Source organism: Oryzias latipes, chromosome 12 (genome assembly GCF_002234675.1).
Source record: "Oryzias latipes chromosome 12, ASM223467v1".
Lineage (NCBI taxonomy): Eukaryota > Metazoa > Chordata > Actinopteri > Beloniformes > Adrianichthyidae > Oryzias > Oryzias latipes.
In genome coordinates this window covers 14,491,406-14,552,353 of record NC_019870.2, presented here as the reverse complement: position 1 = coordinate 14,552,353, position 60,948 = coordinate 14,491,406, and the positions used below count along the sequence as shown (strand labels likewise).

Here is a 60,948-nt window from a genome sequence, read left to right as displayed (position 1 = left end):
TTAGTCACAAAAACAACACTGCTCAGTTTTCACAGACAAACATGTTACTTTGTCTCCTCCCTGCAGTGGTTTCAGCATTGAACTGGCTTCAGCCTTGACTGTAGTGGTTGCTTCTAATATTGGTCTGCCAGTCTCTACAACCCACTGCAAGGTAAGCTATTCAAAGGCAGATTTTTTGATTAATATCTTAACCCTTGTGCTATCCTATGGGGTCAAGATGACCATTGACGTGTTCTCCCTACCATGACAAAGGTGGATAAAGGTGAAGAGGATTTCATGTAATCCATTGAAACCAGTGAAGATCACAAATCATTAAAAAAAAGGTCAGCGCACTGTCTCTTGGGGTCTAGATGACCTCACTCCCAATGTCAAAGTGCCTAGGACAGCACAAGGGTTAATTGAAAACTAATTCAAAAGTAATTTTGGATCTTTTTTTCTAAGCTGTCCTCTGCTGCCACCCAGAGGCTGAATTGCAAACACTACTCCCCACACATGAATGTGTTTTCACCTCCCTTTGCTGACAGTTTTGATACAGAAAAAGCCTCAGGCTACAAAGCATGTATATAATATTTCTTATGAACAAAAGAATAAAAACTCATTATGCAAATGAGTTAAATATGCATCATTTCAGTTATTGGTTTCTTTTAGGACAATTATTTATTTTATCTGACAGTCTGTAATATTTTCACTGAAAATTGTCAGTGTTTCCTCAATTTAACAGGGTTTTCACATTAAATGTTATTACAGTAGAAGGGAAGATACACATGCAGGATGTGATTTAATTTTTTTTTGGTCAAATAAACAGGACCTTCTGATTTCTGATGGGGGTGGATATCGCTGTGAAACCGATACCAGATACCCTGCAAGAAATGTACTGGTCATGTAAAAGTGGAAATATTTACAAAATAGAATTTTTGTCACTGTCATTAAGTCTAAATAGTTTTCTAATGTTGTTAGACAACCTAATAAAAGAATAAAAAAATAATTTCACCAAAAAAAAAACATAAAAGTACATTTTTACATTTTTTTTGATGTTATATTGTAGTGCTATGAGATGTAGCAGGAAAAAAAATAAGAATACACAGTTAAACAAATCCCATGAACTTTATTTCAATCGTACAAATCTAAACAAAAGACAGTGGTCTCTCAGATCTTCCAGTGTTGCTCAAAATTTATTCTGCTCTGTAATCAACATGTAAAGCTTAAAACACAATTTAAATTCTTGCCATAATAGGGAAAAATATGCATTCTTAAACAGTTTTAGAAATGATTAAAAAGAAAACATTTTTAAGTAGTAAAAACCTTCGACATGATTGGATCAAAAATTGGCATAAAATGTTTACAGTATAGTGGAGTTTTGTACTCAGTGCATTTTGATGCTTCTGGTCAGATTGGTGACATGAAAGAAAGGAGCGAAAAAAGCATTTCCACAAGAAAAATCAATTTTCTGAGATAATTCTTGTTCAAGCTAAATGTAAACATCCATCTTTATTATGGAATTACAATACCCATTTGTACTTTTATTACAGTACAACTAAAAAGAAACACAAAGTTTAAAAAAAATCTCTACTTATCCGGGACCGGGTTGCAGTCTCAGCAAAGATGCCTAGACTTCCCTCACCCCGGCCACTTCCTCCGGCTCCTCCCAGGCCAGCCGAGAGACGTAGTCTCTCTAGCGTGTCCTGGGTCTTCCCCGGGGCCTCCGCCCTGTAGGACATGCCCAGAACACCTCCACAGGGAGGCGTCCAGGAGGCATCCGGACTAGATGTCCGAGTCACCTCAACTGGCTTCTCTCGATGTGGAGGAGAAGCGGTTCTACTCCAAGCTCTGCTACGGTCATAAGCTCTGAGTTTAAAAAAATAGTTAAAAAATGAAATGATAAAAAAAAACCTTTAAAAAATGTGCTTTCTAATAGTTCCATGAACTTCTTTAATTAACATCGAATGTAGTCAGCTAAAGAGGTAGAGACGGAGAAAAAAGCCTAGAAGACATGTAAACCAATTAGCCAAGGCAGATCAGCAACAACAAAAAACAATAATAATAAAAAGAAAAATCAACAAATCCTACATTAAAAAGTGGCAGGTGGTAAACAATAACGTGATCTGTTGTTCTAAATTCTCTCACACTCACATAAAAAGAGAGATGTGGTTTTACCCTTTAGTGCAAGTGTGATTCAATGTATAAATAGCACAGCTAGGGCCTCTGCTACTGTGAAAAAATATCATATATAAATTTTTTTTTCAATATTAAAACTCTTATTAAAGCCCTAAATGGTACAACAGTTGTTAAGCACCAACATCAAAGGGTAATAAAGTGTAAAAACTGTAGCTTTCTAGGTTTTAGAGCTCTCCTCTCAGTCGCGTGTGCAGGTCTTCCTGGTCAATCTTCCTGTTCTGTTCGTGCCAACGATGGTGCGCCAGCAGCGCCACATTCCTGGCAGAGATGGCACTCATCTCCATGGCACTCGCCGCCCATTCCAGAGCGTTAATGTAGTACAGCCGGTCGTGCAGGATAAAAGGGGGAATCTTACGGTGCGGCGGACGGTAAGTGGGGTAAGCCAGCCACTGAGTCTCAGACACCGAGTCGTAAGAGAGGAACATGCTGTCAAGCTGCTCCCGGGTCAGAGGTTGAGGGGAGAACACCTTCCAGACTTTCGTGTGCGATGCAGGCGGACGCTTGTAACCCTCTGGGATGTGCACGGGGTCGAGAGAACTCAGGCTGTTAATGACAGAACCCTTTGAGTCCATGGTGAGGACTTCAGACACTGTGAACTCTGATGGGGGCTCTGTTGTTCCCAGAAAGGACACATTCAGCATGCCCTGCACCAGCGTGGACACGGTCTGGTGGTAGCGACCCGGATAGTGAGACGGAATAGGAGGGGTCAAGCCAGAGAATGTGATGTCAGATTTTCCCTGATGCAGTGGGGTTGCTATGACAACAATGTCATAGAGTGAGTGTGCTGCACCAGACTCACCCACATAGTTAACCTCATAGAAACTGGTGGAACCTCCTGAAAAAAAGAGACGAGGAACAGAGATCAGGAACCAGATCCAGAAACCGTCAAGGCCGATTTACACTGGTCTATCTTTGGTGCGTCTCCATTGCGTTGCATTGGCACAAAGATGAAATGTTTACATTGCTGTTGCCATGTCTGCTTCTCATATCCGTCCCTCGGCAACACAACACAAGCGGGAATTCTATATACAGTCCATCAACACATCGAAAAAAAGTTGGAGAAACGGGAAACAGGTCAAAGTTTAAAAAATTAAAATGTCTGTGTACTTTAAAAAAACAAAACTTCATACAATTTTTTTTTAGATTTAAGGTGACGCGCCAACGCTGTAACGCACGTTAACACCGCGGACAACACCAGCGTCCATTTTTGCTAGACGAAATTAGACGAAAGTCTAATTTATGATGCCAAACGTGCATTTTTACAAGGACTCTGTGAGGAAGGAGAGGACATGGGGCAAGTTTTGGATGAACTACTCGACACAGGGGTGGCAGGACAAACCACTTCTCCAGAAGCCAGGTGAGAGGGGGGGACGGATTGGTGACGCAAGGGAGACGATGTAAACTAACTGACGGTCGTGAGCAGACGCACCAGTGTAAATCCAGCCTCACTTTGGTTTCAATTCGAACAATACCTTTCTTGGACGGTCGAACTGTGTATGAAATTGAAGTTACTTTGGCTGAGATGAGCTCGCTTTTAGTGTGGTACAGCAGTCCTGAGCACACTCTCTTATTACCACCATCCACGGCCCACAGCCCGGAGTCTGCCCCTGCCAGCGACACTGCCCCTACACAACAAGGTTACAAGTTCACTTTGTGTTAGCTTCACCCAAAACATTTCTTTTTCTCCAATAGCTAATGAGGCTGGTAAACATACCCACAAACGCATTGATGCGGACACTTTGGCCGTAGTTGACACGAGTGATGGGGGAAACAATATCATTAATAAAGACCTGTGAAAATCCTTCTCCTCTCATGCTTTCCTCCAGAGTCTGATTTAGAAGAGTGAGAAAGCCATCGCCTCCCATTGCATGCACCAGCCTCTCCACCGTGGAGAATGAGTAACCGTACTGCTGATACTGGTAGATTCTGGGAAAACAAACAGCAACTGTCAACAGAAAGCACTGATCATTGATGTCATCCTGACAGGATCATCTTTGACAGCCCAAAAAATGACCTCACCTCATGAATTTGTCCAGAATACTCTCCACCCACATCTGCATGCGGAGGAAACTGAAGCCGTACCGCCACAGCAGGCGGAAAAAGTTAATTAGAAACCAATCGCTCTCTTCAAACACAAGCTCCTTTCCGTCAAAGATCGCCATCTTAGAGGGGACGTCTTTTCTTGGAGGAATACCTGTGGAGCAGACATCCTATTGTGGCATCAAATTTCAAATATATTCCCTACAGACACAAACAATATTTACAAACTTTGGAAAATTTTGATGTAGAAAATATCACGTTGCTGTTTTTCTCTGGTATTGTTGTGAATCAGTCCAAATCAGCAACAAATCCCCACTAGTTTGCTTTTTTCTTAACAATACTTCCTGTTTCTTCTTTCATTTCCTAATAAAGCATTTCTTTGTTTCACTATAAATGCATTTTGGCTTAAAACATGAGCTTTCTTCTAGATCAAAATTTTTACCTACCAAAAATCTGGTATTAGAAACGGCTAATATGATTACATTGATTGATAAAAACGTTTTACAACTGCTTTAATGTAGCTCCACGTGTTCTGTGGTTGAGCAGGTATTATATGAGATAGAAATGAAGTTTTACTTCACGTTACCTAGTTTTTCAATAAACTCTTTCATGTGAAGGTTCAGAGGATGGATCACAGAGCCTCCTGTTTCATACTCATAGTCTCCCATTTTCACCGTCGCTAGTCGTCCGCCCACAGTGCCAGACTCAAACACATCGATCTTGACTGCTGGTCCAAACTCCTGCTTCAGATAAAAGGCTGCTGCTGTTCCTCCAATGCCCGCTCCAACTACAGCTATGAAATGAGAAATTGTGAAAAAGTGAACATAAACACTGCTTATATTTGCCTTTAATTCAAGGGATAAAGACAGCATCCCTTTCTGTTTTTGCCCAACAATGACAGATTATTTTGCCAAATATCTGTCATGGGAGGAAAACACATCAGAGCTCTGATGTGCTCCGGAGAAAATGATTAAAGACTCACTCTGGTGACAATAGTGTTTTTAAACATGTTCGTGTTGGACTTTTCTGATGAGGGAGAACATGTATAAAGAAAATTAAAATACACGGAGCTCCCTGATCTGCTCCATTCGGACACATTCACTTATAGACGAATAGATCAACTGTTTATTTTCATTTTCTTCTCTAAGCTGGCATCTGGCTCAAGACTGTACACCTGGATAGATATCTGATATTGATCGCCACTTTTTGTTGCTCCAGTAATGTTAGGGAGAGCATGTAAACAGACTGTTTAAAATCATAACTGAGCTATCTGTTTACCAGATGGCTGACAGTTATGAGTTATGGGTGACAGGAAGGGGGGCGGGTTTCTCTGTGCCACAACTCAGAGGCTAATTTCTAATGAACTATTGCTGCTCTGCAGACACTATGTCCTAGAAAGCGAATCAATTAACCACTTTTGCAAGAGATCAAAAGATGATTTCAGTGGGTCTATAATACCTTTATGAGATGAATTTCTTGAAGTGCAAAGATAATTTCTTTACACATCTCATCATTCAAATAAGCTGGTATAGACTGAACTCTCCAGCGGTTTCCTTTAAACTTAAGGAAAACTGTTTTTTTGCTATCTTACAATTCTCAAACTTCAAACACTTTATTTTACTTAACCCTTATAGGCTTGATATCTGACTTAAAGTATTTCTCGTGTATTTCAGTTTGCAAAAAAAGAAGCATTTGGTAAATGACTATATCTATATACAGTTCATACAGCATGTTAAAGTACAGTGGGAGAAATAATTAAGTCAGCCACAAATTGTGCAAGGTTTTTTTTTCATTCATTCATTTTCTACTGTTTTGTCCCTTTCGGGGTCACGGGCCTGCCAGAGCCTATCCCAGCCACTTGTGGGCAAAGGCAGGGTACATCCTGGACTGTTTGTCAGTCTGTCGCATGGCCACAAATCCAAGATTGATGCACACGCACACCTAGGGACAATTTAGAGTTTGCAATTCACCTATGAAGCATGTTTTTGGATGGTGGGAGGAAGCTGGATTCCCTGGAGAAAACCCATGCATGCACGTGGAGAACATGCAAACTCCACACAGAAAGGCCCCCCATTGATGTTCTATTGCAGGTTCCCCAGCCGGGACTTGAACCGGGAGCCTTCTTGCTGTGAGGCAAGAGCGCTAACCACTGCACCACCGTGCAGCCCCAATTGTCAGAATGGGTCAGAATGATCAAAAGAAAGGTGGGCAAAAATCCTAGAACTAGTGAATGACCTGCAGAGAGCTGGGACCAAAGTAACAAAGGCTACCAGGGACTCAAAGCCTCTAGTGCCAGACGTGTCCTACTCCTGCTGAGTTGTATCCAAAGAACACCAAACCTACTGTACAGCATTGGGTGGAAACATCATGGTTTGGGGCTATTTCTCAGCAAGGGACCAGGATGACGGATCAGTGTAAATTAATTGGGCCACGTATCATCAGATTTTGAGTGAAAACCTCCTTCCACCAGAAAGGCCATTAAAGATGAAACGTGGCTGGGTCTTTCAGCATGACAACGATGCTAAACACACAGCCTTAGTTACAAAGCAGTGAGTTGGTGAGAAACATTTCAAGGTCCTGGAGTGGCCAAGCCAGTCTCAAGATCTCAACCCCATAGAAAATCTTTGGAGGGAGTTGAAAGTCTGTGTTGCCCAACAACACCCCCAAAACATCACTGCTCTAGAGGAGATCTGCATGGAGGAATGGGCCAAAATACCAGCAGCAGTTTTTAAAGACATACAGAAAATGTTTGGCTGCTGTCACTGTTAAATACCCTTTAGTATTGAGTTGAACTTTTGTTATTTTCCACCATCATTTACAAATAAATTCCGACAGTATGATTTTCTGGATTTTTTTTCTCGTTGTCTCTCACAGTTGAGGTATACAATGAGGTATATGATGGAAATGACAGGCCTCTCTCATCTTAAGTGGAAGAACCTACAGAATTGGTGGCTGACTAAATACTTTTTTGAAAAACTATAGGGTGGTCTAACAATAAAGTGATTGATCTATCTTGACAACGAAATATATTTGAAAGCTGTAAAGAATAGTTAGACACTGCCTTTAACTTTTATTACACTAATGGTTTAAACTTAATTCACTGAGCATGTATTGTCATCTCAAAATTATATTACATTTGAAGAAAGCACAGCCAAACTATTGTTCTAACAGTTTATTCTCATACTCCCTTTTTTCTGTGCATGTGTGATCTGCTGAGCAGGCCTCAGACTTATCTTCACTTTAGCCTTGGAGCTCCTCTCCAGCAGTAACCTGTGGGCGTGATTTTCACACGAGGTCCATTGGACGATCTTCTGAATATGTAAATGCAGGGTTTTTATGCCAACCCCATCCCTGAACTCTTTGGTTCGGACTTTGAATGCACCATGTTCATGTCTGTCCCCTTCATGTTTGTGCGAAGTAAAACCTCCACAAAAGCTAAGTAACTGTCTCTGAGTCATTATTCCTTATTTCTGTGTGCAAGAAACTGACGGGTACGAACCTAAAATTTAATACAGTCCTTTCTAGAGAATCCAGTTTCTTCACAAAAGCTCTCTTTAGTTTTTAACATTTTGTTCCCAGGCACACTTTCTTATAAATTTGTTTTGCTCTGCACATCTGCATGTTTTCTAATCTTTTTCTGCAGACATCAGCTGGTCCTCATTCATTTTCAGTCTAACCTTTGTATTTAACAACCTACACATGATAGACATTTCTAAAACATTGGTCCCACATTTAAGATATTTGCCTTTTTATACTTTATTTTTATTTATTTTTTTATCGTCTAAAAGGTTAAATACCTTCAGCAGTAAGACCTTTTAGCATTTATCACATAGATCAAGACCTAAAAATCCATGAATGCGGTGAAAAGTTGTTGTTTTTTAAGCTGTGAAAAATTGTTGTTTTTTACAGGTAAAAACAGGTTTACCTATCTTCTTGGGCTGCTCTTTTAGCTCAGGAACTGAGGCTAAACTTCTCCTCCCAGTTTGCCAGAACCCCAAGAGCAGCAGCGCTCGCAGTGACAGGGTGTGCAGCCTCATCACAGCCATGTGCAGCCTTGCAGGCAGAGGTTTCTGTACAAAAAAAAATCCATTATCTTTAAGGCTCATCAACACAGGGTCAAAGGTCACACGTGTATAAAAAGGAAGAAGAATAAGACAAAAATATTAATGAAACTATGATTTACAGCCTGAACAAACTCTACAATATCCGCGCAGCAGGAAAATTTAAATCTATTTAAAAAAATGTCGTCAAAGTTGCACTTTGACAACTATTGACACGAGATGTGTGCTAACGTAGCAGCTTTGAGGAAGTTAGACTCCGACATGTCTTTAAATTTCCGTGTAAGTCATTTACACCCACCTAAACTGGAGTTATAACAACTTGAGAAAATCATGCATAAATTCCGGAATATTAAAAAATGAATAGTCCTCCAAATAATGTGACGATTGGTCACATCTCACCACAGACTGTTGCTAACTATTGGGACTCACTTCCGGAGATCCAAACTTTTGAGCTTCACAATAAAAGCTTCCGCAAAACCCAGTGATAAGTTGCAAAACAAAAAACAAAAAATGGCATTTAAAACAATTGTTTTAAAGAAGAAAAAAAGTCCAACAATGAAGAATAAGCTACATAAAGATTTTCTAAAAGGCTTTTTTAAAAATGTCCTCAGATTTTTTTTCCCAAAGGACTCACTCTATTACAGCTCTCAGTGACTGGGGAAGAAATGACAGCTGGTGAATTCTTACATTTGTGTAGATTAAGGGGCTCATTGTGGTAAATTAGGATGTTTCTACGAATATACTGATGAATGAAGAAACATTTAGAATGTCCCATATAAATGGGAATGATCGGTGTGAAAAACTGACAAATTCACAATACTTTGAATAGAAATATGTACAAATGTACTAATGTGAAGAAATGAAAGCATGCCATTGCAGTGAAATGTTCACTTGCATTGTTCACTTGACGCTCTTCGCATTACACAATTCCCGTTTGGAGGAGACACATGCATGTCAACATCAGGAGGGGCGGAAAGAAAAGAGTGGGGTTTTGCTACGTTTTTGATATGGGGGAGAAAACTGTGGAGGTAAATGTTTCTAAGTGATAAATGTGAGCTTCATATGGATCACATTGGATTTTTCATCAGCTGTGAAACCATCACAACCAATCATGCAGTACTCAGCTTTTATTGTGAAAGGGTAAGTCACAGACACCGCCTGGACGGAAGTTGTAATTTTCTACTGAAAGCACGGAAGACGATCGGAAGTGACGCAACTCCTTTTCGTGCTTGAAACATGCTTGAATGGAGGTGACCTTAGTTTAATAGGTTCGTTAGGAAACTCGGTGACGGTACACGCACCTGTGGTGTTCGTGGACTTTAGAGTGTCGTTTGTTTCTGTCAAGGAAGTTTCGCTTGTTTACGAACGTGAGAAGATGGCAGAGGCTCATCAGACACGCGTGCAGAATGTGGTTGAAGAAATGGTTCAGAGTCTGGAGAAGGAGCACATCCGTAAGATGCAGGTTGGTGTCTTAATATCTATGCAAATCAGATGCATTCAGCAGGATCTGTGCATTTCTTGCTTAATAAATGGTGTACATGTGATCCCGCTGCAGGGACGCATGTTCAAGTGCAGCGCAGACTGCTGTGATCGCCCCACAGATTCCATGTCTCAGGTGCATCAGTGCATCGAGCGATGTCACACTCCTCTGGCACAAGCTCAGAGCCTGGTAACCTCAGAGCTGGAGAAGTTTCAGGTAATATTTATGTGGTGCCATCTGTCACTAATCCAGTTTGGAGGAGACAAAGGCATGGATTAACACAAAACTCACCATAAGGAGATTTTATGACGATTAACTTAAGGATCCGAGAAAATCCAGACAGATTTAAGAAAACAAATGATCATACTACAACAATGTTTAAAATCAAAGGTTAGAAAAACTCATAAGAGAAGTCAAGGATATAGATGGATAATCTTGTTGTTACTTGATGTTATTTTATTTAACATCAATTATTAATCCAATAATTTAACTCCAAAAAAGATCAATTAAAGTCACAAAGTTTTTTTTTGTAAATCTAGAAATGCACAATTTAAAAAAAATCCTAATACATTAAAGTTTGTTCATGTAAAAGCGTTGTGTACAGTATTTTCTTTTGAACCTTTGCTCTTCAGTGCAGTCTTTTTTTTTAGATCAGAGAAACATCATTTGAGAGGTATTTTCATGTTTAAATAATGCAGAGTAAGAACAAATGTAATATGGAGATGTCCTTTTGTTTCTGAAACAAAACCTTGGAATTAGATAAAAAACAAAAAATTAGTTTATACGGGGAAAAATTAGGTACTGTTAAAAAAAACAATTGGTCAATACTAGTGAAATTTAATTATGTATTAGTAAATATGCATGTATTTGTGTATGTGCTTGTCCATATGTGTATAATATGTGCATGCATATGAATACATATTTGTATTTTAATTGTGTTTGTGGCATATTTGTTAACTTGAAGCAGAAGTTTAGTTTTTGCTACTGTAGAATTTATCTTCTTTTTATTCTTTCTGGCCTTTTTCTCCAGGATCGTCTCTCTAGATGCACCATGCACTGCAACGACAAAGCCAAAGATCTTTTCGACTCCGGTGCAAAGGAGCCAGCTGTCCGCTCTCTGATGGACCGCTGTGTGGGCAGCTGCGTAGATGACCACATTGCCTTGATACCAAGCGTTACCAGGAGACTCAAGGAAAATTTGGACTCTATACCGCAGTGAGGATCAGGATAATAGCTGTAGGTGGTGCTTGTTGACATCTGACTTCAGTTGATGAGAAAACTGAACTGAGATTTAGACCTGAAGGTTTTAGACCAGTTAAAATTTGATCCATTTGGTTTGAAGGTTAGAGCTGCACCTGATGTCATGCATTCAGTTTCCTTTGAAGAGGCTTACTGCTGTTGAATCAACAAAGCTGATCAAAAAAACTTACAATAAACCTTAATGTTTTTATGTTTTGTGCAAAGATTTATATTTCACTTTTCTTTCAATTAAGTTTAAAATTCCTCCCCATCAAGAACTGTCTGCTCCTCCCCTGTTTTCTGACAGCCCCTCCTAATGGTCTGTTTTTTGTTGTTTTTTTAGATGCAGTACTGATAAATTAAAGGAAATAAAAACTGGATTTTAGCTAGCATATTCTTCTTTCTGCATGCAAATAAGACAAAACAAAAAGAAACACTTTTCAAAGTTATTTTTAATGACAACACAAGAAAATGTCCCTTTTCATATAAATGTTTGTACAAGAAAGACAACACTAAGATGGTAGCCTGAGGAATGGTATCAAGTTGTACAAATAGAAAACAGAATCCACATTAGATTATCCATCATAATATAAGGATGGCAAAAGCTTTAAGGAGACAACTTTCATTGCTGTGCGTCACGTTTTACAAAAATACTGGAAGAATGCGTTTCTTCTGAAATCATTGAGACTAGAATTAGGTGACCAGGCTTGTTTATAAAATCCACCTTTTCCATTCAGACTTCAAGCTAACAGGAAGAGAGCTTAAAGCTCAGCTGTTCCTCCACAATAACACGTCAGATAATCCGTTATAAAAGGTGGAGCGTAACTAGATACACATCTGACTTTGAGACTCTTTAAAACTGTTTTTATCTCAACCAATTCCTAACACACAACCTGCAGATTCAGAGCTGGGATGATAACCGTGCCCACAAAAATCCTTTTTTAATTTTAACAGAGTTATTAGTATGCAGTGTTTTGACCGGTAACTGCCTCAAGCAAAAGAAAACAAAGAGGAAATTCTTTGAGAGAAAGAACTGTTTTTTTTTATACCAAAGTGATCTATTTATATATTATGAAGCATTCTCAGAAGCACTTAAATGTGTCGAAGTAACACAGTCGTTTTTGCTGGAAAAGGTGATCAACCGTGTCATAGCACCGTAGCCTGAGTGAAACAGCAGTTTAACCAGCAGATGGAGATAATGGCCATTATGCTTAAAAACAAAAAACATCCGTAAAAATACATGTAAAAAATTAAATAATGTGAAAGTATTTTTTTTCACATGAAAAAAATCCCACTGAGTTGCTGAATGAATTAACTTCTTATAAATTCTTACAAATTTTCAAACAATATGAAGAAAGAATTGATAAAACTAACAAATGAATACAATAGGTAAAGCTGTATTAGGATTCAGTCTGTCAATGAGACACAAGATGAACTGGTGGAACATCAACACAGTGAGGAGGATCTACACTGGAGAAAACCTTTGGGAATCTGGAGTCACTCACTAATTTGGAAGCTGAATCCAAACATTGTGTTCAGGAAGAGGTTACCAATGACTGGACACGCAAAATAAAGCTGGGGTCCAGTTAGAATAAACATTCTTATAATACAGAAAACTTTAAAAAAAATAAAGTTTAACTTTAACATAGGGTTTTATATACATAAAATATGTTTGTTAAAAAAAAAACATCAATTTTTTAATGGAAGACTGCCACTAGACCAACAGCCAACCACTTAGTAAAAACATATTCAGCTATAAATGCATTTGTAAATCCACTTGATGGTTTTTCCACACTTAATCTTTGTTTTGTCCCTTTTTTACCCAATCAGGTCTGTTGGTATTTGCATGGCAGCAAGGATGAGTAACGCTGTCCAAAGACAGATATTCAGTTAATTTTCATAATCAAGCTATGACTTACAGTTTAATATTTTTTTTCAACAGACTGAATATTGATGGTGTTACAAACCTGGCAAAGACTGAAATGTGACAAATTTGCTTTTCAGTCAGTACTTTTCCAAATTAAACTGAATCCTGAGTGGCTTTAGGAAATTAAAATGGACCTTAAAAACAAAAAGCCTAATTAAGCCTCAGTCAATATATGTTGAAAGGTTTTCTTTTTTTTTATATCCAAGTTCTGTCCATTTTCCCACTGAAGACAGTTGTAGGGAAAATAACAACCCCTTGAACAGCAGTAAGGTACTGTAGTCTCTGAATGGGCCAACGCAGGCAAAACAGATCAACATTTTCCATTGAAGGCCTCACAGAGCCATGTAGGTATAGACAATATACTGTATATCCAAAGTCGGAGCGGTGTTAAATGTTCAGCTGAATTGTACATACAAGTGAAGATCTGTGCAGTAAATATCAAGACCCGCTATGAATGGGGCTTTCTTGTTCAGAAGGATCTGTGCGTTGGTCTGAATGGGGTGACGTGTACAGAAAGTTACAGCACACGTAGAGAGGGAATGACAGCAACCGGCTATCCAGGTTCATGATGGCATATTCCTGAGGAATTGAAGGAGAGGGAGAGAGAAAAAAAAATCAAACTTCTGAGAAAAAGCACCACGAGAGGCAGCTTTATGAATTTCCTCTGACCTGATCCTTCTCCAAGGTGAGGCGTTGATATCCTGTTGAGCGACTGCAGACCAGCTTCCCTCGGCTGTCAAAGGAGGCAAGACGTAACCTATAAAGGAAAGAAGATTGAGAAATACTACCCAGACTAAAAATGCACATTTTTATCTTATTTAATAAAAGATAAAGTAAATAATAAAGTAAATTCAACAGATGCTTCATGTCCAAACATTTACTACTCTCCCTATTAAGAACTCAGAAGGTTGCAGTTACCATGGTGATCTCCTCAGCTGCCAAAAACGCCCCAACAGGTTCTGTGACTCCATCGCTCACCTGTATGCCAAATGTCTCCTTGGCTGTAGACTGACAGCGCCCCCACATGGCTGGCTTAACGTATTCCTTTTAAAGACTATGAAGCGGTTTGTGTATGTCACCAGGAGGTCGAATCCGAAGTTGAAGCCCGTCCATCGCCAGCAGTACTAAGGAGACATCACTCCTGTTATTTAAGGCAAAAATGGTGCAAACCAAATAAAATGTTTGAGAAGAAGGAAGATTATATCGACTCACGTCACCATCTTTACTCAGCTTCCTGCCACATCTCATACTGTTCAGCTCAAACTCCTCCTTGTTTGCCTCCTGAGGCCTGAAGTTACAAACATTGACTTTATTTTTACAGTAGGATCTGATTAACGAGTGGCATCAAAATGGTTGAGTGAAATCTCACCCGTTATCATTTTCAAACTCTGTGCGGAGCATGGCAAACCATTGGTTTTTGTACATTGCTGTGAGCCATTCTATGAACATAAACCAAATAGTTTAAGTACAATAAATTAAAAAAAGAGAGGATAAGAAGTCATTTTAGAGCAGGAAGCCTCAACTACCATGAGGCAAAATGTTGTCTCTCTCCAGAATCCGTGCAGATGCCAGATCGTTGATGATGTACTGCAGACGCACGAGCTTGAAAACGGAGCGAAAAGGGGCGCCATCCTCCGTGTTCAAAAAGGGCTCCTTCTCACTCAAGTCTGTAGAGGAAAAATGGAATAAAAGCAATCTTTTAATGCAGCGTTTGAGATTCCCAACACAAGTGCAGCTGGAGCTTTATGAGATGCGACTGCAGTTACCTGTCCTGCGTTTGCAGAGCCAGGCATCAGCATCAGCCAGAAGCTGCTTGATTGGGCCGTCCCATGACGGGTTGAGCTGCAGAAACATCCACTGCAGAGGCAAAAAGTCCAAGAAAATCAACACATTCAATAGAGACTGGTGTGTTCAACCTCAACGTCAGAGTCTCCTGGGCGTTTGTTTCTACCTTTTTCAGAGCAGTATATACATCCATCTCCACCTGCATGACAAACAGGTCAGAGGACTGAATGAGCTGCTCCATCACCTCAACCCTGCAAATACACAAGATCAGATACAGAAGAATGAGGACCTTATTCCTCTCTGCACCTTCAAGGAGTTCATATTCACACCATGACAAAGCAAACACATTTTAATAATGAACTGATTTGTTTGACTTGACATTTGAACTAAAAAAGATACCAAAAGTCTAAATTCTAAGTTTAAAGAACCACAATTACCCGAGTTCTTTCATCAGGTCAACATTTTGGTGAGTCATCAAGTTGTTTAGAAGCCATTCCAGACACCTGCAGAAGTGGAACACTCATGTTAAAAGTTTATGGGTTAAAAGCATGAATAAATCTGTAAAAAATTACTTTTTCATGACTGAATCCAGTCCATAGATGCTGGCACAATGGTAGTAGCCACACACAGTTTTTGCGCTGATGTTTTCCTTCATGGTTTCTCCGCACTGCTGAATTAAGCCATCCTGTTGAGGTAACATTAAAGAAAACTAAAGCAACCAGCTCACACAAAAATGCTGACTTCCTGTTCTATACTAACCAGCTGAAGCATGCAAGCCCCCGCCAGAACACTGATGACCCTGCTGGGCTTGATCAGGACGTCGTCCCGGTACAGCGATCCAAAAACAACTTGGAGAGCTGCATTGATACAAGACAATGAAACACTTCCAGAAAGACAAAAAAAAATGCTGTAAATTAAAAAAAGTTTTCCTTTAATTTTCCCCCCAGAAAGATTTTTTCATAAATTTACGAGATTTTATGTCGTAATATTAAGAGAAAAAATCGTGTACATTTACAAGACTTTTTCTCGTAAATGTACAACTTTATTCTAAAAATGTAACAGTTATGACTTAAAAGTCGTAATAAAAAAAAAAGTTTGCAAACTGGCCGTAAAACTCCGACTTGTCTGATTTATTAATGATAATAAAATTATTAACGGAACTTTTTAAGGATTTATATAACTGTATGAAAAAAAAAAACTACGGTAATTGGAGGTTTCTTCCTTCAATCTGTTCATTCAAGACCTAGATTTTATAATCTAAGTTATTATTGCATAAACTTGTAAATAACATCTAAATGTGTCCACATATGTGTGCATAAACTTGTATGAAAGTGATTTTTTTTTTCATTTTTATTGTCAATAGTAAATCGATCAGTAAAAGGTTCAACATTCTTCACATCTTACCTTCAGTGTCGATGTTCTGATCTGGGATCTCCAAATTGATTTCCATCATGTTCGACTCTTTCCAGGAACCGCTGAACATGCTGGAAAAATATCCTGACTGCAGACGAGACATTAGAAAACACACACAAAAAGAGAAAAAGTATGTATTTATGATCAGTGGTACATTATAGTTTTGTCTTTTCTTTGTCTTCTTTCACCTGGCAGAGGTAGACTTTGTGGAGGTTCCACTCCTGTCCCAGAGCACAAATACGAATGTCGCTGTTTTCTCCATTCAGAAACAAAGTCTGGTAAATGTATCTTGAGGTACTTTTTAATTTTTTTCTATTCAATAAAAAAAAGAAGATGTCAGAATGAAAAAAGGAAACAAAAGGAATCGTGGCTGAATCATCAAGATAGAATGAAGTTTGTTAGTTGGACTTGCCTGCGCGGTGTATCTAGTATAGAATCATCATCCTCTTGTTCACTTTCACAGTCACAAGGAGCATTTCGTTTCCTTTTATTACAGTCACAGCCACTCCTGTGGCTGGTACTTGCAACCTCTTCAGCATCTGGTTCTTCAGAAGGGGCCTGAAACCTACTACTCAGGCTTCCCATGTCTAAAGAAAGAGACAGCTCAGTATGAGAGAATTCCATGAGATAGTTTAGTCTCTAACATTTGAGACTGTGATTTCACAAACTATAGAGAATAACATACTCGTATTTAAAACATGCACTCAGGTGAAAATTGTGTTTTTGGTGTTTTTATCATGTTCTTGTGGCATTTTTCTCATGATGGGGGTGATATTTAAAGAAATTTATGCGTAAAACTGCATTTGAAATTGTCATTTTTCTCCACAATCGGTGTTGTGATGGTGGGTGTGTGGACTGTGCCGTTAAACACTTGGATGCAAAGCCTTTTAGGTTAAATTAAACAAAAATGAGAGACTCAAGTCTACAGCACTCAACTAGTTAACCAGAAATGCTGTGACAAATAATTGTATGCTGATTTAGAATGAGAGAATTTCACTTTATACAAAAAAAAAAAAGTAAAAGCAGACTTGAAGAAATAAAACTGACACAAAACAAATCAGTTATAAGTAATATAACCTCAGAGGAATACCTCTAAAATTTGACATTTTACATACTGATGCACATTTTCAGCACACGCTCAGCCTAGAAAGTGCAACAAATGACAGACAAAAGCTACATTGTCATGAGTTTAGAAAAAAAATCATTGATAAAATATTCCTCTGGTTGTTACATAAAATCAATAGTTCCTTCACTGTAGATTGTGGTTTTTTTTGTCATGTGTCTGTAGATTTAAATGATGCCACAGGTATGTAGACTTTTTCTAAACTCCAATGCTCTAGATCCAAAGGCTGTTTATAAAACTTTTAATGATTTTTTAAACTACTGAAATACTTTTAAATTTAATTCAATCTCAAAATGGTGTTTCTTGTTTAATCCCACAGTGTATGCAGTATAAATGTAGCAAGGTTGTCCCATGATAACATGAAAGACAAAGATTTAACAAAATAATATTATAGATAGCAAACATAGATAATTAACACCCCATAATAAATGAGAAATACTTTAATGTTTAATGCTGCAGCACTGAATTTGGATCTTACAACACAGCGTAACGAAAGTTTCAGGGGGACCCAAATAAATGAGTCTGTCTGTAAGGGATCTGTCATCAATTTAGTGACATGCCAACCAGGTGAATTGTGTGTTCACGAAAAGATTACTTTGGATAACTTACCAGGGAGTCTTGTTGAGAGATACTAGCTTTCTGTAAAGGGCTGACCCAGCTGATTATCTCTGACAAACGTTGACGAGGCAGCTGAGACAGGAGCTAACCTTGCAGCTAGCTTAGCTTCCAAAATTCACAAACAAAAACTCGTTTTTAAAAAGCAAATCAGCTTTTTCATATTAGTTAACACACCAAACATGTTTCCAACCGTTAAAACAGACTTAGAGCCTAGTTACTTTTTTAAATAACAAAAGCCATGAATTTAGAAACAACAGATGATGGTGTTTTGCTCTGAAAATATGTGGCAGCTTTTGTTATTCTTCTTCTCTCCAAGGTTCCTAGCAACATTTGCTTACTTTGCGTGGAAAATATGGCAGGGAGACTTTATGTCGCCACCTAGTGGTCGGATATGTAACTAACAATCTGGACCATTGAACTACATTGAACCAGCTGGATTCTACTTTATCGTTGCAAATATCAATTTAAAAAGTTTTTATATATATAACAATAATAAACTAACATTACATATATTATTTTGATATTTCTTTTAATATTTATTAATATAATTTCCTAAACAAATGTAATAAATACATTTAAGACAGAATTGTAATATTTTTAAATTGAACTCTGAATTGCGTTTTCAAATTGCAACCTTGAGCTACATATCTGTAAATTGTAAAAAGCAATTTCAATTTGTACGATCAAATAGGAAATTTGAAGGAATTCCCAAAATAATTACAGAAAAGGACTAGAAAAAAAAGTTACAAGCTGCAACAGAGAAGGTTCTTCCAGGAAGTGACGTGCCGCTAAAGAGTCAGCCAATCAGCAACGAGAATCCTTGTGTTCACAACATTCCTTTCTGTCCCGAAACGCCTCCTCCTCCCCCCCGCCAAACTAACCTGTATGGGGGACTGTGTGGAGCTGACACGTAAACTCTGTCCGTATCTCGGGCCACGCAGGATACTACCAATTGGGGCAGAAAACAGCCCCTGACCCGAACAAAAGGTTAGCTTGTTAGAAGAAGTATGGAGGCAAGAGACGCTACGGCAGGTGAGTTACTGTTAGCAAGACAGAGACCTGCTTGTTAACCAGGCACAGTTGTATAGCTGTTATAAACCACACTGTCTTGCTATGCTGAGCTCCACCTATAAAAACAGCTAAGCATTTTTAACACGTGTATTTTACTAGATACAGCATTTCTAATTTAATTTAAGATCAGTGCAGATCTTTTTTTTTTCTTCTTGTGAAGTTTATACTATTTTTTCATGATCCGTAGGTGCTTTTGTTAGCAGAAGTGGAAAAGAGCAAACCGCAAAGAAGGAAGATGCAGCTCCCAGAGCAAAATCACCCCCGACTCAGAGCAGGATGGAGCAGATGTTTGGGTTCAAGGCAGAAGACCTGAGTTCCTGGCAGAACCTGGTGGTCCTCCTGAACAGACCCACTGACCCTGCATCTCTGGGCATCTTCCGCTTTTTATTTGGTAACTCCCTGCCCCATAACTAGGAGTGGAACGATTAATTTCAATAACAAATTGATCCATATCATAATTAGTGGTTGTTGATCTGCGTTATAGTCAATGTTGGTTCATTTTTAACGATCCTATTCACTGACCTAAAATCGATCCAGGACATCTTTAGCCAAAAATTCAACCAGTGTGACTCAGAGATAAATACCTGGTACCGAACAGTCCAGGTGAAGTTTTCCAGAGTCCTTCTTGCAAGATAATCAAGTTTAAATTAAATATGTGTACAAACAAACAAGCAAACAAGACTTCAAGGCAAATCCATTCACATTTTAGTATCATAATGTTCAGCCAACTGTTGTTGTTCCACATAAAAATAACACAAACATTCCACTGTATGGTCACAGGTCTTTGCAAAATTCAAAGTATTTCCAAACACTGAACTGCAATGATGTCTAGATCATTTTTGGCTGCCATCACGTCTGTGTTCCGCTGTGATGGTTATTTTTCTGTTATAGTAAAATAAACCTACGGTGCCTCAATCCAAATGTTTTTTTTTCCTTCAATATAATCGATTTTTTTCCATTTTGAAATAATTTTAAAACGGTAAAGGTCGATTCGATCAACAACTTGCCTCAGACAAATACATTTGGTTAAATGTATTAATCACTTAAGTGGATTGATCGTTACACACCTACCCTTAACTGTCGTGACTCTAAATATGATGCTAAGTGGTTCCCACTTTCTCTATGGTGGTTTATGCAGGTATGCTGATGGCCATCGATGTAACACAGGAAAGAGGTCTGAGTCACCTGGACTACAAATATTTGGACGGGGCACCTGTGTGCCGCTTTCCTCTTTTCGACTTCTTGCAGCCACTTCCACTAGACTGGATGTATTTGTTGTATCTAGTCATGTTCCTCGGTAAGTCCTGAACTTTCATGGTTGCACATAGGCTGAATTATTTACAGAAGTTTGTATTTTAGGGCAGCATCTAATTATTTTTGGATGGTCTATTAAAGCTTTTGACTTCAGTGACAAAAGTACAGAAACTAGTGCCACAAATTTCATTTTTGTTCCTCTCAGCTAACCATTTGATCCAATAGTTTATTAAGTGATGCAAATTAAATTAAAAAATCATGACCATGACAATTGGATAATGCAATAACAAGGTGTGCATACATTTGTTTTTGATTAGTTTCTTTCAATGACAACTGACCAACTAAACCATTTCTAAATGCAGGGGCGCTGGGGATCATGCTTGGTTGTTTCTACCGCCTTTCCTGCCTCATGTTTATCTCCACCTACTGGTACGTCTTCTTTTTGGACAAAACGGCCTGGAACAATCACTCATACCTCTATGGTCTCATCGGATTCCAGCTCACACTCATGGACGGCAACCGATACTGGTGAAGAGATGCTTGTGTGTTTGTCCCTTGTGCTTGCTTTGCCCCCTTCTGTCATTCACAGCTGTGCGTTGTTGCAGGTCAGTGGACGGGCTGCGAAGGCCGTCCATAAGAAACGCTCACGTGCCTCTTTGGAACTACACCCTTCTAAGGACACAGGTTTGTACCTGTCTTCGAGAGCGTTTGCTTGTCTTAACTACAGGTAGCTCATCGTGGGAAGTGATCTGATGATGTTTATTTTACTCTTCCTCAAAGATATTTATCGTGTATTTCATCGCTGGAATCAAAAAGCTGGATGCCGACTGGGTGGAGGGATACTCCATGTCATACCTAGCACACCACAGGCTCTTTGATCCTTTCAAGTAGGTGTTCTGTTGGTGTCTTTAAAGTCCCACTCCAGTCATCTTTTGATCTATGGTTAAAGCACTGCCATTGGTCTTTTAATTACAATTATTATAATTGGCTTTTGGCCAAAATCAAAAAACCTGTGTAGTTTTCTAGGACATAGTTTCTGCAGAGCGGCAGTAGAATTTGCCTCTAAGTTGCGGGCGAGACCGTTGGCGCGTCTGCTCCTGATCCATAACAATTTGAATAAAGAAATACTCAGAAATGCAAATGTATGCTTAATTTTCTCCTGTATCATCAGAAAAAATCCACAAGAACATGTTAAAAACAACAAAAAGACTATTTTAATCTGAGATGGTCTTTAATAACTAACGGTTTTTATGACTGGGATTACGTTTTTTTCTTTTTTCAGAGTGATTCTTCCTGTGGAGTTAGTCAGTCTGTTGGTCGTCCATGGAGGCGGTCTTGTTCTAGATCTGACTGCTGGATATCTACTCTTTTTTGACGCAACACGGCCTTATGCTATTTTCTTCGTCTCATACTTCCATTGTATGAACTCTCAGCTCTTCAGCATCGGTTAGTAAGCCGTTTTACTGCCCCGTCTGAACATGTTTGGGTTTTCTTTCCCTGTAACTTCGGACGTTTCTGACTCTTACTTAGGAATGTTCTCCTACACCATGCTGGCCACCAGTCCTCTCTTCTGCTACCCCGACTGGCCAAGAAGATTCTTCGCTCGTTTCCCGTCGTTTCTCAGTTCCGTCCTGCCCCTGACCTCAGCAGAGTCTCAGCCCAGCTCCTCGTGTGTTTACAAGGAAGTTCTCAGTGCTGAAGGGCAGGAGACCCCAACTGCCCCAAAAGCCTCCAAACTGAGATTTAAGCACAAGCTGGCAGCCATTTTCACTATTGTCTACATAGCTGAACAGTTTTTCCTGCCTTATTCCCACTTCATCACACAGGTAAATCTTCCTCACATGTCTTAAAAATGCTCTTAAATAGTTCCTTTTTAGAGGGATTTTACTTTGATGTTATTGGAGGTCTTTTGAACCCGCAGAGCTCACTAACCAGTAGTTACTCAATTGGTCAATAATCATTGCTGCACAACAAACAGCAGCTCAGACCAGTGTCATCAACAGGAGGATGAATCATTTACAAAAAAACCTTTGGGTTTCCTAATAGCTTTTTTGGACTTCCTAATCATTTATGTTTTCTTTTAGGGTTACAACAACTGGACTAACGGCTTGTATGGATACTCATGGGACATGATGGTTCACTCCCGCACCCATCAGCATGTAAAGATCACCTACAGAGATGGAAAAACCGGTGAAATTGGATATCTGAACCCAGGGGTGATTTTCTGTCTTAATACAATCTTTACTATTACCATTTTGGGCAACTACATCAGCGTGTTACAGAACAATGTTCCACTCAGAGTCACCTACACATAGTTTTTTTTTATCTCCAGCTTATTTACAAATAAAGCTAGAACTTTCTTGCCTTCCTGTTGCAGGTTTTCACTCAGAGTCGACGTTGGAAAGATCACGGCGACATGCTGAAGCAGTACGCCACATGTCTGAATCAGTTATTGCCACGCTACAACATCTCTGATCCAGAAATCTATTTCGACATCTGGGTGTCGATCAACGAGCGATTTCAGCAAAGGTACGACAGCATTTTACATCAATCTATTTGAACTACGTTAACAGAGGGCTGTGGTTGCTGAATTTCTTCTCCTTCAGGATCTTTGATCCTCGCGTGGACATTGTGACGGCTGATTGGTCACCTTTCCAGCCAAACCCGTGGCTCATGCCTCTGTTGGTGGACCTCTCACCCTGGAGGACCAAATTCCAGGAGATCGAGAGCAGTTTGGACAACCAAACAGAGATCGTTTTCATCGCGGATTTCCCAGGTTGCACATTTCCTCTCGTCTTGTATTTTTTTGTAAGAGTGGCATAAAGTGGCTGCATGTGTTCCAACTAACCACATCAGCTTTCAGGTCTCCACCTGGAGAACTTTGTGAGTGAAGACCTAGGCAACACCAGCATCCACATGCTACAAGGGAAAGTGAATGTGGAGATTGTGGAGGAGAAGAAGAACTACACCCTCCAGCCTAATGAGCAGATAAATGTACATTATATTAGTCTCCAAATAAAGATTCACAATATTTCCGTACAGTTTGATCGTGCCGAGAGCTAAGAGTTGATTTGAGGGTGTTATTGTGTGCAGGTTCCTGCTGGAGCTTACCATAAGGTCTACACGGTGTCTGAGGAGCCGTCCTGTTACATGTACGTCTACGTCAACACCACTGAGGCAGCGCTGCAGGACAATTTCACCAAGCTGTTTGAGCTCCAAGAGCGCATACGCAATGGAACAGGTGAAACTCTCACAGGTGGAAACAGCCCAAAAGGAGACTAGCTTCAGGTTCAAATTGCACCACAGACTGTCAACTTAACTATTGCTCTGTTGGTGACCAATCTTTGTTCTAATTTTGCTTTAAAACTGCAGAATTAATCTGTAAGACATTTTTTTGTGAAAATAAAATATCTGTCTTAAACCAAATGTCAGTCTTTTCCAGAACCTTTATCAGTCGTATATTGACCCGTCTACCCAAACAGAAACGGAGCCTCTTCCTCCTGAGCTGCAGCCTCTTATGGCAACGGACTCCGAAGGCGCAGAGGTCAACGCCACTGACCCGATTGTGCAGCTTTTCCTGAAGAGGCAGCGCCGCTTGAAGGAGGTGAAAAAGCGCAGAGAGGCTGGCCTGCTCGAGCGGATGGAACGCTTTACTGTTAAAAAGTACTACACGATTCGAAGAGGGTGAGTCTTTCTCCACAGGCCAACTTCCTGTTCGTAACTTCAGGAATGAAATGAACTATGTTCATGTCTTTGGTAGATTCCTTATGACGGCCATCGCCGTGCGTAACCTCGCCTTTGGCCTGCCTCCTCTGGACCAGCTGAGAGAAGAAGTTGCCTTTGCAAACATGAAAGGACCACAAGAAGAAGCCAATCAAAATGATCCACTCAAGGATGAAGTTGGTCATGCAGAGCTTTGAAGTTGTAGTGTCAGCTAAGCCATGAATAATGGTGAACGGACAGCAGGTGGCAAGTCACACAACCAGTCTGTGTGTTAATGTTGGGCTGATACTTCAGAGGGACAAAGGATTTCATGTTTGCTAATCCACAAAAAGACTTTATGCATCACTTATGAATCAGAAAATCCTGCAGAAGACTGTTACAGCACCTATAAAACCCCAATCCTGCCGTCTCTGGACATGAGGATCCATTAGAGGAAAGATGAGAACGTGGTAGGATGCAGAGATGGTTTTTCATAACGTGGAACGACTCAAAAGAATTTTGCACCACACAGATTTAATAAAGGCAATTGTTTAGTAAAAAGCTTCACCCTTTGGTCCGGACAAGTCAAAAGTTTTATTTATGTTTATATTTTGCAAGACATTTATGCTAAAAGTGCCACAGCAGAATTCAAGTGTCCTCTGTAATTTGGCATTATGGCACACAAAAACACACAATTTTACAATAGTCAGAGCACAATGTTAGCACAAAACAAATATATTTTCACAATTTAAAGAAACTTGAGCAAAAATAAGTCACAATTGTTGTTAGTTCAGATATAAAATTCTATATTTGTAGTCATGTCATCAATTTTAGTTCCAAAAAATGAAAGAGAATGAGCTAAATAGGAAAAACTGTACAGAAAAACCACATGCAACACAATAATCCATGAAATCTACACAATCGACTTCCAGCAGGAGTTGTCCTGCAACTTCACAGAAAATGAACTAATTGTGTTTTCCTTTTTATTGCACACAATATCGATGTCTGAGTAATCTCTTTTTTCATCGTTAATGATAGCAGACGTTACAACCCCTTGGTGTAAATGTACATGTAGTAATAGATGCTGGTCTGCAGAAACTCAAATGAAAATGAACTTCAGTTTGACATTGAAGCTTATATTGAAGTTCTCCCTTCATTACCAGATTGTAAACAAATCGATCCAGTAACTTCTCTCTACTCTCTACCTTTCAAGAAAAAAAACATGCCCGTGCAAAAGTTTGATAAAACTGCAGAACAATGCGGTCAAGTCATAAAGTGCTCATTTTAACACACACTCAATACTTTCCCTTTTAGTGAAATCCTCCATTTTTGCACTGCAACCACAAAAAGGGCGTCTCAGAGCCCTATAAAGTTGTCTTTTCAGCGTGTCATCCAGTACCTTACCTCCTTATTCCATTTAAACCTTTGGAGATGCAGCACTTTGATTCATAAACTCTAAACAGAGTCAGGACAGATGCTGGTGCAAAGCTGATAGAGTAAGAGGTGAGAAAATCTATTTTAAATGAATGAAAGCTGCTACAGTAACAGATTGATGCAGCACTGTCATCACACGTGTACCTTTTCATAACAGAGGCTAGATCCACATCTATCCCTAAAGCACAAAGATGCAACCACTGCATTCCCTTTAAAAAAGCCATTTGTGTTTGTTCAGTTGGTAACATTTGCCAACTCCAGAAGAACATTTTCCGTCTGATCCAAAAGGCGTGGCACCCTAACTTTGAAATCTTTGCCTACTGCAGAATTACAGTGCAGCATCGGGGGCAAAATGTGATCCATCATCTTTGGAAAAACAACACTATTCAACCTGGCTTCTACTGCGGTACACGCTGGTTAAAATCTCACTATGGATCAGCCTTTTGTGAGCTGTGTTTCCTGTTCACCTACTGCAGGACGAAAAGGATCGGTTATAACAAAGTTTTCATTTTTATCACCAACATTATTGATGGGAAAACAGTTTCACAACGAGCTTGTTTTTGTAGTAGAGATCTTTTAAAGTTAAACTTAGTAGTGGTGCTGTGTGTCAAGTTAGTGTTTATGTGTCAAAAAAAGTAGGATGCAGTGTTCAGTGAAGGCGGGCTCAGGGTATCTTAGTCTTGTTTAGCACGATCAGTTTGTGGCGTCAAGCTCCTCGTTTTCTACCTCGGCTGCAGATCTGGATAGAAAATGCCGTGGATCACACCTTCAATCACAACGTTGGAAAATTCATCTGGGAAAAGAAAACAAAAATCAATGAAATCAATGTACTAGATTTGGGAAAGAAAAAAAAAGGATGCAGATTTGGAAGCGTGAACGTACCATGTGGCAGCAGGTAGGGGTCTCTCAAAAATAGCATGACTGGCTGATGAGAAAGTTTGCTGAAGAAGAAGAAGAAAAAATTCCAATCCCAGATTTTAATAAATGAACTGTCTATGTCGTTGACCGGTTTGAAGTTCAGGAGTGGAGCAACTAGTGACTGAAGTTTGAACTGGCTAAAGTTCAAACATGTGACCTACTGGATTTTATACACTAAGGAACTGAAAATAACTCACCTTGACTCCACAGACTCTGTATCAAAGGACCTTAAATGACAAATAAAAAAACATCTTAAACGTGTCGGTTCTACCAAAGAAATACGATTTTTTCCCCACAAATATAAACAGGAACAAATCACTTTGTCTGTAAAGCAAACATGCAGTTTTAACTCACCCGCAGCTTTCTGTTTTTGGCACTGAAGGAAAATGCCGGATGTTTAGGAAGTCCAGGAATATCTTTGGAAGAACCTCATTTTCCATAATTATAGTCTTTAAAAAAAAAAGCAAAGGGGGAATTTCAGAATGTGCTTGAACCAAACCATATTTCTTCAGCAGCTTCCACATTTGTTTATGATAAGAAGACAGAAATCTTCAGTAATTAACCAAAGTGTTTAGGAAAATAAGCACCTGTAGGTAGAGCTCCAGGCCTTGCCTCCTTTGCTCCAGGACTTTAGGAACCCAGTTTCTGACGTGCTTTGAAGGCATTTCCGGCGGTTTGATGCTCCTTTTAAGCTAGAAAAATATTTCTATATGTTACAAACAGACTTCAAAAGCAAATGTAATTTGGTTTTAAAGTTTTAAAAGTAAAAGGATGACAAAAAGGAAGTGAAGACATCCTTGGTCAGCAGTTTTTTTTATTTTTATCCCTAAAATATATATGTATTTTTAATATATTTAATGGACTTTTCAGCCCAGAACAGAATCACTTTGAGAGAAATGCATTGTCTGCTTATAAAAACACGAACTTATGAGTATTTTAAACTTTAAAACTCAAGTCTTACCACTTCAAGCGAAGAATAAATGACTTAATGCGCCATCTGTGAAGTTACACTTGTTTAAAGACGACTAACTAACATAGTACATTGGAACAATGTATGAACAGCTGAGCAGTAAGAGGCGATGGCATGACAGAAAGAGGAACCTCTGTGTAAACCTACAGCCATCAGCACATCAGTGGTGATCGAGGTTAACCTCCGTGATGCACGAGAATTCCTTCCTAGCTGCAGTGATTTTGCAATGCAAGAAAATACGATACTCTGCTTTTCACTATAAATATTAGTTCAATCTAAATGTAAACGTGCATTGGAAAAAAACATAACATATCAGTGAAGTAAAAGGACTTTATGCTTATAATCTGTGTATAGGATCAAGAGAAGTTACATTATTTTTAATTAAACTCTAGAAGGTCTGCAGTAAATTCTCACCATTTTGTGCAATGCATGGAATTCACTGTAGCGCTTTTCAATGCTGTATAGTCTGCCACTCATCAGCACGTCAATTTTAAAGACCTAAAGGAAGAAAAGAAGTCAGAGAGAGTGGACTTTTGAAGAAAACATCCCATCAGCCTGTGGCTGTCAATGCAGATGTCCGCTCTGATGACAGGAAACATCTGGCTGCTGTTCTGTGACCTGTGAATGAGCCTTCCATCACTAAGCTGGAGGCTTTCGCAAAGCCTTGATGACACGCCCGTCGCTGTAACTTCCAGCCTTAGGCAAAGCAGGAAATGCCGTTTGAGTGACGGTCAGTGACGCTCCGGAACAGGGAACCTAAACGCCTGACTCGACAGTGTGGAAGCTCATTTACAGGCCAATTCAGCTCAAACAATATGTTAATGTCATTACTTCCTCAAAAACTGTATTAACACCATTTAGAGGACACACAGTAAAGAACATACAACAATAATCTGTACATCAATCTTTCAAAATAAACAGCAGGCGGGTTGGAAAAGTAAAGAAACAACAAGAACAAAAGTAACTTTATGTTCAACTATAAAACAGAGACAGATGATAGACTTGAACAATCAGTTCAAAGAAATATGGAGTTTTATTGCTGAATTTAATATTATGAAGACAACATTTTGTTAATAAAACCAGTAAATGTATCACAAAAAACAAACTGGGAAGATAACTTATTATCAGTAAAACCAAACAGGATGTTTTTCCATGTCAGGAAGTAAATTTGAGTCATTACAATTAGTTATGTTAAAGTTTAAATAATATACAAATGATAAGTGTGAACGTCATTTGAGTCACTGTGTTACTTTCATGTTTTTGTTTAGATAAATAACTATGGTTTTACGGAAGACGCTGTGAGTTATGGTAACTAACTCTGAGTGCATTATTTAGCTAGTTTCGAAGAAATTTTATGAGTGATAGTTTAAGACAAATACAAACAAAGGCAGACATAAAAAAAAGTGTTTAACCCTTGTTTTCACGTCGTTATTACCTAAACACACAGAGAATTGAGACGGAAAAGTCGTGACAACAGTTTAGCAGCAAAAGAAACTCAAAACAGAAATGATTATGTGCCTAGCTTACCGTGTATCCCTTCTCTATGGAGTTGTTTTCTGAGCGAAACGACGGAATGGACACTCGAACTGGATGCATCGCTGCTTGAACGAATGTCTGCTGTGTAGATTTGAGCGGCAATAGAACACACAGACGAACACACAAGAACACACAAGGGCACACACAGACGAACACAAACACACTGCTGGTGGGTCTGTTGAGTTTGATAAAAATCACAGTTTCGAAGAAATTTAGACAGAGCTCGCGGACGCCCCCTGGCGGCGCGGATGACGCACATCTGCATGAATTTAGTCTCAGAAATTTGAATTTTGAATATTTTTACACGTATTTTAATTAAACATATCGTTTAATTATCTGTTTTATTATTATATACATACATGTATATATATATATATATATATATATATATATATATATATATATATATATAAATGAAATATGTGGAACATAAATGGAATATAAAACGTTTTACCTTTTTAAAAAAATTATTTCACAATAATCAATAATATATTATTGTGTTGGAAGCTATGATGTTATCTGGAATTTTCATAATTCAATTGAGATTTACATATCAGTTTTGCTATTGTTAATTACGGTTTGTTAATTTTAATGAATTTCTTATTTTTGTCGAATAAAATAAAAAAAACACTTTTATAAAACTCTTAACTACTTATCGATAAAGTTAATTTTCATGGACGTTTTGAACTGATATTTGAAACATAAAAAGGTCTTTTCATACTGAAAATAAATAAAAAGCAAGTAGTTTCCTGTTGAGAAGTGTTCTTCACACCTCAGGTTTAACCTTTTGTCAAATTATTATTAGTATATGTATTTTACATGTGAAATGAGAAACATCTATACTTCTTAATATATGTTTATGAACCTTTTCTTAATGGAAAATGTGCTTTTACAAAAAAAAAGCAAAGGCAAGAAAAAACTTTTTTTAATGAAATAAACAAATCCAAAATCCAATTATAGCATGACAAAGGTTTATTCAAGTAATAATCATTTTAGTTTTTTTAGCCAAAAGCATTCCATAAATAGAAAAGGTTAGGTTTTGAAAAACCACCCACACATTTTCAATCCTCCTTTCTGACCTATTGAAGCTCCTGAGTTTCATACTTTTAACAGAGCATCCATTAATGTGAGATGTTGGCATACAAAACCCATCCAGACGGAAATGTTCCAAAAATGTTGTACAGGTAAAGAAGATAACATTGTTTGATGCTACATTGCCACCTTTTTTTTTTTTTTCAATATTTTGCTTATCTTTTGAAATAGCATGTGTACACCAAGTGTAAAATATCGCTTGAAATATCAAATGTATACTTAATGAAATGATATTTAGTACTGTTTGATCTGTCGTTGCAGCTCATTCATTCAAAGTCACTTTTAGGTATTTTTGCAGAACCACTTTGGACTTTTACCTAATATCTGTGAGAATGGAAAAACACATGAATGTAAACAGCCTAATAATAAATAAGACCAAGAACAAGAAAATTGCATCCCATTATTTAAAATACTTACGTTGACATGTGACAACCTGACACATAGGCATAGTTGCCAGTGTAGCGCACATCACAGCGCACGATGTTGTTGCTGTAGTCCTGTTCTGGGACTTGATAGTAAGGATTTACACTAACCTGCGAGCAAAAATGGCAGATTATTAATGATGAATAAATAAATGAGTAACAGGATTTCCCTGTAATCCCAAGGATATAAAATGTATTTGAAGGCATCCAGAGTCGAAAGACCAAGTTATCATGTATTCCTAACAAACCTTCAGGATATAGTTGCCAGGTTTTACATCTGTGATGTCAATCCACTGACAGTCAATGTCTGCATTGTAGGTGTCATAACATCCCGGGCTCAGGCCCTGCACATTGAAAAGTAATCATAGAAAACATGATATAGGCAAGTTGTTCCACAGATTATATGGTGTCATATGCAGAAAAAGCTGTTTAGCTAATTTTACTGCTTTATTGCAGTTTGAAAAAAAGAATGAAAAGTCCTAAAAGGAGATAAGGAACAAAGCCATATGGTTCTTCAATCAATCAATCAATCAATCAATCAATCAATCAATCAATCAATCAATCAATCAATCAATCAATCAATCAATCAATCAATCAATCAATCAATCAATCAATCAATCAATCAAACAATCAATCAATCAAACTTTATTTATAAAATAGCGCTCGAAACGCTTTAACACTAAAAACAGAAAACACACAATATTACAGTAAAAACCCAACCCACCCTTCACCCTTCCCACTCCCCTCCGTTAAAACATATGACCCCCACGTACAATGAATAATGGCTATGTAACTGTAAAAATAAATAAATAAATAAATAAATGTTAAAAAAAAAAAATAATAATAATAATAAAAACAAGTAAAGCTTGGCTTTGCTGTGAGGAAACAGTATTTGGGAATCTCTTCATACCAGGAGCCAGCCTGGCCATGGGAGCATCACAGAGCCCACCCAGACTGGGACAACAACGGGGTCCACTTCACAGCCGTGAAGCTGCAAAGTTAAACTCCAGCTGCCCCAGCAAGGGCGACAACCGTGGCAACAACCACCGACCAAGCTGGCAAGTCCTGGAAGAAAAGATCCCCACAAGAAACATCTTCTTTGGTGATTGTGAATATAATTGAATCTCCAAGCAGGAAGAAAAATATCAACCTATCAACCAATCAATCAAGTCTAAGGTGACTTTCACCAAGGACCACAGTGGTTTTTCTAACTGACGCATGCATAGAAAAAGTAAAGATGTTGGATTACAGGGAACTTCCCCTGTCGAAAAATTCACATGAATTCTTTAGCATGAAGAGTTTTACAACTCAGAAGAAGTCTCACATGTTCCATCTGAGTAATTAACCTTTTTTTAAAGGATTTTAAAAATGTGTGGTTTTGTTATACGTTTTGCACGATATGTAATGTTTTGCAAAATCAGAAAAAAGTGCATGATTTGAATACCAAAAAAAATTCTGTATATAAAAAAAAACAACACTATGAAGATTAAAACAGCATTCAAAGTGGTCCCTGATTCAATTTAATTTAAATCTTTATTTGGGTTTCAGAATTTCTTGAGGTATTTTTGTATAAATGTCTAAAAACCAAATTTTTTTCTTGGATAGAATCCGTGAAAAAACATGTATAAATGCTGCACTACCTCCCAATATGTTTATTTTTACAATGTTCATTTCAAAAGAATGCTAGCAGCTGCAGTGCTCTTTTGTGCTTGAGAGGAAAGTATTTTAAGTGTCTCACAGGGTCATGGAGATAAGCAATGAAATAAAAGTTTCAGGCAGCAGCAGCACCTTTTATGGCAGACTGCTGTGGAGTTAAGCATTTGCTGACATTTGACGTTATAAAAAAAGGCTGCATTGTCCTCTAAAGAAAAAACAACAAATTCATATTTCACTAAAGTGGTTTTCATTGATCATTGTGTTTAATTTCACAGCAGTTGCTAATTGGTAAAAAATGTTCAAGCTAATCAGCTTGACATATCAGACATTTGCTGCTTATATTGAGAGAAAACAAATATTTGTTTCGAAAATTTAACCCAAAGATGAGAGCTCATCGATTATTTTGTGTCAGCTTTTGCTCCTTTTTCATAAAATGTTTATGTGCTTGACTGGGGCCATAAAACAGAGTGAATTTGCTCAGTGTCACTGCATTTTTCTTTAAAAAAAACATGTTAAAAATCCCCTTAAGATTTTCCTGGTTCCAAAGGTCTTATAACCATCTTGTGCCCTAGTATTTAACTTTTATTCTGGAAAATATCTGCACAGATAACACTGCTAATACTGTATTAACTGAAGTTGCTACTATTTTAACAAAAACTTGTTTACTTTTAACGAGATTTACCAAACTTCCTTTAAATTAAATGGACGTGGCTTTTCTAAATAATAATAATGAATAATAATGTTTTGGATTTATCTGCGCTTTTCCAGATGCTCAAAGCGCTTACAGTGTGTCCATTATTCATTCATACTTGGTGATGGTGAACTACTGTTGTAGCTACAGCTGCCCCGGGGCAGATTGACATCAGCTAGCTTTTGACTGACACTGAAATTGTAAGATGTCAGAAGGGGTTTTAGACTAAAATAGAAAAAAAGTATTGCAAAAGTATTAGATGAGAAAAATTATTTTCTTTTGAAGGTAAGTAACTGAATCCCCCAAACTCAGTTCAGCACAACCTTAAAAGTGAAATCCTAAAAAAAAAAAGCCAAATTGTTTTTGAATAATATAACGCAGTTCTTTTTACTGTAAAATGTTTAGCACTGACGAAGCATTTCAGGTATTTGTGTAATAGTTGCATGGGCAGTAAATCAAATGTTTAAACTCAGAGACCTGAGTATGGGAAGTGCAGGCATATCTTCTGTAGTATCCATAGTCACAAGAAGTATCTTCCAAGCAGAAACTGGCCTTGTGGCCTTCTGCTACCGACCGCTGAGAGGTGGCATCCAGCAGGTCGTAATGGCTGAACTCATCCATGCTGTGAAAATGCCTATAGATGAGAGACAAGACTGGATTAGAACAATTCCAATTCAAAAGACTCAATAAAGACCACCCAAAATTACAGTTATGTCATCATCATAGCATCAGCTAGCTTTTATGAATGTGAAACACATCAACATCTGGTTTAACTCTGCTTTCTGAAAGAAAAACAGTCTGGACTCTGGCTGGAGTCGACTCTCAAAGTACTGACAAAAATTCTATATGGGCTACATCAACAGTTTACGGAATCTTTGCCAAGCATGCTCCATTTTGGGGAACAGCTGGCCAACTTCATAGCACTCCGGCATAACTATGGAATGCAGTAATTTTAGGAAAAAAGAAAGAAAAACAGGCAATTTTATGAGAGCTTAGTGACAATTCAGCAAAATCTGTAGTTTTTAATGTTTTTTTTTCTCATGACACACACACAGTAAATCTATCAGACTATAAAACAGACAAAAGGTAAATAAAAATGAAAAAGACATTCACTTTTTCAGGTGCTTCACAAAAGAAAAAATGGCTTGCAACAACAGAATAAATTGTTATTCTTCAGTTTTTGTGTTAGTCTTTCCTTTTTAATTTATGCAGAAATAATGAATATATATATACACACACACGGAATATATATATATATATATATATATATATATATATATATATATATATATATATATATATATATATATATATATATATATATATATATATAAAATATATATATAAAAGCCTTCACGTTCTCATTTACAAACATTTTCAAAATAAAAGTTCTGGAGGTCGTAGAGACTCTCTAGGCTGAAGAGTTGAATGTGGCACATGAACTCACTGATGGCAGCTGTGCCACTCCCAGGAGTAGCGTGGCCTGTTTGGTAGGAAGTCAGCTGTTCCTTGATTCTTGACTCTTTGAGGAAACCTCAGTAGCACTCGAGTGTCATAATCCCTTATGCTTGATCTGTAGGCAGAGCTGCAGGATTGGTGCAAAGAAAACAAACAGATTTGGAGAATTAAAAGCAGCACGTTGTCAAGTATGGACACAATGACATCAGCAGGCATGTTTGTCTTGCTTTACCCCCTCTCCTCAGTGGATCGAGTCTTGTGGGTAAATACTGGGTGGAAAAAACTCTTTGGGAAACACGTGGTCATTTGGTTTAGTTTTCAGTAATGTGTTTACCATTCGAGCTTTCTCTGCCAGGGGAAGCTATGATTAAACTTTTGCAGAAATCCTCCCCCTCTTTTCTTCCATCAGCGGCAGGATTCACTAAATTTTACCTTCTCACATTGCTTCCACTGCGAAACTCTCACCCACCCGCGCATAGGTGGTTGTTATGGCTCAGACCTCAGGGAATCACACCCAGGTCTTTTTTTTTTTGGTCTCTCATCACTTTTTTTGTACCTTGACAAGCAGTTTTCCTCAGCTGCGCATCTTAAGTTGTACATTGGGGATCTCTGGACATAAGCAGATGCTTGAATGTAGTATGGGTCTGGCACAAGATCAGGGAGTCCTAATAAAGAAAAAGGTATTATATTGTACCCCATAAAAATATAAAGATGCAATAAATGATCACAAATGCACGATCTGATGAGCAGAGGATGAAACAGAAGACCAGCAAAATGCTGAGGTGAGGTTGGATTAATTTGCTCCTTACGCACGCTACATTGTGCCAAATTTACGCATGATCGCAAAAATAAAAATGCAGCCACTTCTTTCTCTCACCGTACTGATGATATCTTGTGCCATATCCAGGTCTCTGTCTCTCTCTGGGTCTCTCGTAAACGTCATAGTGGTTGTAATATGGATTATCACCATCAATGGACTTGTATGGGTCGTATGGATCATCACCAACCATCATGTCTTCTCTTCTTGGCAGAGACGAACTGACATTGACCTTCTGGGTGTCGTTGACTCGCTCTCCAAAACGTTCATGTTGAAGCTGCTGGCGATGTTCTGGACCTCTCACAAGCCTTTGGAGCTGCGGCGGGACGCTTCGTGGAGGCTGCTGGTCCTGCCGAGCCACCGACTGTTGCTGGGTGTCCTGACGTCTCTCGTCTGCATCTTGGACGATGGTTATTTGTTGCGCCCGCACTTGCTCCTGCGGTGCGCCTCTGCGCCGCGCCGGCTGGTACTCTGCGCCCTGGCTTAAAATACTAAACACCTTGCCGTTGTGGGACCATTGCAGCGTCTGTCGGAGAGCCGCACTTTGCTCATTCCTTTGCTGGGATCCGGGATTCCTCTGAGAATGGACAGTATGGAGGGACAAAACAAACAGGCAGATGCGCGCGTATGCGTAACGCGAAGCGCCAAATTGGCGTAACCACATTATGATCTGAATTAAAGGAAAGTATATGTGATGGTACGAATACACACAATATTATTAAGACGAACCTTTAACTGCTTCTTCTCCTAAACTAAAATATTATAAATTTCAGCCTGGATAATGGAAGCAAAACGTTTCAAAGAATCCATGAGGAGTCATATCGCTTTGGTCATGCTGGCTACAGATGCGCCCCTGCAAGATGATGATGATGAACAGGAGGAGGAGTTCGACATTATACAAGCTTGATGCCTAGCTCATATAACCACTGTGGTGCTTAAGCCACGTGGGTTTGATGTCTGCAAAGGTCGACATATTTGGTGAGAATCACGACAACTGTTTTATTTAATCCCGCACAGGCGAGTTTGGACTAATGTTGTGAAACTGTGGTTTCTTGGACATTTTCACACTGCCTTAAACCTTGATGATAAGATTTTTGTTGTTGAAAAAATGTCCTATAAACCTCTGGATGAAGTCCAATTTTGCACTTCATTTCTTCGGTAAAATAACAAAACTCCCTCAAGGTTCCTACAACAGCCTGAGGTTTACATCCATTTCAGTCAAGCCTACTTTGAAACATGCATCACATTTCCAACTAATCTTAAGGTCATTAATACTAATTTCTCCCTCTCTAAGGTAAAATAGTATGTGATAAATCTGTGTTGGGAAATGTCTGACCCAGTGCTCTCATGCAGATGAATCAAAGTGAGAAACTGCAGTCCAGCCAAATCACATAATGCATAGGTTGGGAAGCTTAATATAAGGTTTTCGTTTTCCTCTGTCCAGAAAACCAGAAATTTCTTAGCATCTACACAGAAGACTGCAGGAAAAGAGCTGCTAAACCACAGCCCAAAGTCTGAAGGATTTTGTGGGTTCTTACCCCACAATGACTGAAAAGCTAGCGGATGTGTTTTTTCTTTTTTTTCTTTTTCTCTTTTCTTTTTTTCACATGTTTTGCACATGATGAGAAATTAACTATGAAATGGAAACTTTTTTAATTCAAGTAACTAAACTTAAGGAATTTTAAAGCATTTAGCTAAAATATTGATTTTACTCTATTTCCTTTATAACACTCCCTTTTGTCTGGTTAATTATGAAACCTGATGAAGCAACCACAGAAAGCACTGACAAAATGTGCATAATATCTTGATTTTTACTCATAAAAGAAACCAAACCCTGTTTTTTGTCAAAATATGTGACAGAAAATTCATTGTTTTACATTCAGGAGAGAAATCGAAATCTTTTTTTAAATTTTTCATCAGTACTTGTTTTCTTGATCTAAAACATTCACGGTGCAATCTTTGACTGAAATAGGTCCACAGATTTGATTAAAATGCACTAAAGCATTCCTAGCTGAATATTACAAAAATGGAATCAAATCATTATCTTCTTTCTCTTTCGGCTTTTCCCATCAGGGGTCGCCACAGCGAATCATCCTTTTCCACCTCACTCTATCATGGACATCTTCTACCCTAACATTAGCCAACTTCATGTCCTCTGTTAAGACATCCATGTATCTCCTCTTTGGCCGTCCTCTTGCCCTCCTGCCAGGCAGCTTCATCTCCAACATCCTTCTACCAATATATCCACTATCCCTCCTCTGAACATGTCCAAACCATCTCAGTCTGGCTTCTCTGACTTTGTCGCTAACACAGGCAACATGAGATTCCTGAAGAAAGAGCATGTTTCCTGTTGTGCACCAAAAGCCTGAAGTGACTCATTCAATTAAACGTTTAAAACTGAATGTCCCTTCAGAAGCACATTGAAACATTTTGTTCCAGATGTGTTTTTTTCGTTTTGTGGCCTTGTACCTGCTCAGATAAAAGGGAGCATGACAGCAGTGGAGCAGCCAGATGTTTGGAGGCTTTGATGATGAGGCAGTTCCAGGCTGTGTTCTTTCACTTTCAACACAAAAACCTGATTCAATAGTCTGATCATCATTGTGCTTCATGTGTGGGCTTTTACAGGGTTAGGGTTAGCAAGATCAAACATCTCTTGGCACCTCCAAACCAGAACAAGGAGATCATTCAACTTTACATTAAATAACAAACATTTTTGACTACTTTGAGCCACTGTTTGTCTGAAGAAGGGAATGTTATATAATTTTAAACAGATTAGTCCAGCTTTGGTGATTTTGCCTTCAATTCTGTTACCTGCTCAGAATATGTGCTGTAGTATAAAATGCTTTTAGAGGTCTTTAACATATAACAATATAGAAAAGCCCTTCTAAAAGATCTTCTAAAAATTACTTTTACATACTATCAAGCCTTTAGTTAGAATTTTCTGAGGGTCACAAACAAAACATGACATTTACAAATTTAAAAAATATGTAAGAAAGGTCAAGACCTGCACTATCTGCACAATCTTTCATCAAATAAATATTAAGATAGAGTTTTTATCTTTCTATTTGAGGGTTTCTATCCATCATGTTTGCATAGCCTATCAGTAAAAACCATGTTTGTGTTTTAATACAAAAGTTTCCAAAATTAAAGCTGTAGTTATATATCATTTGTCATTAATTTTTCACAGTTGACTTCAGTTTTTTATCATCTGTTTATGTTCCCTTTTAATAGATTCTCACAGATTTATGGGATTTCAATATCACACTGAAACATCATACTGATCAAGTGCTTAATAGATTTTCCAGAGGATTCGCATTGAATCATTTTGTCATTCCATTTAATCCGTACATCCATCATCTCTTCCACCACAAGTCTTTTATTTCCTGACCTGGAGCACACTGTTTCATCCTGTTGATCAGTATGAATCCACAGATTCAAATTGTCATTTTAATGTTGAGTGCATGAGAAATGCGACTCATGTTAACTTTGCTTTAACCTCTGAACACAAAGTTTTTAAAGCACAAGAATATTGAGCTCTAATATAAAATGACTGAGTGGCTCTTGTGACGACAAAAAGTCTTAAAGGAAAAACATGAAACACTCTAAAAATACTCCATAGTCTGTGACCTGTTTCTGTTAAAAGCAGGTTAAAAATAGATGAATTGTGCTCTAAATTACAGTTAAGCCCATTTGTATTTTTCTTGGAGGGCGAACATCACCTTACAAGGATTTTATTTGCAGCGCCTCAGGGCAAATTAGAGCCAAACACAACAACCCTCCCCTGGAAAGATGCATGGGTTTTTCAGAGATTCACAATATCAGCAGAGACTGACAGAAGAAACGCTGTATGATCCAGGCAAACTGCGAAGCTGAGCCCTAATCCTCAGGATTAAAGAAGAAAAGTCAAAACTAGACAATTAAACTTTGAGACTTGAGACAAAAAATCTTTCCAGAGTCACAAAAAGTCCAGCCACTGCTCCTAAAACTCTTTCCTGTTTTGTCTAAAAGAAGCTACTTCATGGTTGGTAGTTTCCATACCGAAATTTTACAGTCTTGCTTTGAGGATTTTAAATTCTGCTTACTAATGGTTCCTCCAGAGACAGAAAACTATGTGCTGGAGTTCCTGCCTCACCTCCTTTCTCTGCCCTGCAACTCCAGACAGACCCTCAGAACCAGCTGTTCCTGCTCACTGGTGCCTTTTCCTTCTAATTCATTAAACTTACTAAAAAGTTTAGCTTTTTTTTCTTTCTTACAATGTTCCTGCTCAAGCTCCAGAAACACATCTGCAATGCATTAGCCTATTTTTTTTTTTTTGTCCACGTCGCTGGAATACATCCCTGTTCCATAACTTTCTGGGCACTCAGATGAGCTCAAGGAATTTGAGTAAATACCGGTCTGTGATGCAAAATAAGGAGGGACACAACAACTGAGTCTCCTGCATGAGACACGTCGATGAGGGAAAAAAAATCACAACCTAAAATCAAGTGCTTTAATATAAAAAAACCCCACATTTTTAATGTTCAACAATTTGGGCAAAAATAAGAACTGCCTTTGTTCACCGTTTGGTTTAACTGAGCCATCGTATGAACAAATAAACAGTTCTGGTTTGTTTTAAACTTAACATATGCTTAAAAAAAAGCTCACTAGATTGGAAATATTTACACTTCTGCACTCCTCTATACTTGGAAAAGTGTTTGTTTTGTAAATAAAACAGACCATTGAATTTTCTTTTCTCTTTTTTCTTTTGAATAAATGTTGGTTTCCAGTTACTGTTGAATCAACCACTAACTTGAACTCTCTCACACACAAATAGTCTGGTGGACTACGTGGCACACTGCACATACAGTGTATGCAACCAAGAAAAGGAGGAGGGGCCTTTGATCAGGGCTCAGCTCGGACAATTTTACGCTGGTTCGCAATTTCTTGGCCTTTATCTATTTACATGTGTCTTTTGGTAAAATTACAGAAAGATATTTGCATTAACACAATAATAAACACAAACTATTTCAATAATTTACTTTTCACATTTTTAATACTTTAATGCTAAAAAATTGAGGCTCGTGTTTAAACATTAAATGTGTCATTTTATCCCATAAGAAAAATAAAACAATCCAATATTCAAAATATTAGAACTCCATGGTTAGAAAGACACACATGGAAACACTGGGATTATGGCTCCTTAGGAAATAAAACGTAATTTTCTGTTTTCTCATAACCAGCCACAAACACCAGCTTAGACCAACAACTGTAAAGAGACTAAGTCTGCGTTTGTATGGACTTATTCTCTGCGAGCTCTGACATGAACTAACAAACCTCAATTCAGCAGAGAGGTAGCACTCCAGACTGGAAATCCATTGTTTGTAGGGGGGTAACCAGATGTCTTTGGTACAAAAAAAAAGGCTTTACTTCACGAATACATGACTTTCTGAAGGTTTTGTTTAATGTGTTTATGTGTAAAGATTGGATTCAGTGGGTCACATGATTCAAAAACCTAAACTATTAGTTAAGTTAGCTTTGCTCAGATTAACAGACATTTGTGAGCAAGATAAAAATGAAACATTCATTTTTATTTAATGCAACGTCCAATTAAAACGAGTTAGTCAAAAGCTTAGTTCCTAATTTGGTTTCAGCAAGAAGGTCTTGAGTTCGATTTTATCGACCCTCTTTCTTGTTTAGAAGTTTTCATGTCTCTCCCTTGCCAACCTCTTTACCATAAATCCATGCAAGTCATGTGGGCGGGAAACCAGCAAACCAGTCAGGTGTGTGGGTCTCTACTTCTGCTAGATGGAAGAGATCTAACAAAAATCCAAATGTAATGTTTAAGCTCCTCACTAAGATCACCTCTGGCAGAAACAAACATGCATCTATTTATATCGTTGTGCCCCCATAAACACAACTATTTCTCTGCTTAAATATATCAAGGAGAGAAATATTGTTCCTAACTGTGACATTTGTCCGTTTTTTGCTGTGGGAACATTGGGCTCCATCTACTGGACACATGCTATCAATTGCATTTCAGGTTTTAAGCTTTATTCACTATAGGCCAGAGAGATTGTGGTTTAGACCCCACAGGCAGCCTCCTTCTGTGAAATGTTCTCTTTCATTGGTTTTCTTGGCATGGTCCAACTTTTATTCACAAAATCTTATTGTGTATTGAGGCAGATTACAAAAAAAGAAAAGAAAAATCAAAATTCAATTTTTTTTCCATTTTTTTATAATTTGCTTTAAAATTCTTTCCAGACTCCCAAGAGGTGTGCCACCCTTTACTTCAAATTTTCTTATTTGGTTTGGAGTAAGAGGTTCAGCAGGTCTATTTAACCGAAATCTTTTTGAGGTAAATGTTTCTTTCAGTAAATGAATTTTAGTCTGCAGTTCTGCTGTATGTTGGGAGGTATGACCATGCTTTAAATAAAAAAAGTCAAGTATTATTGATTTGTGCTTCATGTTTCCTAAAAAATGCTTTTGTAACAGAAAAAGGATTCTTGCAGTGAGCAAAAACTAACATTCACTTTTGATTTAACATTAAAGCTTTTAATGTTTTTTGACTTTGGTTTTATTAAAGATGATATTACTGGATAAATTCAACAATTATTTTACCTCATTATATGTGTGACTTCTCTTACTTTTAAATTACTTTCTAAAAATTAATTGAAAAATGTATAACAAATCCTATTTTTTAATTATTTTTATTTAGTCAACAGTGAGTCCTGAAGACAACACTAAAATAACAAAAGAAGCAAAACGTTGGAAACCTTTACTGCAAATTTCCACATAGTATTGGATGATAAAATACTTTTACCGGCAACCATAAGCATAGGCTAATCAAAACAGGATGGAAAAAATAAAGTTATTTTGGCCGTAGCATAATTAAAACCTGTAACCTACTAAACAGGGATATTCTCTATAATATAACATAATAGTTTGGTTTGTCTGTGGGAGGTTCATCAGTCAAAAATGTAAAACAACACAAAGACATTTGAAAAAATTAAATGGGAGGACTTTATATAGTTTGTTTGAAGATTAGAGTGAGGTTGAAGTTTAGAACAGTTGATATTCTTCATAGAAACCTTTATGTCTCAGCTGAGTTTGGAATGAAAAGTTCCTTAAATTTTCAACTAAAAGTCCAAAATGTGTCTGGAAAGGTGAAAGTTATAATGAAATAAATCCCATTTATGAACCAATGTGAGTCAATGAGGCCTGCCCTAAAGACAGGAACTTTGCAGGAATTGTTTATTTGAACAGGTTAGATCCACCCAGAAAGAAATAGAGAGCAGACGGTGGCTTTCCAGCACTGATGGTTCTCCTGAGGGGTTTCTGACAGCAGAGGGTCCTACAGGATCTGAAGAAAAACAACTTGTCTTAAAAAAAGTTTGTGTTTACTTTATAAAAATTAAAGTTCACTTTGAACACTTTAAATTTACTTAACCTACTCTTAATTTTAAATGCATTTAAAACCAGATCTAACAATACAATGAAATTGTTTCATTATTTTACAAAAAAAAAGCAGCTGTGTGGAATTTATAGTTTAGATTACCTCTTTGTCAAGGGGGATCAGAGGTTCGGGGAGTTTTTGGGGTCCTTGAGGACGCTCATAGTCCTGAGGGTCCATCTCATTCACCTCACTTACATCCAGCCTGTTTGTGTTCTGAACAATCAATCAGATGCAAAAATGATTTAAAAAAAAATGAATAACAGATCATTTTAGATATTAACCTCTTAAGACCCGAGCTAATATTTGAGCTAACGCTCGACACACGTAGTCACAGGGCCCCATTTAAGAAGAAATAACTTCTGTAATAATGTCATCTACAATGCAGTCCATTAATGTGAATGCTAGAGGTTAAACATAGAGGTTAAACATGCTTTTGTAAGATCAATCTTAATATTTGGTTGCTAAAACTGACCTCTCCTTGATTGGTTTTCAAGTTACTTTCATCTGCAAGACATAACCCCACACATGAAGAACAGGGTTAAAACCAGAGAGAAGGAAAGTAAACATGTTAGATTCACATGCATGTTGAAAAATGCTACAACTGTGGAAAGTCTTCTGTTGACTGACCTGAGTCAGCAGGCCTCTCCCTCCAGGCTGCTAGGTTTAGGCCAGCGATGGATGAGCATCGGACCAGGCGATTAGAACTTGAGACGATTCTGTAGGCATCCATAGGGACGGCTGCAATGCCGGTATTATCACAGATAATTCTAGACATGCTGACCGAACGCAAAGCAGCTCTCTGGCTTGGGGTAAAAACGCCTGGTTTCTCGTACCACAACCTGATAGGGAAAACATAAAAATAAAACAACTTTGGTTAACAAAGTGTTGGTCTATTAAAGATATAGCCCCCATCGTTGTCAAAAATGTTTTCGTCTTCTTGCAGAAATGTTAACCACTGTGAGTCCAAACCCACACTGACCTGTCCCCCTGGCGGATCCTCTGGAACTGGGTTGCAATCAGGCAGGCAAACAGGGGCCCCACTCGACCACCGCGCACGAAGGGCTCTGCCACACCTCCAAGCCAGATATCAATGTTATCAGGCGTCCCATAGAGCTCCAGGAGTCTGCGAGCAAGATCATTGTTGCCCAGAACTTGTGCTAGCTGTGCCTGGTTCTGGGGCTGAGACAGACCGCAGAACCTGCGCCATGCATTGTAGCCTGTGAAGAAAAAATAATGGAAAAGGCAAATTTAAAGGGAATGAAACTTGAGGATGAGTCTGAAATGTTGGGTATGCACCAGGTATGCCATGATCCCGAGATCGCTGCATGTTTAGAGAACCGAGATCCAGAGCCAGGTGCTGCACGAACTGGAACAACCTCTCCCTCAAAGCATTCACCAACATGTGGTCCTGGGTGTTCAGTTTGGCTGGCCGGATAATCAGACCCCGCAGCAGAGGGTCAATTCCACCTGGAAGAGCAAGTTCGTAAGTCTACAATAACCCACTACCTTCATGCTTTTGTCTTTTAGTACTCACCCTCAAAGACCACTCTCCAGGGGGTGAAGAAGGCCTCATATAAGGGCACACTGGGGAACTGGGGATGCTCGTTGTTGTTGGCATCCAGTCTTGACAGCACTGGTTGGATTGCCAAGTGAGCAAAGCGGTAAGCTGCTGTTGCAAAGACGTTTGCGATGCTGGGGTCAATGTTAGGATTGTAGCCTGGGTATCGGCCGAGCTGGTTCCTCATCGCGTCATCGCCCACGATATGAGGCAGGTAGTCTCTGAACACAAATGTCTACGACAAGATAAGAAATGTTACCAAAAGATGCACGCCCTGATAAACTTTTAATGTAGGTTTGGTGCTCCTACCTGTGTGTAAGCTCCCATGATCTTGCGGGCCTCCTGGTAGAGCGTCTCACTGTCCCAGTGTGGGTTCAGGTTCTTCAGCCCCCGAGCAAGGCGGTTGTGTTCTCGCACAAACAGTGTGTGAATGGATGTCAGAGCGATGTTCTCGTCCACACGGCCATCACCTTCAGAGTTATCAAACAGGAAGTAATCTTTATTTGCTAAAAGTATATTCACTAAATACATTTTAAGCTTCTATGACTACAAAATGTAGTTCCTTCTTGTCTCCCCAGGAGAGCTGTTAACAATCATTTTATCAAACGTAAATTTGTTGGGTTTTTTTTGTTCTTTTTTATTAACTTAAATTCACTCACTCTACAAAATTTTTTGTTTGTTTTAGTTAATCAGCAAGTAAAGTCCCAACTCCAAGCGTTCCTAGTGGAAATTTAATTATGATGAACCCATTTTAAACCCCCCCCCCCCCCCCCCCCCCCCAAAACAAAAAACAGACGTTGTTTTCCACGACGTAGGTTCTGCAGAGCAACAGGAGTTCATTAGAAATTCCCTCTCTGAGTTGTGGGCAGGTCTCCGGACTTCATAACAGTTCTTATATTTTCAGGTCTTTCCCAAATTTAACACATTATTTTGCAGCTGCAAAGTGTGTGACCTCATGCTTCGGAAGACAAGTTTTGCAATTTATTTAATGCTCAAGATGTAAAATTATTACAAAAAAACATTTCTTAGAAACTCGATAGAAAGAAAGGATTAAAAAAAGAAGAACGCTTATTGATTGAAAAAAATGGCCATTTTTCTGATTCAGAGTGTTTTTCAGTTTAAATACAAAAACATGACAACAAAATGACTGACCTGCAATAAAACACGGCACTTCTTTGGCGTTGGTGTCATTAGTGATTCTTCTGCGAGTGGCGCACATCTGCACCTGCATGGGGTGGAAGGGCAGCAGTTCTCTGCCGTTGTCTCTGAACTCTGTGTTGACTCGCATCAGACCAGCATCGCTGCTGAGGTTACGGAGGAACAGGGCCAGTTTCTCCTCAGATCCATACACCTGTCCCAAGTCCAGGAAGGCTGTGAGTGCGTTGATCTGCTCCCTCTTGTTGGGCTCTCCTCCAAAGTTGTAGGCAGAGTACCCTGTTCCACAAACGGGGGCAGATCTGAAGGCGGGGATGCAGCTGTCCGGGCGGGAGGGCAGGCGGGGGTCACCAGGAGGGATCTAATAGTAGAAAAAGAAAAAAAGTATAAGAAATATAAAAATTAAGTTTAAAAAAACTTCCATTTGAATTTGACCATTGACACTAACGGGGATGGGGGTGCACGGCTCAGACTGCTCGCAACTCTCATCGCAGTTCAACCCGTTGCTGAAGGAGCGGATGCTGGGGGAGAACGGAGTGAAGGTGAGGTCGTGGTCGTTCCACTGGCCAAACAAAGTGACCATGTGAGTGTACTCTGTGTCATTGACCACGCCTGCATCGGTGGTACTCAGGATGTTATTGGACACTTGTCGCACCTAAAGAAAAAAAATGCAACATCTTGACATTAATTCAAAATCAACTCAGAGTGTGCGTGTTTGAGAACATCCAAAGGAGTCGCACCAGTGGGAGCAGGAAATTGTTGAATGTTCTGTTCCTGTTCCATCCTTTGGGTTGGGAGATGCCGTCGTCGTACTCAGCGGGCAGCCAGCGGGTGAAGGGGGTGTTGGAGGCACCAAGTCGAGGATTATTTCTGCAAACAGACTCTTTGTTGAGAAATGCTGCTTAAGAAATCCTGCAGAAGTGACCAAATTGTTGCTCTTTGGCTTAAGTAATTGTTACAAGTGCTTCCTTTAAAAACTTAACGGATCAGAAGAAGTATAACTTTTGTATTTCTTACGCATTCTATTTTGGCTTAGCTGGCTATAAATGGTTTTAAAAGAAGTTTCAAAAGTTTAAAAGTAAACTCTGTCTTACAGGTTGTTGCAGATGCTGGTGGCTGTCCGGTACTTGTTTATGTTTTGTAAGATCTGGCACTGTGGAAGTCTGACCCGAGCTTCACATCCAGTCAGCTTAGCCAGTTTCTCAAGATCTTCTGGACTGAGCAAATCTAAGAAAAGAAAAAAAAACTTGTCAGGGTTTAGCTTGAGAATTTTATGAAAATTTGAGGCTTTTAAATGCTTTACTGAGGATAAAAAAGCAACACTTTGAGTTGATTCTGAAGGTGAGACCTGTTGCATTGAGGGAGCGCCTGTACACTCGGTGCACCCTCTCGCGGAGCAGACGAAGAGTCTGCTCCATGTAGTCAGCAGACCTGACAGCTGAGCGAGTGTCACCACGAGGCTGCTTCATGAGTCGAAGAGCATCATGAGGCTTCACCACATCTGTACGAACTCTCTTTAAGCTCCTGCATCACAATAAGTCACATTCCTTTAATAATAAAATTGCAATAAATAAAACAAAAGTGTTAGAATCTAAACCGATAAAGCATACTCTACTTTTATAAAAACTTACTCTTCTCTGGAGTACTTGTATGCATCATCCACTATCGTTTTAGCTTCCTTGAAACATTGTTGGAGGAAAGGGGTGCCTGGATACTCCCCTGCAAAATGATTTTGTTAAAAAAATCTTTGGATAAAAAGTAAAAGTAAGTAAATATGTAATCAAAGACGAGACACTACCTTTATGTTTGAAATGAGAGTCTGCCAGGCTCACGCCCAGGAGAAGAAGGACAGGAAGAAGCATCTCTAAGGCAAGCAATAAATTAAAATGAGTTGAGTCAAAAAACTTCAAATGTATTATTCATCTAAAGTTGTAACAGAATTATCAAAGCATTGAGGAATAAAGGGAATCTTGTACCTGTCACCCTGATGAGAAGCTGTCTGAGGTCTGGAGTCTGTGTGGAGCTGCTTCTGCTGTGGTTGCTGCCCTTTTATAGATGGAGAGAAGGCCTCACCCTTTTGGTTCAGCAGATAAAGTGTGCTGCTTTGATTTCTCTGTAAGGCAGGAGAGGCTATTGGTTAAAGGCTTTCAACTAGATCTAAAATTTCACAAGTATTGTTCCTTTTGAAAATCTGTCATGGACGTGCAAGTATGCATGGTAAACAACAATAATGTAGAGATAAAGAATGTTTTAACACAAAGACATTTTGTTTTCTTTTTTATTTAGTGCATTTTATAACATTTTGATTCACTATTACAGGAATTTGTGCATTTAAATCAAATAAAATAAAATTAATATCAAATTAAATTAAAGTAAAGTTTAGCTTAAAAAGCTATTTTTGTACTCAGTTAACACAATATGCTTTAGCCAGTAAATACATTTATCTATTTAAAAACAAAGGCCTTCACACACAAAAATAGTTAAACATAGAATCCCAACAAATCACCCTTACACACACAACATAATAAAGCATAAAATAATTTATAAATAAGATGCAAAGTTAAAATCAAGCTTGTTAATGGAGTGGGGAAACGATATTTTGGGGACCAGTTCACACCAGCAACCTCCCTATTCATATTCATGTATCCTGATATTGTACATCCTGACGATTTACTTCAAAAGCTCTCATACTATACTAATCTAAAGATTTCAACCCTGTTTTAAAACAAACAAAACCGTTTTTTGTTCACTGATTGCAAGTGTTGCCACACTGTGGCCAGAAGCTTTCAGTGTTTCAACACTTAAAATGAAGGGCTTGAGAAATAATTTGGAAATAGGAAGCTGATCACACCACTGTTTGACTGCACTGATATATATATATATATTTAAAAACATGTACAAATATGGAATTGAAAAGTACTGTTTTAAAATATTTGGTTGGGATTTTCCACCCATCTATCTCCAGAATCACAGGGCACCAGGACCCAACCCAGCTGGGTAAAGATGGGTTGGCGCCCCGTGTTGCATGTCACACAATCATACACACACCTATGGGCAATTTATAGAGACACCAATAACTTGAAGCATGAAGCGTGTTTTTGAGGAATGGGAGGAAGCTGGAGTGCCCACACATGCACAGGGAGAACACCCAAACTCCACACAAAAAGGGCTCAGCTGTTATTAGAACCAAGGCCTCCTCACTGTGATGCGCGAGTGCTAACCACTGAGAATTTTAAAATAAAAGAAATAAAAAATTATTCATTGACAACTAAAAAGCCTTTTTTTGAGTGTGAATTTTTCAAATATGATTGCACTGTGAATCAAATGAAAAACAGAAATCAAATCAATGTTGAATTTTGAACTGGGATTAAAGTTAAAGTCCCATTGGTTTATGAACACCCCCAATCCAACTCCTTAATGCGTGTCAAGCAGGAAGGGATTGGGTCCCATTTTTAGTCTTTGACCTGGCTATGGATTTGAACTTGTGCTCTTCCAGTCTTAGGGTGGACACTCTACCACAAGGTCTCTTGATATGAGTTCCCAAAACAGTTTTCATCTGCAAGATCAAACAACAGGAATGCGAAGGCCACATTGTTTGGTCAACAAGTTGACAGTGTCTTTAGATCTCCAATTCCTTAATGTAATTTTACATTTGAGACAAACGGAATTAACATAAGGTTAATATTTGAAAAAGATGCACATGTTTATAATTGAAACAAGTTAGTTCAAAAAAATGAATTGAGTAGCCTCAACCAACACCATATGTTTGGACAGATGCAACATAGTAAAAAATATATTGGAAAGAAAAAAGAGAAAATATGGACACTTCATATTTATGTTCTGTGTTCCATAATGCATCATAATGGGAAAAAATGGATTTAAGCAAATCTCTAGTAGATGTTGTTGAATGATTCACACAATGAAGCAGTTTAGTTATAAAATTAAAAGAATAACCAAACAGAAAGTTTGGAATATTGTGTTTCTTTCCCACACAGACTGCATTTTAGACCAGATCTTGTGGCTCTTTTTTTTGACTCTCGTGTTGCCAAAAACCATGTAAATAATTTTACAAGCTTTTGTCAGGCTGCAGATGCAGGTCAAATTACAGTTTGTTAGCAACAAGAACTTCAGTTTTCTACACTTATAAAACTTTAACAGTCTTAATTATATTTTTAGTGTCAGAATAACAAAAGGAAACAGGCTTTTTGACTTCAGTTAAAATTAAATGTTACTCTGTATAGTTTCTGGTTGGTTTCTGCTTCTGAATGTTTTGAAAGTCTCAGTCATGTCCCAATCTTTCTCAAAAGGAAGTTAAAAAGGGCAGAAAAAGAAGAAGCAGCAAAGATTGAAAAAGACTTAACCTCAAGATTTGACAAGAAAGGAATTACAAAAGTTCACGGGTGTGTGAGAAGCTACCTTTCTGTGTTTGGAAAGACATGTTAGCCAGATCCGTCTTTCAAAGTCAGAAACCACAGACAGAAACTTAGACAAAAGACCAAAGAAGTAAAGATCATTTGCAAGCAAGATGCTCCGATTGTGTGGCTGCAACATGAGCCCAAATCATTATTCGTTCACAGCCGTGTTTAACAGTGGTAATCAAGGGTTTCTGGACAACTGTTGTCTTTGTTTGGTGCTGGGCATTACATTACAAGACAGCTTCTACTTAACCCCATCTGTCCAAAGCCTATTGACTCAAAAGTTTAAATAAACTGTCCCTTCTCATGAATGCAATTTCTGCAAAAAGTAATTCAGCTTTTTAACAGGTTTTAAATAGAACTTGAAAGAGTCCCTCCTGGAAATTCCCAATCCGGATATTTTGACCATGAAGGTATTTTATTTTAAAGCGGAAACTATCTTTTTTTTAAAATCAGTTTACAGTCACTGATTCTGTTTTATTAAGAAAAAGCCGCAGACATTCTTTCTGTTTAATATTTTATTAAAAGCAGGATGTGAAATACAAGGTACAATGAAATGACTGAGGTAAAACAATGCAGACCGAGAATTCATCTAGAGAAAATTAATTTCTAATTCAAGCATGAAACATTTATTTAAACTCTGGTAAATCATTAAAACTGTCCAAAAAGAAAGAAGGAAGCAAAAGAAATCTTTTTAAAATGCAAGCTGTAACATGGTTTGGCAGATCTGATTCATTCATATTCAAAATGCCATTTTTGTAAATTCATTTTGTAAACCAAAATATAACATAAAAATGTAATTTTATGGTTGAACATATGCTGAGTCAAAATGGCAAACGATTTCCAATAGGTAACTTTTAGAGATTTGTCCTTCGCAACAATTCATCTTTTAATGCCAAGTGGGACAAAATCTCATGAACTGATCCCTCGGATGACACGTGGACCGACTAGTCCATGTGGATGCAGTTCTGTTTTGTTGTAAAATTCATGACTGAGGAGGAGCTGCACATGCTCACAAGAACCAAGAAGCCAGACTGTGTGGTTCTGATGATGATCTACTGGATCTGAGAAGAGATAAGTGTGGTTTAGAAAACAAAAAAAGAAGAAACAATGAACAACAGAATAAACAGCCTACCTCATTGTTCAGGTTTTCCAGGTCTTCCTGAGGGTCTGGGTTGACCTGAGGGTCAGTCTGATCCAACTCATTTAAATCTATGTTGTTTAGGTCCTCCTCATAATAATCCTGCAATTGAAGTAATGAAGAATATAGTTTTTAAAAAGTTAATAAAAACTAAACTTGCTGAAAAAAATGTTCTTCTTGAAAGTAAATGAAAAAAATCGAAAATGTACCTCTTGATATGTTTTCCCGACACAGTTTTCACCTGGAAGATCAAACAGGATGAATGAGAAGTGACCAGATAAAAAACACATTTTAAACAGAAAATGAGTAACTGGATGTAGTGCAGAAAAATATCCAAGAGGAACAACATATTTGATTATTGAGTCTCTTACCGAAGCCACAGGATCTGTCTCTCCAAGGTGACAGGTTAAGACTAGAAAGCCTGGAGCAGAGAACCCGCCTATTTGTTCTTGAGACGACTTTGAAGGCATCCACGGGAACCGATGTAATGTCAGTGTTGTCACAGATGATTTTGGACAGTTTAACTGAACCCAAAACAGCCCTCTGGCCTCGAGTGAAGACGCCTGGGTTCTCATACCACAGCCTGTGAAACAACAATGATCATTTGTTATCATTGGGTTTTTATTGATAGAACCCTTTACATTAACACAATAAAAAAAAGAGCATGACTTCAAAACTGACCTGTCCCCCTGGCGGATCTTCTGGAACTGGGTTGCAATCAAGCAAGCGAACAGGGGCCCCACTCGACCGCCGCGCACGAAGGGCTCTGCCACACCTCCAAGCCAGACGTCCATGTTATCAGCCGTCCCGTAGAGCTCCAACAGTCTGCGAGCCAGCTCTTCATTTTTCAAAACTTCGGTCAACTCCGCTAGGTTGCTAGGCTGGGACAGGCCGCAAAATTTCCGCCATGCATTGTAGCCTGCAAAGAACGGGAAAAGAAGAGCAAGGTCAATATTAGAATTAAGTATTAATAAAAAATAGAGTGCAAAATTCTTGGGGAATGTACCAGGTATGCCATGATCTCGTGATCGCTGCATGTTTAGAGAACCAAGATCCAGAGCCAGGTGCTGCACGAACTGGAACAACCTCTCCCTCAAAGCATTCACCAACATTTGATCCTGGGTGTTCAGTTTAGCGGGTTGGTCCAACAGACCACGCAGCACAGGGTCAATTCCACCTGAAAGAGTAATAAGTTCGTAAGTCTACAATAACCCACTACCTTCATGCTTTTGTCTTTTAGTACTCACCCTCAAAGACCACTCTCCAGGGGGTGAAGAAGGCCTCATATAAGGGCACACTGGGGAACTGGGGATGCTCCCTGTAGTCTGCATCCAGTCTGGATAGAGCTGGTTGGATTGCCAAGTGAGCAAAGCGGTAAGCTGCTGTTGCAAAGACGTTTGCGATGCTGGGGTCAATGTCAGGATTGTAGCCTGGATATCGGCCGAGCTGGTTCCTCATCGCGTCATCGCCCACGATATGAGGCAGGTAGTCTTTGAACACAATTTTCTAAAACAAAATAGGATGTGAGTGAAAAATACAAACGCAGTGGACCATGCTTGTTTAGGGACGCTCCTACCTGTGTGTAAGCTCCCATGATCTTGCGGGCCTCCTGGTAGAGCGTCTCACTGTCCCAGTGTGGGTTCAGGTTCTTCAGCCCCCGAGCAAGGCGGTTGTGTTCTCGCACAAACAGTGTGTGAATGGATGTCAGAGCGATGTTCTCGTCCACACGAACATCACCTTTGAAGGGAAACATATCAAGTAAATTTCCTGCCAATGAGTTTTTTTTTTTGCAACAAATAAAGATTTCAATGAAAACGAACTATTAAAAGTTCATTTTTAAGATTTTTTTAAAAAACGTTTTGTGAAATGAAAGTTTTATTTAGGTTTAGAAGCCTTATTTCAGAATAATGTACTTTACAGAATTATCCTTTCTTGTAATAACGGAAAGTCCAAGTATCCTTAGTAGTTACTAATCAAGTACAGGGTAACATAACGTCTGATTTAATTGTTAAAAACCTACTAAATCACACAGACAACAAAAGGTTATTGGTAATTTTGTTCATGATATTATCTGTAAGTTAAAACTCTAAAATGACTGACCTGCGATAAAACACGGCACTTCTTGGGCATTGGTGTCTTTGGTGATTTTTCTGCGAGTGGCGCACATCTGCACCTGCATGGGGTGGAAGGGCAGCAGTTCTCTGCCGTTGTCTCTGAACTCTGTGTTGACTCGCATCAGACCAGCATCGCTGCTGAGGTTACGGAGGAACAGGGCCAGTTTCTCCTCAGATCCATACACCTGTCCCAAGTCCAGGAAGGCTGTGAGTGCGTTGATCTGCTCCCTCTTGTTGGGCTCTCCTCCAAAGTTGTAGGCAGAGTACCCTGTTCCACAAACGGGGGCAGATCTGAAGGCGGGGATGCAGCTGTCCGGGCGGGAGGGCAGGCGGGGGTCACCAGGAGGGATCTATTTTTTTTTTTTTTTTTTAGAAAAAAGAGAGAACTATAAGAAAAACAGATGAAAAGACAAATGGAAAATACTTTTTCCATTTGAGTTTGACACTAACAGGGATGGGGATGCAAGGCTCAGATTGCTCGCAACTCTCATCGCAGTTCAAGCCGCTGGTGAAGGAGCGGATGCTGGGGGAGAACGGCGTGAAACTGAGGTCGTGGTCGTTCCACTGGCCAAACAGAGTGACCATGTGGGTAAATTCCCCATCGTTGACCACGCTTGCATCAGTCATGCTCAGAATGTTGTTGGACACTTTTCGTACCTGAAAGTGCAAAACAGAAATTCTACAGTGAACAATCCTTAAGAGATATGGGAGTGTGGCAAAGAGCCTTTGAGGCATCATGAGTCGCACCAATGGGAGCACAAAGTTGTTGAATGTTCTTTTCCTGTTCCATCCTTTGGGTTGAGAGATGCCGTCGTCGTACTCAGCGGGCAGCCAGCGGGTGAAGGGGGTGTTGGAGGCTCCAAGCCGAGGATTTTTTCTCGATAGAAAAAACAAGTATTCTTGTTTAAGAAGGTGTTATAATCTTAGAAATGTCTTTAAAAGAGCATAAAAAGGCCCAATTCATAATCAAAGCAGAATTAAAGGTAAGTCCAAATCTAGTACTGTTTGGTGTCACATTAAAGCATGGTTAAACACTGTAGATCCAGTCTAATGTCAAAAAACAAGTTAAAAGGCACAGCAGGGAAAATTTGAATTTTAGTTTATTGTTTTCCAGTGTTTCTCTTACAAGTTGTTGCAGACACTGGTGGGTGTGCGGTACTTGTTCAGGTTGGGTATGGTGAGGCACTGTGGAAGTCGGGCTTGTGCTGCGCATCCACTTATCTCAGCAAGTTTCAGAATGTCTTCTTCAGTGAGCAAATCTGAAAGGAAAGTCGAAAGTTTATATCCAACTGTGGCCTCTAAGCCAATCACCTCCCTCACATTATGAAGCTGCACGTCTAAAGCAGATGGGATCACCAGAGGAGGGACGCTGAGCTTCATCTTGTCATGCCTCACCTGTTGCGTTGAGGGAACGTTTGTGCAAATGATGCACCTTGTCATGGACAAGGCGAAGCGTTTGGGCCATATAGTCAGCGGACCTCACGGCAGAGCGGGTGTCACCACGGGGCTGCTTCAGCAGACGCAAGGCATCATGGGGTCTCACTACTTCCTTACGAACTCTCCTTAGACTCCTACAAGACAACAGGTCCCAAACATTAAATATTTTGCAGCGTTATTGTCACAAAAGAACATAGTTTGTTTCTGAATTTTAGACTAAGATGAAAAACTGAATGAACCTACTCCTCTCTGGAGTATTTGTATGCATCATCTACTATTTTCTTGGCCTCCTCAAAGCACTGCTGAACAAATGGACTGCCGAGAGTCTCACCTGGACAGATACATGTAAATTTAGTAACAAAACAGTGATAACAATAAACATCTTTCTATGTCTAGACTAAAGCCAATTACCTGTAGGCTTGGATTGAGCAGGCACCAGGCTAATGCCCATCACAAAAAGAACAGAAAGAAGCATCTCTGCAACAAATAAGCACACCAAGGGCAGAACGGTCAGAAGACGATCAGAAATGACAGCATATTGAGTTAAATTAAGCTCATCTAAGCTCATTTTACCTGGTTTGTGATGATTTCTGTGCAGGGTTCAGATGCTCTCTGGAGCTTGTGTGATGCTGCCTCTGACATTGTGGCCCTTTTATGCAGTGGATAGAGAGGAGGCCTCGCCCTCAAAGTTCAGCAGGTGAGGCTTCTGTCAGTAAGAGCACTTCCTTCTTCCTTGTCTCTGTCCATCAGGAAGGGCTGTCTGTCGGAGGAGTTATTACTCTGAGCTCACTGATAATGAATTTTCTGAAAAAACTCTAATTAGAAGGAAGTTTTTTTCCTCCCTGTAGATAAACCTGGAAAACTTAAATGAAAAGTTAGGGATTTTGTTAATAAATGATAATTCGTGTTTTATTAACATTCTTTATACTTAGAAAGCGTTTATTTCTGTTTTCCTGACATTTTTATTCATCTTAGATAATGTATAAAATAAAATAAATGTTGATTGTGATTTGATGAATGCAAACTTCAAGTTTAAAAAGACAAAAAACAAACGAGTCCCTGAATGGTTTGACCTCTTGGTGCCTGCATTAATTTTCAGCTATGAAAAAAATAAATGTAACTCATTTTAATGCTTTGAAGGAGGGGATAAATTTAGGTAAATTTGGAGTCGAAGTGGTTTAAGGCATAGTTGTATCAATAGGTGTCAAAGCATTTTGATACTTTTAAATTAATTTTCCTCTATTGATGTCTTGATGAGAATTTGTGTATAGCAAACACTATAGAACTAAAAAAAACATGTTTTTTCTTCTTGATTTTATAACTAAGGTCCAACTTTGGGAAAGTTTTTAATTTGCTGCTTTTTTCCAATTTAATTTGAAAAAACAAGACTTTTTCTGCTTTTTTAAAATTTGTTATTCTTCTGATTTTTAACAATTCTACTCTTAAATGTTATGTATTTTATAGTATATTTTATGATTTTATTTGTATTGCTTTTTATTTGACTTTCTTTTATTGTTTAACTCTTTTGTTTGATGCCTTGATGACCTATTGGTTAACCCAAAAAAGCAATCGGTATCTCAGTGGGTCTTTATGGGGTTAAATAAAAGTTGAATAAGAATTATCATCTGAAAAATGCTTATAACTGTGTGCAGGAAGTGTTCTTGATTAGAAAAAACGGTAAAAACTTGTCACCAGGATTAAAATGACTGGAGTTTAAATCTAGAATTTGAGGACAAATTGCAAAGGTGAAAAAGATAAGACAAAAAAGTTCTCCATTTTTACGTGTTTTCTTTGAATAACTTTTATCCCCATAATGTAAAAAATGCATTAAATTGAGTCATAAAAATCTGTTTGATCATTAACATATTTCTGTGTTAACTCAAGGTTTCCTCTGCAGTAGAAGGTTGATAAGATTGTAATGGAATCAAAAGCCTGTGAAACAAGGAACAGGAACAGCCGACATACAGTCGAACTTACTGTAATGGCAATTCAAACAGCGCTGGGCTTGGGAATTCTTTGACCTACAAATAAACAATTGTGTCATACTGGACATGTCCCTGAAAATTGTAACAAAGCTCCATTAGAAAACAAAAAAAGACTGAATAATTCATTTATCCTTCTAACTAGCCCAGTGAGACAACTATTGTTGTGAATTTGGTCTTTACAAATAAAAATTTAGTTGAATTACTGCAAAAGTAGAAGAATTGATTCAATCACATCCAACTTAATCTAAAACTGCTGCAAAACATTTTTTATCGGATTTGATTATGTTTATGCAGCTATAGCTGCAGAAAATTTGTGGTGTTTTTTTTTTATACAAAATCAATGGAATCGCTTAAACATAAACAATTCAAATTCCTAATCTAGCCAATAATTCTCAAATTTTTGCTGATAAACTGTAGATAAAGAAATCAAATTTACTTTTTCAGAATTTACTTTTTCATTGTCTGAAAAGACTTTCCCATCCGATGTGCAAATCTACAGTACAAAGCACACAGTATGTGATGAGAATGTAAAATTCTGTTATGGATAAGTTTTCAGATAAACTGCAATAGCATTTTTATTTTTACTGCTATTCTAAACCATATTCTTTTATTGATGAGGTTAAATAAAAACAATCATCAGCATTTGGCTAAAGGCGAACCATTTTTTCATTTATTAAATAATTTTTGCCACACCGTTTCAAACAGATTAAAGGCTAAATAACCAAAAAACTTTGAAACACATGTAACAGTTTGGTGAACAATAGCTAATGTTTGGTCGTCTTTTCCAGGAAGTTATTCAGACAATGATCGACTCCTTCTGAGATGAACAAACAATTAAAAGCTGAATGATTCAAACCAAACCCATCTTTGGGAAAATGATAGGGAAACTGTTTTTGTTCATTATGTTCCTGCATGCCTTTCCCGCAGACCATTAAAAAAGAACATGCAACACGTCTTATCTTGACCCAATTCTGTTTTTTTATCAGCCCCATGTAAATGATTGAAGAATATTAAACCCTATATCCTGTAAATCAAAGCAGCCTCATTAGCTCATTCTGCTGAAATTAAGGTTTTCTGAAATAAGCACAAAGCATTTAATCCTAGTACAAAAACAACAGTAGTTAGCAGCAGACATGCTCCGATAAAACAGAGCTGAAAAACTAGACAATTTCAACTTTAATTCATTTGAACTTGGATTTGGAAATGGTTTATTTTAAGCATAATTAAAACCAAAAAAGATAAACAACAGAAACTTGGCTATACAGAGATATTTTTAACACATTACTGTTGGTCATGAACTGATTGGAAAATATTTATGCACAATACATACATTCACATAAGCATGTAAATAATTCAAATATAATTACTTTTATTCATAAATAGACCTATTAGCTCATATGCACACAGAACACGACCCATTGAAACCATAAAATGTGTAATAGTTCCTTGTTTTAATCCCAAACCAGCAGAAATCATGACTAAGTTTAGCAAATATGAGCCTCAAGCTGACCTGTTTTTTTTATTGGTTTTAGGAAATAGTCTCACTCCCTTTTCTTTGTACAGGTAACACTTTGATCAGTTCCATTGGAAAGATCAAGGATTGTTCTGTTTTGCTTGTGTGCAGTTTTGTAACTGACCTGTGCTGTCAGGATCTCCTAATGAACGTAAATGTTCAAGCAAGCCTTTTCCAGACTCATACACTCATGGAGTTATTTGACAAAAATCCCCAAGAACTTTTATCTTTTAACATTAACAAGAATGATGAAAATCCAAGAGTTCCTAAAAAATGTGTGTATGTATATATATATTAATTATTCATTCATTAATGAAAATAAATGAATAATAATAATAAAATTTTTTTATAATTTATATTTGAAATAATGGGTCAAAACGTCTGGAATTTGAATGAGCTGTTGTTATATGTAAACAAAGGAAATTTTGTTTATTCTAATAAAGATGACTTTTAAATCAATGTTGAGTTTTTTTTTGGGTAAAACATCAAAGGATGTAAACGGAGCAGTGATGACATGATAATTGCACAAGCAAATACCAAGAAACTTGGAACATTTGTCGTTCCACCTGCCATTTTCTTTTCCATAAGTCTGCTGAGGTACCAGACAGGTTTACCTGCCAGAAACACCTAAGCACAAAAACAACAGCTTTTCTCTGAGTCTTCTGTTTTACACCAGAGGGTGACTTTTCTCACTGTCAGGAGCAGTTCCATGGGGAAATCAAATTACAAAGATCAAAAAATGAAAAGGAATCTTTTTTTACAGTCTGTATGACTGAACCATACAGTTCAACACTTCATGGACAGAAGTGACCTACTTCCTTTGCCATAAACCAGAAGGTCATAAAGATATGGCAAGAATGACAAGAACATAAACACTTAAGCTCACGTGCATTTCCTGCAATATAATAATAAAACAATTTTAAAAAACAGTTAATATTTTCTTATTTAGCAGATTTGACCCAACTAATATTGGCAGTGCCGGGATGGGGCTTGCAATGTATACTTCAGCTTGGTGCACTTGTCTTGTTTAAGTGAAGAAATGGAAAGGAACATCTGCACCAGGTTTACAAATACAGCAATTTACACACTTCTTCACAGTCGTTCATCTACTGTACAGGTTGCAAAATTTAACACAAAGAGACATTTTGGGTTCGTTTTTTTCTGAACATAACCATAAAAATCCCCCTTCAATGTTTGGAAAAGTATATTTTTAAGCTTTTCAGACCAATCAAGCCATTTGATCGGCTGAAGCTTGAATAAAACTCGGCTGCATGCCTTTTAACTAGAACCACAAAGAAAGCGCATATTATTCATTCATATTATTCCAGTTTTGACATTTTTGCACTGGCTCCAAGTCAGCATTAGGATAGATTTAAAGGTTCTTTTATTGGTTTACAAAAGGTTCAATGGAACTGACCCATCATTTTTATCAGATTTACTTTGAGTTTCTGACCCTCCCAGAGTCCTCAGGTCTGCTGGTGGTCCCAAAAGTCTGAACAAGAACCCACAGCAAGTCCTCATTTCAGCACTGTGGGCCTCGCCTGTGGACCAGCCTGTCTGAGGACACGAGGGCTTCATCCACTGAGGAGGTTTTTAGGAAAAACTGAAAACTCATCTTTTTAGTAAAGCTTTATGTAGTTTTCACTTGTCCACATGTTTTCATTTGATTTCATAAATCTTAACAATTAATTAAATTTATTTGACTTAACTTGTTGGGTGTTTATGAATTGGATGTGTATTTTATTTATTTTATTTTATTATTATGTTTACTGTTTTAACTATTATTTTTATCTTACTAATATCTATTCAATTATGGGAAGCACTCTAAGATGCTTTGTAGCAGGAAAAGTGCTATACAAATAAAATAAAAAAAATAGAATAGCGTTATATTTTTGACAATTGCCTACAAAATAAAATTGTGTATCAAAAAAGACATTCCAGCTGTAGTGGATTAACTTGATTTGAAAATGCAAAAAAGTCAAGTCAAACACGAAATCTTATTATGACTTCAATGCTTTTTGATCTTTTTTCTCCCATCCAATCACAGCAGCTAGATGCTGTTGTGCAGCAAAAAATAAGAATATGTGCTGAAAGAGCTATTCTCATAATAACCCCCTCTGATTAAACTTTTTACCACCAGTTGCCCAGTTATCCAACATGTAAGACAACTGCTCAACTAAAACCACTAAAACAAAACAATAAAAACTACAAACCTATCACTTATTTCTATCAGTAACATTTTTGTTCAAAGCCAAAGACCCATTTCCTACATTTTGCAGCACATGCACATGTTTTAGATGAGATTATTCTTCTTGCGTTACAGACGTTTTTCTTAAAACAAGTTTTTTTTTACTTTCTTAAGATTCAGTCTTTGCAGTGATGTAACACTTTCAACATTGTCGTTTTGATGCCATAGGTTTAGACAGCTTAAAAATATTTTTAAAATTGTGATTTGAAATGCATTTCAAACAGAATAAAACTTATAATCAGTTTATTTTTGATGTGTAAAGGCTGACCACACAAAAACAGTCTAAAGTAAGAATATAAGTGAGTAAGACTGTGTTTTCCATTAGAAAAGCTAAAACATAGGATGCAGTGAGTGGATGTTTTTCATGAAGTTAGTAAATGTAATTGAGGAAATGTCACAAGTTAATACCTAACTTTGGGAACAAGGACCAAATATGTGTGACATTTAAAGAAACAACAGGTTACTGAGGAAAGCCAAGTGTAATCTTATAAACACAGATCATATCGATTTTCTTGATTGTTTTAAAATATTGTTTTAAAATATTTTTATTTGTTTTATTACATTTGTTTTAAAATATTTTTTATTTGTTTGTTTTATTACTTTAGATTCAATTTTTTTTGTCTTTTTTGGTTGTTTGTTGTAAAATATAAATATAATTCAATCCAAATGTTTTCATCCAGATTTCTTGTTTTTTTCTTTCTCATCACCAAGGTCCATCTCCCTCTCTGTCCAGCAGAGGCAGCCAATGAGTACCGGTAACCTAATCGTCCCTTTAATGTTTAAATTCTAAATGTGATTTACTTTAAGCTGAACCATTTATTTTTGGCCTTTATCTTAACCATCTGCCTTCATGTGATCCTTACCAGGTGAATATGTGGCCGTAACCTTAACCATTTTAAGGCCCTAAATTTAACCACTTCAATATTTGAATCCAAAACTATTGTATCTAAATAAAATTAGAAGGGGATGAAGGTGGAGACAGGAATGCCCTGTGCATATTTGAGCTCCATGCACACAGCATGGAGCTGTTAATTTTCTAACCCTAACTAATGAAGTAATTACTACAAA

At 38.2% G+C, this 60,948-nt stretch overlaps 8 protein-coding genes across 8 annotated transcripts; 2 read left to right on the top strand and 6 right to left on the bottom strand.

Annotated features, from left to right (window-relative positions):
• Positions 1–1,085: 1,085 nt before the first annotated feature.
• On the bottom strand, positions 1,086–8,728 carry pcyox1 (prenylcysteine oxidase 1). The gene is made up of 7 exons (XM_004074809.3): positions 8,575–8,728; positions 8,141–8,285; positions 4,802–5,008; positions 4,195–4,369; positions 3,890–4,101; positions 3,648–3,800; positions 1,086–3,010 (listed from the first exon to the last, which is right to left on the bottom strand). Exons 2-7 carry the CDS (start codon positions 8,259–8,261, stop codon positions 2,340–2,342), a joined length of 1,539 nt encoding a protein of 512 aa, XP_004074857.1. The 5' UTR covers positions 8,262–8,285; positions 8,575–8,728; the 3' UTR covers positions 1,086–2,339.
• A 747-nt stretch (positions 8,729–9,475) lies between these two features.
• Positions 9,476–11,206, top strand: fam136a (family with sequence similarity 136 member A). The gene is made up of 3 exons (XM_004074808.4): positions 9,476–9,738; positions 9,832–9,972; positions 10,787–11,206. Exons 1-3 carry the CDS (start codon positions 9,652–9,654, stop codon positions 10,973–10,975), a joined length of 417 nt encoding a protein of 138 aa, XP_004074856.1. The 5' UTR covers positions 9,476–9,651; the 3' UTR covers positions 10,976–11,206.
• Positions 11,207–11,431: 225 nt separating this feature from the next.
• gmcl1 (germ cell-less, spermatogenesis associated 1) lies at positions 11,432–18,175 on the bottom strand. The gene is given in 15 exon segments (NM_001104864.1): positions 11,432–13,501; positions 13,592–13,679; positions 13,901–14,046; positions 14,135–14,210; positions 14,292–14,361; positions 14,449–14,589; positions 14,689–14,779; positions 14,874–14,958; positions 15,145–15,210; positions 15,280–15,392; positions 15,467–15,564; positions 16,112–16,208; positions 16,309–16,432; positions 16,533–16,707; positions 17,853–18,175. Coding segments are annotated over 14 exon segments (1,509 nt in total). The 5' UTR covers positions 16,706–16,707; positions 17,853–18,175; the 3' UTR covers positions 11,432–13,360.
• A 513-nt stretch (positions 18,176–18,688) lies between these two features.
• On the top strand, positions 18,689–24,449 carry ggcx (gamma-glutamyl carboxylase). Its single transcript, XM_004074807.3, has 15 exons — positions 18,689–18,893; positions 19,120–19,323; positions 20,071–20,229; positions 20,549–20,714; positions 20,792–20,870; positions 20,967–21,073; positions 21,469–21,632; positions 21,717–22,012; positions 22,271–22,402; positions 22,564–22,715; positions 22,793–22,962; positions 23,050–23,180; positions 23,280–23,427; positions 23,669–23,870; positions 23,947–24,449. The coding sequence occupies exons 1-15, from the start codon at positions 18,869–18,871 to the stop codon at positions 24,104–24,106; spliced, it is 2,295 nt and encodes a 764-aa protein (XP_004074855.1). The 5' UTR covers positions 18,689–18,868; the 3' UTR covers positions 24,107–24,449.
• Positions 24,450–24,463: 14 nt separating this feature from the next.
• Positions 24,464–28,984, bottom strand: snx24 (sorting nexin 24). The gene is made up of 7 exons (XM_004074806.3): positions 28,738–28,984; positions 27,625–27,708; positions 26,828–26,932; positions 26,595–26,689; positions 26,438–26,467; positions 26,205–26,263; positions 24,464–26,115 (listed from the first exon to the last, which is right to left on the bottom strand). Exons 1-7 carry the CDS (start codon positions 28,804–28,806, stop codon positions 26,045–26,047), a joined length of 513 nt encoding a protein of 170 aa, XP_004074854.1. The 5' UTR covers positions 28,807–28,984; the 3' UTR covers positions 24,464–26,044.
• A 671-nt stretch (positions 28,985–29,655) lies between these two features.
• Positions 29,656–35,748, bottom strand: LOC101171929 (protein-lysine 6-oxidase). Its single transcript, XM_004074805.4, has 7 exons — positions 34,943–35,748; positions 34,622–34,730; positions 34,055–34,192; positions 33,085–33,241; positions 30,509–30,604; positions 30,256–30,371; positions 29,656–30,162 (listed from the first exon to the last, which is right to left on the bottom strand). The coding sequence occupies exons 1-7, from the start codon at positions 35,544–35,546 to the stop codon at positions 30,156–30,158; spliced, it is 1,227 nt and encodes a 408-aa protein (XP_004074853.1). The 5' UTR covers positions 35,547–35,748; the 3' UTR covers positions 29,656–30,155.
• A 5,873-nt stretch (positions 35,749–41,621) lies between these two features.
• Positions 41,622–47,123, bottom strand: LOC101171684 (eosinophil peroxidase). The gene is made up of 16 exons (XM_004074804.4): positions 47,004–47,123; positions 46,826–46,891; positions 46,659–46,746; positions 46,376–46,551; positions 46,122–46,254; positions 45,768–45,897; positions 45,476–45,682; positions 45,025–45,388; positions 44,182–44,342; positions 43,849–44,107; positions 43,611–43,781; positions 43,294–43,531; positions 42,942–43,153; positions 42,787–42,818; positions 42,417–42,527; positions 41,622–42,221 (listed from the first exon to the last, which is right to left on the bottom strand). The coding sequence occupies exons 2-16, from the start codon at positions 46,887–46,889 to the stop codon at positions 42,213–42,215; spliced, it is 2,355 nt and encodes a 784-aa protein (XP_004074852.1). The 5' UTR covers positions 46,890–46,891; positions 47,004–47,123; the 3' UTR covers positions 41,622–42,212.
• Positions 47,124–49,948: 2,825 nt separating this feature from the next.
• On the bottom strand, positions 49,949–54,894 carry LOC101167307 (eosinophil peroxidase). Its single transcript, XM_023961015.1, has 16 exons — positions 54,708–54,894; positions 54,546–54,611; positions 54,378–54,465; positions 54,093–54,268; positions 53,824–53,956; positions 53,445–53,574; positions 53,148–53,354; positions 52,684–53,047; positions 52,160–52,320; positions 51,831–52,089; positions 51,590–51,760; positions 51,265–51,502; positions 50,955–51,166; positions 50,793–50,824; positions 50,578–50,685; positions 49,949–50,506 (listed from the first exon to the last, which is right to left on the bottom strand). Exons 2-16 carry the CDS (start codon positions 54,607–54,609, stop codon positions 50,498–50,500), a joined length of 2,352 nt encoding a protein of 783 aa, XP_023816783.1. The 5' UTR covers positions 54,610–54,611; positions 54,708–54,894; the 3' UTR covers positions 49,949–50,497.
• Between the last annotated feature and the right edge of the window lie 6,054 nt (positions 54,895–60,948).

What these genes read in the sequence shown, in the direction of transcription:
- pcyox1 (XM_004074809.3), bottom strand. Translation starts at nt 8,261, where the DNA reads ATGGCTGTGATGAGGCTGCACACCCTGTCACTGCGAGCGCTGCTGCTC. An exon ending in AGAGTTTATTGAAAAACTAG is followed by an intron (nt 4,370 to 4,801) that starts GTAACGTGAAGT and finishes TCTGCTCCACAG; the next exon opens with GTATTCCTCCAAGAAAAGAC. An exon ending in CCGCATCAATGCGTTTGTGG is followed by an intron (nt 3,801 to 3,889) that starts GTATGTTTACCA and finishes CTTGTTGTGTAG; the next exon opens with GGGCAGTGTCGCTGGCAGGG.
- fam136a (XM_004074808.4), top strand. Translation starts at nt 9,652, where the DNA reads ATGGCAGAGGCTCATCAGACACGCGTGCAGAATGTGGTTGAAGAAATG. An exon ending in AGCACATCCGTAAGATGCAG is followed by an intron (nt 9,739 to 9,831) that starts GTTGGTGTCTTA and finishes ATCCCGCTGCAG; the next exon opens with GGACGCATGTTCAAGTGCAG. An exon ending in CAGAGCTGGAGAAGTTTCAG is followed by an intron (nt 9,973 to 10,786) that starts GTAATATTTATG and finishes CTTTTTCTCCAG; the next exon opens with GATCGTCTCTCTAGATGCAC.
- ggcx (XM_004074807.3), top strand. Translation starts at nt 18,869, where the DNA reads ATGGAGGCAAGAGACGCTACGGCAG. An exon ending in ACACCCTTCTAAGGACACAG is followed by an intron (nt 20,871 to 20,966) that starts GTTTGTACCTGT and finishes TCTTCCTCAAAG; the next exon opens with ATATTTATCGTGTATTTCAT. An exon ending in AGGCTCTTTGATCCTTTCAA is followed by an intron (nt 21,074 to 21,468) that starts GTAGGTGTTCTG and finishes TTCTTTTTTCAG; the next exon opens with AGTGATTCTTCCTGTGGAGT.
- snx24 (XM_004074806.3), bottom strand. Translation starts at nt 28,806, where the DNA reads ATGCATCCAGTTCGAGTGTCCATTCCGTCGTTTCGCTCAGAAAACAAC. An exon ending in TCCATGCATTGCACAAAATG is followed by an intron (nt 26,933 to 27,624) that starts GTGAGAATTTAC and finishes ATATTTTTCTAG; the next exon opens with CTTAAAAGGAGCATCAAACC. An exon ending in ACAGAGTCTGTGGAGTCAAG is followed by an intron (nt 26,264 to 26,437) that starts GTGAGTTATTTT and finishes CTTCTTCTTCAG; the next exon opens with CAAACTTTCTCATCAGCCAG.
- LOC101171929 (XM_004074805.4), bottom strand. Translation starts at nt 35,546, where the DNA reads ATGTGGTTACGCCAATTTGGCGCTTCGCGTTACGCATACGCGCGCATC. An exon ending in CACAAGATATCATCAGTACG is followed by an intron (nt 34,731 to 34,942) that starts GTGAGAGAAAGA and finishes TTTCTTTATTAG; the next exon opens with GACTCCCTGATCTTGTGCCA. An exon ending in CCTGCACTTCCCATACTCAG is followed by an intron (nt 30,605 to 33,084) that starts GTCTCTGAGTTT and finishes TTCAATGTGCAG; the next exon opens with GGCCTGAGCCCGGGATGTTA.
- LOC101171684 (XM_004074804.4), bottom strand. Translation starts at nt 46,889, where the DNA reads ATGCTTCTTCCTGTCCTTCTTCTCCTGGGCGTGAGCCTGGCAGACTCT. An exon ending in TACAAGTACTCCAGAGAAGA is followed by an intron (nt 46,552 to 46,658) that starts GTAAGTTTTTAT and finishes ATTGTGATGCAG; the next exon opens with GAGCTTAAAGAGAGTTCGTA. An exon ending in ACCAGCATCTGCAACAACCT is followed by an intron (nt 45,898 to 46,121) that starts GTAAGACAGAGT and finishes GTCTGTTTGCAG; the next exon opens with AAATAATCCTCGACTTGGTG.
- LOC101167307 (XM_023961015.1), bottom strand. Translation starts at nt 54,609, where the DNA reads ATGCTTCTTTCTGTTCTTTTTGTGATGGGCATTAGCCTGGTGCCTGCT. An exon ending in TGCTCAATCCAAGCCTACAG is followed by an intron (nt 54,466 to 54,545) that starts GTAATTGGCTTT and finishes GTATCTGTCCAG; the next exon opens with GTGAGACTCTCGGCAGTCCA. An exon ending in CTGGAGAGTGGTCTTTGAGG is followed by an intron (nt 51,761 to 51,830) that starts GTGAGTACTAAA and finishes TTACTCTTTCAG; the next exon opens with GTGGAATTGACCCTGTGCTG.